At 41.6% G+C, this 72089-nt stretch overlaps 1 long non-coding RNA gene across 1 annotated transcript; it reads right to left on the bottom strand.

Moving 5' to 3' along the window:
* Positions 1–40830: 40830 nt before the first annotated feature.
* On the bottom strand, positions 40831–50673 carry LOC130290785 (uncharacterized). Its single transcript, XR_008847698.1, has 3 exons — positions 50563–50673; positions 42814–42966; positions 40831–40858 (listed from the first exon to the last, which is right to left on the bottom strand). It is a non-coding gene; the product is annotated as an uncharacterized LOC130290785 (long non-coding RNA).
* Positions 50674–72089: the final 21416 nt, after the last annotated feature.

Below are 72089 nucleotides of genomic sequence, written 5' to 3'. Positions count from 1 at the left end.
TCTTTGGGCCGTTATGTTTTTGTGCATGCTTTCATTAACAATACTCCCTTTGTTTTATTAGGAATTTATAATCCCCCTCCGGCCACATTGGATGTGCTACATCTGGCGGTTACCTTTGCTGCGGGATTTCCTCACACTCGGGTGGTATGCCTTGGTGATTATAACTTAGCTCCCGACCCCGGGATGGATCGCCTTCATGTGCCACCCCCACTGTCTCCGGCTCCCTCCTCTACTCCTTTGACCTCCTTCCTGTCAGAGGTGGGTTGGCTTGATATTTTCAGATGTAAATTTCCCCGTCTCAGGCAATTTTCATATTTTTCCATTGGGAGTAACTCCCTTTCTCATATTGATTTAGCGTGTTGTAATCCTCTATTTTATGCATTGGTGACGCATATCTCTCTTGAGACTCGTGCTATCTCCGATCATTCTCCATTGTTGTTGGAGATATCGCTGTCCCAGGAGACCTATGTTCGGAGGTGGAAGTCCCTTCTGGTTGCAACTGATTGGCCCTTAGGATAGGCTACACGACCAGCTCCAGACATTTTTACACTACTTTTGGGTAGCGCATGAGGTAACTCAGTTGGGTGACATGTTTCAGCAGGACGTTTTGAAGTCGTTTGGGCAGCTCCAGTCTGACTTTGGGATCCCCCGGGAGGGTTTTTACCGATATCTGCAACTCTGACATGCCCTGTCTGCACAGTTCCCCTTACCAAGGTCTCCCATTTCTGCCTATCCCCTCATAGGGGTCCTTCGGTCCCAGGGGCCAAGGGGTTTAATCTCTTTACTGTACACTCACCTCACTAGAGCTAAGATTGCCCGTACCACTGATCTGGCAGAGGCTTATTGGAGGGCATGCGTCCCTTCGCTCACCGTGGAGGATTGGTCTGAGATGCTGTCTTCTCATTTGACAGTCTCTCTGGCGGCTAACAACAAACTGATTCAACTATACATTACCCATCATTGCTATCTCACTCCGGTGCGACTTTATAGGATGGGGCGCGTGCCTTCCGATGCCTGCCACAGGTGTCACTCTACTAGAGCAGATTTCTGGCATATGATATGGCAGTGCCCCTCCTTCCAGGCGTATTGGCAGAGTATAGTGGATTTCTTGGCCTCTCTTTTTTCCCTCCCTGTCCCGCTGGATACCTTGGTAGGTCTCTTTGGGTTGCTCTCTGAAGAGACATGGCAACATCATTTGAGAATATTCTTACGTGATTCCTGGCTAGGAAAGCGGTGGCCTTGCGCTGGATGGACCCCCGTCCACACTTCTTCTCGCAGTGTCGAAAATTAGTTAATGCTATTCTTCCCTATGAACAGCTAGTTTTTAAACACAGGAAATGCCCTGATAAATTTTATAATGTGTGGGGCACTTGGTGTGGCTCTCCCCTCACCAGATACTCTCCCTCAACCTTTACCTCTCTAATGTCCTCTGGGGCTATGGGCTCTCCCTTTTAATTCTGCCAATTTTTCTACTTGCTGTGTATCTTTATTTGAGTTGTACCTCTCTCCCTGGTTTTTCCTCTCATTCTCTTTATCTCTGCTCTTCTACGGTGCAGCAGCTGGCCTTCCTTTCATCCCCATACTGCATTTTCCCGGGTCAGAATTTTTTTTCTTTTTTTCTTTTTGATCTGGGATTACGTCCCTGTAATGCGTGGGCAGGGGGTTGTGCTCTGTGTTTTTTTAAGTTTTAAGGTTGGGTTATTTATGTTTATTATGCTCTACATGATCGGTACTGTGCGACATTTTCTATCCTGTATTTCTGTGGCATCATTATTATTCTCCTGTCGTGCATGTGTCCACTCTGTGGAGCTGTTGTATATTCTTTTATTCAAACTTCAATAAAGCGAGTTTAAAAAAAAAAGTATAAACATTAGAGGGACTTAAAATTAAGGGAATTCTGTAAGAAGTATTGTGAGCATTGAGTGCATTTCTGTTTTTTTTTTTTTCTCTTTCTCTGTCTGGAAGGAATACAGGTGGAGAGTGGGTGGAGTAGTTAAATAATTAGCAGCTGATAAATTGCAGCTGTTTTCAGCAAGCTAACCCTTTGCATTCACTTCCAGGCAGTGGAAGAGAGAGGTGGTATCTGGTAACTATAAAAGCAAATACACTAAGCGATTGTTTGAGCTAGTGATTGTGTGTCTGTTTACAAGAGTGTGAAGTATACAAGTGAGTGTAAGTATAAAAGTGAGTGGGGCTTAAAATTAAGGGAATACTGTAAGAAGTATTGTGAGCATTGAGTGCATTTCTGTCTTTTTCCTCTTCTCTTTCTCTGTCTGGAAGGAATACAGGTGGAGAGTGGGTGGAATAGTTAAATAATTAGCAGCTGATAAATTGCAGCTGTTTTCAGCCAGCTAGCCCTTTGCATTCAGAGAGGTGGTATCTGGTAACTATAAAAAGCAAGTACACTAAGCAATTGTTTGAGCTAGTGATTGTGTGTCTGTATACAAGAGTGTGAAGTAAACAAGTGAGTGCAAGTATAAAAGTGAAAGGGACTTAAAATTAAGGGACTTTAAATTCAGGGAGTTTAATTGAAATATTTGATTGTTTATTTTTTTACTGTTAATTTTTGATTTTTGCAATCCCCAAATCTAGTATGGCCTCCATGTTGGAAAAGGCAATCTAGAGTGTATCTTGCACAATGTATGCAATCCTTGAACAGCAGTTTGAGGGTGCATATTGTTGTCTGAGATGTGTGCGGGTTGTTCATTTGGAAGCCCAGATCCTGGATCTAGAGGAGCAACTGGCAACACTGAGACGCATTGACAACTTGGAGAGGAGTCTCCTGCTCACTGAGCAAGTACTCTCTGGGGTAGAGGTGGGGGAGGATAGTGGGACGGAGGTGCAGGACAGTCAGGCAGCTAGCTGGGTTACAGTTGAAAAACGGGGTAGAGGGAAAACTGTCAGAGAGGCTAGTCCTGAACTGGCACACCCCAACAAGTTTGACCGGTTAGCAGATGAGGGGGATGCCATTTCAGAGCTAACAGTAGTGGCAGGACTCTCCCTCTGACAGCCAGGGGTGTCTGCTCCAATAAGGAGGGAGGGAGGAGTGCAGGGCAGGCCAGACAGGTACTGTTAGTGGGGGACTCAATTATAAGGGGGACAGACAGGGCGATCTGTCACAAAGACCTGGATCACCGAACAGTGTGTTGTCTTCCTGGCACTCAAGTTCGACACATCGCGGATCAGGTTGACAGGTTGCTGGGTGGGGCTGGAGAAGACCCAGCAGTCATGGTACATATTGGCACCAATTAAAAAGTAAGAGGTAGGTGGAGTGTCCTTAAAAATGATTTCAGGGACTTAGGCCTCAAGCCTAAGGCAAGGACCTCCAAGGTAATATTTTCTGAAATATTACCTGTACCACGAGCCACACCAGAGAGGCAGCGGGACTTTAGGGAGGTAAGCAAGTAGCTCAGAAGCTGGTGTAGGAAGGAGGGGTTTGGGTTCATGGAGAACTGGGCCGACTTCGCTGTCAGATACCGGCTCTACCGTAGGGACAGGTTGCCCCTCAATAGGGAGGGTGCAGCTGTGCTTGGGGAGAAGATGGCTAGAAGGGTGGAGGAGTGTTTAAACTAGGGACTGGGTGCGGTGGCAACCTACAAGGTAGAGGGGGAAGATAGTATAGATAGAGAGGGGGGACTTATAATGTACCTGGGGTGGAGCGGAGGGAGGGCTTAGAATAGTTAATAGGGATAAGCTTCAAGAAGAAAAAACATACACCTTTGAATTCCATGTTGACTAATGACAGAAGTCTGTCCAATAAAACAGAGGAACTGGAGTGCTTGATGTCTTAGGAAAATTATGACATAATAGTGGGTATAACAGAAACTTGGTTGGACGATAGCTGTGACTGGGCGGTCAACATACAGGGTTATAGTCTATTCAGGAAGGATCGGACAAAATGGAAAGGGGGAGGAGTTTATCTTTATGTGAAATCGAGTCTGAATGCCGCACTGCAGGAGGATATATGGGAGGGAAACGATAATGTGGAGTCATTATGGGTAGAAATATATGCAGATGAAAATAGAAAAATCTGATACGTGTTTTCTATAAGCCATCAAACATAATGGAAGAGCCAGAAGGTCAATTACTGAGGCAAATAAACAAGGCAGCAATCCAGAATGACGTGATAATAATGGGGGACTTTAACTATCCTGATATAAACTGGGAGACTGAGACCTGTGAATCTCATAAAGGAAACAGGTTTCTGATTATAACTAAAGACAATTATCTGTTCCAAACGGTGCATGGCCCGACCAGAAGGGGTGCCCTTCTAGACTTAATATTAACCAACAGACCTGACAGAGTAACTAATGTGCAAATGGAAGGACACCTATGAAATAGTGATCATAATATAATACATTATTGCTTGTTCTTCAATAAGGGAATCTATCGAGGGGCCACAAAAACAATGAACTTTAGGAAGGCAAAGTTTGATCAACTCAGAGAAGCCCTTAACCCCTTAAGGACCACAGACGTAAATGTACGTCCTGGTTTGGCGGGACTTCCCGCACCAGGAAGGGTGCTCGTGTCATACACGGCAGGTTCCGGCTGCTAGTAGCAGCCAGGGACCCGCAGGTAATGGCCGACATCCGCGGTCGCGCGGATGTCCGCCATTAACCCCTCAGATGCCGTGATCAATACATATCACGGCATCTGCGGCAGTGCGGCACTTTGAATGGATGATCGGATCGCCCGCAGCGCTGCCGCGGCGATCAGATCATCCAGCATGGCGGCCGGAGGTCCCCTCACCTGGCTTCGGCCGTCTCCCAGGGTCTTCTGCTCTGGTCTGAGATCGAGCAGACTAGAGCAGAAGATTACCGATAATACTGAGCAGTGCTGTGTCCAATGCATAGCACTAAACAGTATTAGCAATCAAAGGATTGCTATAGATAGTCCCCTATGGGGACATAAAACTTTTACTAGGAGGTGAGCTCCAGACTGGACCTGGGGCAATCACTGGATGTCGTATATCTGGATTTTTCCAAAGCATTTGATACGGTGCCACATAAAAGATTGGTGCATAAATATAGAATGCTTGGACTGTGGGAAAATTGTGTGTAAGTGGGTAAGTAACTGGCTCAGTGATAGGAAAAAGCACTTGTTATTTTTACCGTAAAGTGTATAGTGTGCAACATTTTGGTTTTCATTAAAATTTCCTCCCTAAAATTTTTTTGGGGGGTTCACTGTACATTTTATGGTAAAATGAGAGAATCCATTACAAAGTACAATTGGTCACGCAAAGAACAAGCCCTTATATGGGTCTGTAGATGGAAACATAAAGGAGTTATGGATTTTAGAAGGCGAGGAGGAAAAAACGAAAAAGCAAAAATAAAATTGGCCTGGTCTTTACGGTTAAAATAGGCTTGGTCCTTAAGGGGTTAACAATATAAATCGGGATAATGTCCTTAAAAACAAAAATACTGACATTAAATGGGAGACTTTTCAAAATATCTTAAATTCTCACTGAAGGATGTATATACCTTATGGGAAAAAAAGGGTCAGAAAAAACACTATATAGGAATAAAAATGTTAAGGGGGCAACAAATGACAAAAATAAAGCATTTAAACTACTGAAACAGGATGGTAGTGAAGAAGCATTAAAAAGCTATAGAGAAAAAATTAAAATATGTAAAAAACAGATAAAAGCCGCAAAAATAGAGACAGAAAGACTCATTGTCAAAGAGAGTAAAACTAACCCTGAAATGTTTTTAACTATATAAAAGTAAAAAGGTTGAAAATGAAAGTGTTGGCCTTTAAAAAATGATGAGGAGGAAATTATAAACAGGGATCAGGAAAAAGCAAATATATTAAACAAATTCTTCTCCACTGTATTCACCGAGGAAAATGAAATACCAGGTGAAATACAGCGAAATAAGGCAAACTCCCCAGTACAGGTCACCTGTCTAACCCAGGAAGAAGTACAGTGCCGCGTACAAAAAATCAAAATAGACAAATCACCAGGCCCAGATGGCATTCACACCTGAGTTCTAAAGGAAATAAGTAATGTAATAGACAGACCCCTATTTTTTAATATTCAGGGAGTCTATAGTGACAGGGACTGTTCCCCAGGACTGGCACATGGCAAATGTGGTGCCAATATTTAAAAAGGGGTCAAAAGGTGACCCCGGGAATTATAAGCCTCTTAGTTTAACCTCCATTGTATGTAAATAGTTTGAGGGTTTTCTAAGCGATGCTATTTTGGAGTATCTTGATAAAAATAAATGTATGACTCCATATCAGCATGGCTTTATGAGGGATCGGTCCTGTCAAACTAACTTGATCAACTTTTACTAGGAGGTGAGCTCCAGACTGGACCTGGGGCAATCACTGGATGTCGTATATCTGGATTTTTCCAAAGCATTTGATACGGTGCCACATAAAAGATTGGTGCATAAAAATAGAATGCTTGGACTGGGGGAAAATTGTGTGTAAGTGGGTAAGTAACTGGCTCAGTGATAGGAAACAGAGGGTGGTTATTAATGGTACTTATTCTGATTGTGTGACTGTTTCTAGTGGGGTACCACAGGGGTCAGTCTTGGGTCCGGTTCTATTTAATATATTAATTAATGACCTTGTAGAGGGGTCGAATAGTAAAGTAGCAATCTTTGCAGATGATACTAAACTCTGTAAAGCGGTAAACACTATAGAGGACAGTGCACTATTACAAATGAATCTGGATAGGGTGGAGGTTTGGGCTGGGAAGTGTCAGATGAGGTTCAATACTGATAAATGTAAGGTTATGCACATGGGGAAGAAAAATCCGGGCTGGGATTATGTATTAAATGGGAGCACACTGGGGACGACTGATGTGGAAAAGGACTTGGGAGTCTTAGTTAATAGCAAATTTTGCTGTAGTGACCAGTGTCGGGCAGCTGTTGCCAAGGCAAATAAAATCATGGGGTGCATCAATAGGGGCATATATGCCCACGACAAGGAAATAATTCTACCACTGTACAAATCACTAGTCAGACCACACATGGAATACTGTATACAGTAATACTGGACACCAGTGTACAAGAACGATATAGTGGAGCTGGAGAGGGTTCAAAGACGAGCAACCAGGGTAATACGGGGAATGAGAGGACTACAGTACCCAGAAAGATTATCAGAATTAGGGTTATTTAGCTTAGAAAAAAGAAGGCTTAGGGGAGACCTAATAACTATGTATAAATATATCAGGGGACAGTGCAGAGATCTCTCCCATGATCTATTTATACCCAGGACTGTATCTATAACAAGGGGGCATCCTCTATGTCTTAAGGAAAGAAGGTTTCTACACCAGCACAGACAGGGGTTCTTTACTGTAAGAGCCAGGGCCAGATTAAGGCTGCCTGGAAGACAGATCACTTCATTATGATGCCCCCCCCCCCCGACAGTCCCCCTTCCATTGAGACTTGTTGCGGGCCTGTAAAGTAAGGAACAGACTGAGACAAAAACAGGCCTGGGCATGTTAGACTATGTCGCCTTTTTTTTTTTCGGTGGGTGTCACAGGAGCCAGGCCCCTGTTAAAATAAAATGGTCTGCATGGTCTAAAATCCCTTCAGTTCAAGTCACTCTTTCCAGCTGTTGCAAAGCTACACCACCCATTATGTCTGGAGAGCTTCAGGGCGGCGTTATAGGAGTTGTAGTTTTGTAACAGCTAGAGCCTCAAATTGGGGTACAGTTTCATCCATTATTAATGCAAAACTTAGAAGCGATGAGAGATCTAATGGGACAGTCAGGAGAATACACAAACATAAAATGATTCACAGGAGATGTCTTCTCTGTTGTCTTTCCTTTTCTTTTCTTCTTCATCTGGTCCAGACGCTAATTCTTCTTCCAGCTCTATCTTCCTCTGTAAAGTTCGACGCCTGGACATCATTTTCTTCACCAACCCCACCCCCAGTTCCCCCACATTAGGTTGGCAGTATAGTTCCCCCACATTAGGTTGTAGTTCCCCCACATTAAGTGCAGTATAGTTCCCCACATTAGGTGCAGTATAGTTCTCCATATTAGGTGCAGTATAGTTCCCCACATTAGGTGCAGTATAAGACCCCACACATTATGTGCAGTACAGTTCCCCCACATTAGGTGCAGTACAGTTCCCCCCACATTAGGTGCAGTACAATTCCCCCACATTAGGTGCAGTACAGTTCCCCACATTAGGTGCAGTACAGTTCCCCCACTTTAGGTGCAGTACAGTTCCCCCACATTAGGTGCAGTATAGTTCCCCACATTAGGTGCAGTATAGTTCCCCACATTAGGTGCAGTATAAGTCCCCCACATTAGGTGCAGTACAGTTGCCCCACATTAGGTGCAGTGCAGTTCCCCCACTTTAGTGCAGCACAGTTCACCCACATTAGGTGCAGTACAGTTCCCCCACATTAGGTGCAGTACAGTTCCCACACATTAGGTGGAGTACAGTTCCCCCACATTAGGTGCAGTATAGTTCCCCCACAGACATACAGCCTTCAGCCATATACAGTGTATGGCTGGAGGCTGTATGTTTGTGTACTGCCCCACTTCAGTGCTCCGTCCACCGCTCCTCCGGTCCGTGGTCACGATCTACTGCCATGGCCTATGGGCCAGGACAGGAGGAGCAGTGATCGGAATACTGAAGATGACATGCTGCCAGCTGGTGATGGTGACTTACCATGCGCGCGCGTCCTCCTCGATGCTCCACTCCGCTCTGCTCTTCTCCTATGGGCACACACACGGGACATCAGTGATGTCCCTGAGTGCGCTACCTCCCGGCGGCCCCTGCATTTTTAAAGTTAACACGCGGCCGCAGAGAGGTAACCGGGACATCCATGTGTCCTGAAATGATTTTTCGGGACACAGGGATGTCCCGAATGTGACGGGGGCCCCCTGCACTGGTAAAAGCAGTGAGACTGTGGAATTTGGTGCCAGAGGAGTTGGTCATGGTGAACTCTGTAGATGAATCTAAAAAGGGTCCTGATGCATTTTTGGAGAATAATAACATTACAGGTTTTGGATTCTAGATCTATAGGGTCAGAAAGTTAATCCAGGGATCAATTCTGATGCCATATTTGTAGTCGGGAATGAATTTTTACCTTGAGTATGAGGGTTTTCTTGCATTCGTCTGGATCAACTCACTAGGGACTCATTAGGGTTATAGGTTGAACTTGATGGACTCTGGTCTTTTTTCGACCTTATGAACTATGTTACTATGTAAATTAGTTTTACATATTAGTTTAAGTAAGTAAAGGACACCATATAGGTTTACGTACAGTTTACATTCATGAGAGCTGGACAATATTCTCTGCTTAAAACTGTATAAGGCTACAGAAACAAGGGTGTAGCTTTGGCTGGCCTTTCACAGTAACTAGGCCCAAATTAGTTTTTCAGGAATTAAAACGTACACCACATAGGTGTATGTACAGGTGACTATGGCTTTTCGTGCTCACCCTAACTGGCTCCTGTTAGCTGTACAGTTGTTGTACAACCACCTGCAGCAGTATAGAATTGCTGTGTAATACAGCGCAGTACAGTATTATTAGGCACTAATAGCAGGTGGCAATGGTTTTTACTGCTCTGCCTAACTGGCTCCCTTAAGCTTTAGAGTTGCTGTACACCCCACTGCAGCAGTGGAGTCGCTGTGTATTACACCTAAAAGTGTAGTTTCTCTCACTCTCTGTCAGTGCTTTTATGCAGTGATTTGGGCTTGTGGTGAATCGCTGCTGTCAAGCTGTTTTTCTGTGCAATGCACACAATGTTCTATCTCTCTTTGCACTGAAACGCTCTGAAATAAAATGCTGAAGTGACTGGCAGCAATATGGCTGCCGATTATATAGGGCTGTGAGATCACAGGAATGTCTGGCTGCTGATAGGCTGCATCCTGCATGTGATTCAGGGTCATCCCGCCTACCCACCTTGCCGCCTTCCCAGAGTTCCTTGCCCCCTGTCCTCACATCTGAATCCGCCATTTTAGATGCCCTGGAGCCTGGACCGCACTAAATGGAGTTTAATGAAATGATTGGTGCGATTGAATCATGGCAATATTCAGATTTGTTGCGAAGGGAATTTTTCCTGAAATACGTAGCGAGTTCGGATTCATCAGATTCGATTCGCTCATCCATAATAATAATAATAATAATAATTGTGAGATATACTCTGGGATTACCTCTGGATCATCCTTCATCGCAGCCAAAAGGACATGTTTTTCTTCATTAAAAACACAGAACAGTAGCTTCTTCTTGCACACTGGCTCCTTGCCAGGTTTATTAAGGTTGCAGGATAATAAAAGAAGCAAAACCCTGGAATAAAATAAACAACCTGGGCTCTTGGGGCACTAACTACACATACCAGCATGCATTGTCTGCCTACTGGTGGGCGGACCCCTGCCAGTCAAAACACATACAAACCCTGCAATCTTTTCTACCCACTGTTCACGTACAGTCTGTAGCCTCTTGCCATGTGTTCCTCAGACCCATTGTCTGACTCATACTGGAGAAAGAACACTCCACTTGTGTTGCTACAGGTTGTCACAGTCCACTTCACTGGTGTGGGTGCTGTGTGCCACTGGCAAGGACTCGTGCCCCCCTTACAGTTTTGTTATAGATACTACTCTTTTAACCGGTTGCCGTCTATGGACGAGCCGACTCATCCTGACATGCAAGCCGTGTAAGGCGCCAGCTCCTGACTTGAGCCCGCACCATACCAGCTGATTCCTGTAGCTTGGGGCTGGCTATTAACTCTTTAGAATGCCGCTGTCAAAGTTGACCACGGCATCTAAAAGGACATTTAAACCATCCTTGGTTGTCCAGTGGGGTGGATTGCCCCCCCCCCGCAGCGTGATCGTGGGGGGCGATCTACTGTGGAGGTAGCTGGAGGGCTTACCTCTCCTGCTGCGGCTGTCCTGGCTCTGTAATTGATAGAGCCTGGCCGAACCAGGCTTTATCTTTCAGGCGCAGAGCACACAGATCAATGTGCTTATATGGAATCTACTGATTCTTCCTAAAATTCCCCTAACGGGACTTAAAGTGTAAAAAAAAGGTTAAATAAAAAGTTTAAAAAAACACCCATTAACCCCTTCCATATTAAAAGTTTTAATTAACCCCCTTTTCCCAAATTCCATATAAAAATATGTAAACATAATAAAAATAAACATATGTGGTATCGCCGCGTGCGTAAATGCCCGAACTATTAAAATATAATGTTAATTAAACCACACGGTCAATGGCGTACACGTAAAAAAATTCCAAAGTCCAAAATTGCTTATTTTTGGTCACTTTGCATACCCTAAAAAATGTATAAAAAGCGATCAAAAAGTCCAATCAAAACAAAAATGATACTGATAAAAACTTCAGATCACGGCGCAAAAAATTTGCCCAAATACCGCCCCGTATATGGGAAAATAAAAAAGTTATAGGGGTCAGAAAATGACAATTTTACACATACTAATTTTGGTGCATGTAGTTATCATTTTTTTAAAGTAGTAAAATAAAATAAAACCTATATAAATTAGATGTCCTTGTAACCATATGGACCTACAGAATAAAGATATGGTGAATTTTTACGAAAAGTGAACTGCATAGAATCGGAAGCACCCAAAATTTACAAAATTGTGTTGTTTTTTTCAATTTTGTCCCAAAATTATTTTTTTCTTGTTTTGCCGTAAATTTTGTGGTGAAATGATTGCTATCATTATAAAGTACAATTGGTGGTGCAAAAAAAAAAGCCCTCATATGGGTCTTTATGTGCAAAAGGTGATGAGGAAAAAACAAAAGCGCAAAAACAGAAAAACCCTGCATCCTTAAGGGGTTAAAAAAGTACTCAATTTGGCGTTGTGAGCTATAGTTTTTAATCTCTTCCTGAAACTCTGAATTGTTTTTCTTACATTCTTTTCTTATTCACCATCTAAGACCTATAGCGCTTTTGTTTTTTTACTGACAGATTCGTATGATAGCTTATTTTTTGCAAGATAAGCTGTACTTTTCACTGGTACCTTTTTATTTTTTTTAACCATAAAATATATTACACTGCCAAAAAATTTGTATTTGTAAAGCAAGATTGAGAAAAAAAAATTGAGCAATTTTGAGTTCATGTAAATGTATTCTATGGCCCAGTGCAAGTGTAACATTACCAAATTACCCCAAAAAATTGCCAGGTTCTGACCACTATAAAATGTTTGAATATTTCACTATGGAGGTGTTTGAGGAGTAATATTTATGTGTTGTGATCTTTAGTTTTTATTGGTACAGAATTTGTGTAGATGTGACTTTTTGATCACTATCTTTAATTTTTTTTTGTGATGTGACCAATAATCTTTTTTTTACAGGTTCTTAACCTATGGGACTTTTATAAGCAATCATTTGATAGCTTACATGCCTACGTATTGCATTGATTTATGTGATTGGCACTTTACCTCTACATCTTGCCATTGGCAGAATGTATCAGTGGATCAGTCATGGCAGGCTGTTATGGCAACCAGTTGGCACCCTGTGATTACATCACAGGTGTGCTGACCAGACCCCAGACATCACATGTGTACTGACCATTGAAGTACTTAGTCCATTTGTATCTTATAATGGGTGAGGGTCTCAGCACTGAGACCCTGACTGACCAACACTTTTGACATGTCTCTAGGAATTACCTTTTTTTTTTTTTTTTTTAAAGTAACAGTATTTACCTATTTTACCTCTATTTATTGTACCTACCATAGATGTGCCACAGAGGGCCTGCCATAGTGAAAAGGTTGGGAAGAGTTAGTATTAGTTAGTATTATAAATATTATTTATTGATATGAAGCTAATCATTTAGAACCCTAGCACACAAAGGATAGAAGAAGCTGTGTAGTTTTCTAGGGCCTACATCTCTTTATGGCCAAGTTGCTAACTTAGAGTAGTATATAGAGTGCTCTAAACAAAGGACCCATCTCTTTGTATACTGTTTCTTTATCAGGTTATAATATAGTATGAGTTATCAAAATATTAATAGGAAATTTCAGAATATACATAACAACAAACTAATAGCACACGCTCTGCTTCAACACACAAGGGGTAAACTCAGCTTCTTATATAAATGCATGCCGGCCTTGGCATCTCTACATTGAATGTCAAAAAAATTATGAGAACCCTAGGATCTTATGCAGAAGAACTAACAGTAACAAAAGAAGCAATAGGAATCCACTTTATGTCCAGGTTACCATGACAAATGACAGAACACCTTGCCTTTACAAGCAATAACTTTTAAAAGGAGCTTCTCTCGGGAGGGTTTTGCATCTTCACGCAAGTCGTGTATTGTTTTGCAAGCTATCTGTGACAGTGTGAAAGTCTATAGAAGTGCTTAAACTGCAGGATTGTTCAATAATTTCGAATTAAATCATTTGCATTCATTCTTTGTATTAATGCAGCCACTGTAAAGTGCCTGGTATCGTGTTGCTTTCAATTCCCAGCCTAACACACTAATATTTTATACTGCTGACTCCATTGCCTCTTTGTCTGTCTTTTGACAACACCTGTGTGTGGTACAAAACCCCCCTGGCTGATGTATAATTACCTATTAAAATCCCTCCATTGCCCCTCTTCTTCAGATTCCATCTCTGTATTCTCACCGCAGGCTACAGTACTTGCTCCTCGGAGCGATGCTGCATTGGATAGTGTCATTGCTGATAATTATACATTTCTCCTGTGTCTACGGAGCCTGAGATTCTATGATGTTCTAACATCTGGCAAGACAATTTTAATATCACAGTGAAGCGGCATACTGTTTTTATTTTCTTACTGTAATAAATCTTGTCTACCCAGGCTAATCATATGTCATAGTAAAGTCCTCTGGTGGTTTATAGTATGAACAATAGCGTCAGACTAAAGGATGTGGAATTCATTACCTTGTGATGTTTCTCAATAGGTGTTTTTAATACTTGTGATTTTCATCATTACGCTGGTGTACTGTCAGAGATAAAAGCAAACTGGTGGTGATAGAAGTCACTTTGTAAAGTTGATTTAAGCAACTTTATCAAAGTTTGTGGCCTTTTATAACCCATTACAAACATAACTGGATGTTTAATCCCACTTATTAAAGGATTTTGAGTTATGTGATGTACAGTAGGAACTGAGATTTCAAAACATGTGAACCTCTGCTGGATAGTGAACATACCCCCTGTCTACCTGCTGTTCTTTTCTTTCAATTAGAAAGCATGTATAATTCAGCTGCGCAGATACAACTGCAGGAGTAGGTCTTACAGAGTCCATCAAATACTGGGGGTATATCCACATAAATCTGCATTGTTATCTTTTTTTAAGTGTCCTTGTCATTTTGAAGGAAAAAAATAATTTTTGGCATGTCACAGGGACATGCCAAAAGTTTTGGACTGGCTGGGACTGGGTGTTTAGACCCCCGTGATCATTAGAACCAGAAGAAGTACTTAAGAAGCAGTAAGCCTGCCCTTACACACCATGCATTTACTTCTTCCCTGAGTTCGCTGTACAAGGTCTCCTTATCTAATCACTATAGGCTGTTCTTTAACCCCCTCCTCTCTGTTTTCATGTTGCAGACTGATTGGACAGGAGTGAGCACAGAGAAATGCTAGTCCTGCCCTTATTTCCTAGAGTATGTCCAAGCCTGCGCTTTATGTAGGACAAGGACGATGCTGCAGCTAGACAGGATTATATTCTGGATGGTATAAGGACCCCTAGAGGTCTTTATTGTTAGCCAAGATTTATAAAAAAAAAAAAAAAAAGAGATAAAAGACACTAAGTTCATGTCACGTCTGGGCAGGGAAAGAGTGCAGCCCTTAACTCACCCACAGTCTCTATCCCTGCCTACTTACATACCTGCCCAAGGCAGCGGGTCCATATCCACAGTGCCGGTGCCTTCCTATATAAGTGATGGCCATAACAGTCAACAAAATAAAACAGTCAACACTACAAAAAACAGACATAGGGAACAGTCAGGAGGCACACAAACTAACAGAAATACACTAAACAAACACACAATAAAGTCAAAGTCAACTGGCCGAGTCCATAACAGGAAATGTTGAGGTACCAAGATGCTAACATGAAAGGGAAGTCAGAAAGCCAAGCCGAGATCAAATAACAAATATCAGGAAATATTCCGCGGGGGGCATTCCGCGGGGGCAGTATCTCCGTCTCAGGAGGAACTGTTCCACCAGGGAAGAATTCCAACACCAGGCGAGAGACCTGCGAAATCGATTCCATCAACGTGGTTATCCAGATCACATCCTGAGGAGAGCATATAAATATGCTCTGTCTCAGGACAGGACATCCCTTTTGGTACCGAGACCAAAAAAAGAGGGGAACAATTTCACACGTATAATAGGTACCTTTGATAATATGTCCCAAGAAGTGAGAAACATCATAGAGCGACACTGGGACATATTAAAAATGGACCCCGATCTCAGAGAAGTGATAGGCCCAAGACCCTTGATTACTTATTGTAAAGGTCAAAGTGTAGGTGACAAAGTAGTTCATAGCCATCTTTCAACCATCATACCACAAACCTGGCTGGATGTGGGAAGAACAGTGGGTTGCTACCAATGTGGCCACTGTCGAGCCTGTACTTTTGTATTAAAGACCAAAACCTTTGATGATACTATATCAGGGACACAGATATCCATTAGGCACTTTGTGAACTGCAGTTCAAAAGGGGTGATATATTTGGCTAAATGTATTTGTGGAGAGAGGTATGTGGGAAAGATAATACGAGAGTTTAGACGCAGAGTACTGGAACATGTGGGAGATGTCCGCAATAACAGAAATACTCCTGTAGCTAACCATATTAACATAAGACACAATGGCGACGCATCAGTAATCAAATTCATCAGCATTGACTTGGTCAAACCATCACAGAGGGGTGGAGATTGGGATAGAGCCATTCTGCAACATGAATGCAGATGGATCTATAGACTTCAAACTATGGCCCCAGGAGGTCTAAATGAGCAACTTTCCTATACCTGTTTTATTTAATTATGCATGGAGGAACTGGCTCACTATCTGTCTATTTCCCAGAGGTGGCAGTATGAGGTAGAGAGGGAAGGTCCTAGTGGGCCTCATGATTTAGAAGCCACCATTACAGCTAGGGATAAGTAGGGCATATAGGAGGTTCCTGACAATCCGGTACCGCCCTTTTTAGGGCGTCCATGCCGACTAGGTATAGGTCAAACAGAATAGATCTAAATAGGGAATATATAGGCTTCACTAGGCCCTATACTACACACTTCTCTCCTCACCTCCTGATAGGGCTTCCCACCCACCCTTTTCTCTATATAGTGAGCCACTGTACTCTACTCCCCCTTCCCACTCCCCCATTTGTATATATAGTGAGCCCAGTATATACCGTTTGCAGTTTTAATTACTGCCTGTACTCCTCAAATTATAGCTATGGAATCACAATGTGCCTTTTACTGATGTCTCGTCATTCCTATGCTAGGATCCCAAAAGATAGCGCCAGTTGATGCTCCAGTGTTGGCTTCCCCCCCCCCTCTTCTCCCCCCCCTTGTTTGTCTTTATGTGTCACACCTGTGCCCCAGCCTACAGCCGAAATACACTAACATTATGTGTCACATTAACAATCCTGTCAGTTAAATGTTCTATAAACATGAAAATATAAGATGTAGATACAAGACATATTCCGTTTTATAAATAAAACAAAAGGGATTATTGGCAGTAATACTATATAAAAGCTGGCATTTGAATCCTGTCTGAGAAGGAGATGGTTTACATATGTAGGTGTTATTAACCTGACATATGCCTTTGCGGAGATTAGATTGCCCATAGATATTAGTCCTATTATTAGCCTAAGTCAGGATTTTCGTTAGCATATTAATTTACTTTATTAAATGTACCTCTGGTAGCTACCGCACCTGACGTCTGAACATGTTCCAATCCTAGGAACGGAGTTCTAATGATTGACAGGGAGGTAGCGCCCCTATTGACGGCGTCATAGGGAGCGCCCTCCGGTGATGTAAATAAGGTGCGCGCGGGCTTCAGGTAGACGCCGGCGTGTTCACCATACACGCATCAGCTCCGGACACCGCTCCGGCACTCGCTGCCATTGCAGCGTTTTTTTGCGTGCATCTCTATTAACAAACTGTAAGTACATCTGCAACAATACTATGGTCTCCACACTACACACTTGTATGTATGGCGTCTCTATAGATATCTAATGCAGGCATATTGCCTTTACAGCACCCGGTGGTCTCTCAAGCTAACCCAGTATCCACACATAATCGTGAGTACAAGCCCTAAATCCCTGTCAGGCACGATCCCTGGTGAGTTACAATATGTTGCTAAGGGAGATTTATTTGTTTATTCTAGGTTGCCCCCAGGACCCTGAGGGGAATGAATGGTGGATTACTGATCGCTTTAAGCCACTAGAGAGACACTGGCAGTGATACACCATATTTATGCATACTATTTGGAGTACAATGTATCTGTTCTCCATTTTACTATCTGGATACATATAATATATGAAGTTGATTTCTAGTCCCCTGATGAAGTGGTGGGAACAAAGTTACTTATCAGTTCCACCCATGGAAACGCGTTGGTACAAGGGACTCTAAAACAGTTTATTTAAAATACAGTTATTCTGTTCTTATAGTATTAGGTTTGATATGGTGGCATGTTGACAAGTACTAATCAGCATGTTGACAAGTACTAATCAGCCTATATCGTGACACAAGGCTGATATATGAGCGCCATACGCTAGCCAACTAGCTCTCTAGCGTTGATTCGCCTTTTTTTTTTTCCTTTTTTTGTTTGGTTGCACCATTTGAGCACTATTATTTGGTAAAGACATTTTAAGCGTTTAACTATTAAAAGTTACATTTTAATAAGGCACCTCAATCCTTTATAGGGATCACTTTTTTTCATTTTCAAATATCAGGAAACACAAGATATATAATGCTAGCTACTAGAGACAAGCTCTTTCATAGGCAAAGCCTGGATGTGAAAGGCTTCCTTAAATACACTTGTGTATCTTTCAGGAGGACTCTGATAGTCAGACACTAATCAACACCCAGACACACAGGGGCGTAGTCCTAGCAACGAAAATAAACAAAAGAACTTTCAGAGCAGATTAACCCTACGGCTTCTGACAGTAACCCCCCCTTTAGGAGGGGCCACCGGACCCTCAAATATTGGACAGAGTTTTGCACCTGATGACTATCCAATATTTTGGAGACCTTATACTCCAGTTCACCATCAATTTCAGCTGGAGGAGGAGGATAAGAAACAGGAAATTGTGAAGGCACATACAATTTAAGTAAAGACCGATGGAAAGCATTGTGGACCTTAAAAGAACTAGGTCATTTCAACTTATAAATGGATGGATTAATGAATTCCATTATGTCATAAGGTCCAATCCAATAAAACATGAAGCCAACTTTTTAGACGGAACCTTGAGATGTAAATTTCTAGTAGAAAGCCACACTTTATCACCTACTTTAAATTCAATGCCACCAGTACGTCTCTTGTTGGCAAATTTACTTTGTACCTCTTGGGTTTTCCTCAGGTTCTCCTGAACCTGGGCCCAAACTGTGCACAGTTTATTCTTAGTTGTTTCGACCTCAGGGTTAATGACATCAGTACAGGAAGAAAACCGTAAACACAGAAGAATGGTGACATGCCGATAGAGGAATTCTTTTGATTATTCAAAGCAAACTCAGCAAGAGACAAAAAAGAAACCCATTCATCTTGTCTATCTGCTACATAGCATCTAAGGTACTGTTCAACATTTTGATTCATTCTTTCTCTCTGACCATTAGATTGGCGATGAAAAGCAAAAGAAAAAGACAATTCAACTCTCAACTGTTTACAGAAATCTTGCCAAAATCTAGAACAAATTAGCAAGAGTTTTGGCTGAAGGGAGTTTCTTCAAAGGAACAAGATGACACTGTTTACTGAACCTGTCCACCACCACCACCACCCATAAAACAGTTTTTCCCTCAGATGGAGGCAGATCAGTCATAAAATCCATAGAAATGTGAGTCCACAGCCTCTTAGGAATAGATAAATGACACAACTCTCCTACGGGACGTGTCCGAGAAGTCTTAGCTTGAGCACAAACCTCACATTCAACAACAAAAGCCTCCCCATCCCTGTTGAGAGTTGGCCACCAGAATTTCCTTCAAAGCTGTTTTCTTGTACCCAGAATACCAGGATGACCGGCTAACAGGGAACAATGACATTCCTCAATAATTCGGAGATGAAACTGACTGGGTACAAAGATTTTGCCACAAGGAGTGTCTGGAGGAACCAAACCTTGATTATTCAAAATATCAGAAGTTAAATCTGAGGACACTGCTGAAATGACAACACCCTCCGGGAGAATTGTCTGAAGCATTGAAACACCAAGATAAGGAATCAGCCTTGACATTATTAGTACCCAGACCCTATGTTATGACAAGAGATGAGGGAATTTTAAAATTTTTTTTAAAGAATCAGCCGATTTGCCAAATAATAATAAAAAAAATTGATTTCATCCGAATAAATTCTTGGCAAATTTTTATTAGTAATGTATTTTAATAACATGTTTAATAAAGTGTGTGTTTCACTTTTTTTCTCTATTTAAATTTTTTTTTAGGTAGTACTACAACTCCCAGCATTGAACAGACTGTTCCATGATGAGAGTAGTAGTAGTACCTGTGCTAATAGACAGATTGCCACGGGTGTCACTCCTAACACCACTTTTATTGTCCTGTATAATGTATAGATCCGGGCGGCTTTCTCGCATCTAGATCGCATCGTGTGTCAGGAGTGACACCTGCTGTGATCTGTCTTTAACTGCAGGTACTACTGTTCCCAACATGGAGCACAATCTACTCCATGCTGGGATCTGTAGTACCTGCATTAATAGACAGATCGCAGCGAGTGTAACTTCTGACACCCGATGTGGTTGTCCTCTTCTCTGGTCCCACTGTAGTACGAGTATATGCCGTGTATATACCTATTATTCATATTTCCCGCAGAGAGCTGTGATTGGATGGAACCATCCAATCACAAATATTAATAAGTGATATGAATTCTATTCACATCACTGGCTGGCCGGAGTAAAGCTGCTCCATCTCTGCAATAGATTGGATGATCGCATCGGGTGTCTGGAGTGATACCTGTTGTGATCTGTCTATTAATACAGGTACTACAGCTCCCATCATGGAACAGTCTGTTACTCTGTTACATGCTGGGAGTAGTAGTACTACCTAAAACATTTAAAAATAGATAAAAAAATAAGTGAAACACACATACACACACACTTTATTAAACACAATATTAAAATACATTACTAATAAAAAATTTAAGCCTTAACACCCCACAGGTGTTTGACAACTTTTTGTTAAAGTCGGATGTATAAATGAATTATTTTTTTCACTAAAATGCTGGTTTTCCCCCAAATTTTAAATTTTAACAAGGGGTTATAGAAAAAAAATTTCCCCCAAAATTTGTAACCCCATCTCTTCTGAGTATGGAAATACCCCATGTGTGGACGTCAAATGCACTGCGTGTGCACTACAATGCTCAGAAGAGAAGAAGTCACATTTGGCTCTTGGAAAGCTAATGTTGCTGAAATGGTTTTAGGGGGGCATGTTGCATTTAGGAAGCCCCTATGGTGCCAGAACAGCAAAGAAAAACCACAGGGCATACTATTTTGGAAACTACACCCCTCAAGGAATGTAACAATTGGTACAGTGAGCCTTAACACCCCACAGGTGCTTGACAAATTTCCACTAAAGTTGGACGTGAAAATGAAAAATTAGATTTTTTTCACAAAAATGCTGGTGTTACCCAAAATTTTTCATTTTCACAAGGGGTAATTGGAGAAAAAGCCTCCCAAAATTTTTAACCCCATTTCTTCTGAGTATGGAAATACCCCATATGTGGATGTAAATTGCTCTGCGGGCAAACTACAATGCTCAGAAGTTTCCAAAATGGAAGGTCACATGTGTGTGTGCGTGTGTGTGTGTGTGTGTGTGTGTGGGGGGGGGGGGGTCCACTGTTCTGGCACTATGGGGGCTTTGTAAACACACATGGGCTTCAATTTCGGAAACATTCTCTCTCCAATAGCCCAATGGTGCTCCTTCTCTTCTGAGCATTGTAGTTCGCCTGCAGAGCACTTTCATCCACATATGGGGTATGTTCTTAATAAGAAAAAATGGGGTTACAAATTTTGGGGGTCTTTTTTCCTATTTGTAGTTTCCAAAATGGGGTCACATCTGGGTATTTATTGTTTTGTGTTTATGTCAGAAGCGCTGTAAAATCAGCCACCTCTGTGCAAGTCACCAATTTAGGCCTCAAATGTACATAGTGCGCTCTCACTCCTGAGCCTTGTTGTGCGCCTGCAGAACACTTTACGCCCACATATGGGGTATTTATGTACTCAGGAGAAATTGTGTTACAAATTTTAAGGGTCTTTTTTTTCCTTTTACCGCTTGTGAAAATTAAAAGTATGGGGCAACACCAGCATGTTAGTGTAAAAATTTTAATTTTTTACACTAACATGCTGGTGTAGACCCCAACTTTACCCTTTTCATAAGGGGTAAAAGGAGAAAAAGCCCTCCAAAATTTGTAACGCAATTTCTCCCGAGCACGAAGATAGGGCCCTAAACCATATGTGGCCCTAAACCTTGTATTTCCTTGAAATACGTCAGGGCTCCAAAGCGAGAGAGTGCCGTGCGCATTTGAGGCCTAGATTGGGGATTTGAATCCGCCACAAAAATACCCTACGGCAGTGTTTGCCAAATGGGGTGCCACCAGCTGTTGCAAAACTCCCAGCATGCCTGGGCAGTCAGTGGCTGTCCGGCTATACTGGGTACTGGGAGTTGTTGTTTTTCGACAGCTGAAGGCTCCATTTTGGAAACAGTGCCGTACAAGACGTTTTTTTTTTTTTTAATGAGGGGCGTGGGTGGGACTGTGTAGGGTTATGTGTATATGTAGTGTCTTACTTTTTATTTTGTATAATCTAGTGTTTTTAGGGTACATTCACACAGGCGGGTTTACAGTGAGTTTCTCGCTGGGAGTTCGAGCTGTGGTGGAAAATGTGCCGCATCTCAAACTTGCAGCAGAAAACTAGCTGTAAATCCACCCATGTGAATGTGGGGGGGGGGGGGGAGACCTTTAGCTGTTGCAAAACTAAAACTCCCAGCATGCACTGACAGACCATACATGCTGGTAGTTGAAATTATGCAACAGCTGTAGGCACATTGGTTGCGAAACACTGAGAGAGTTTGTTACTTAACTCAGTGTTTTGCAACCAGTGTGTCTACAGCTGTTGTAAAACTAGAACTCCCAGCATGTACAGTCTCTCAGTGCATGCTGGGAGTTGTATTTTTGCAACAGCTGGAGGCACACTGGTTGCAAAACACTGAGTTAGGTATCAAACTCGGTTTCGCAACCAATGTTTCTCCAGCTGTTGCAAAACTGCAATAATCAGCATGCATTGACAGCTGAAGGGCATGCTGAGAGTTGTAGTTTTGCAACAGTTGGAGGCACACTGCTACAACTCCCAGCATGCCCATTGGTAGCATGTGCATGTTGGGAGTTGTAGTTATGCAACAGCTGGATGCATACTTTTTCACAGAAAAAAAATGTGCCTCCAGATGTTGCATAACTACAACCTCCAGCATGCACAGACTACCAAAGGGCATGCTGGGAGTTGTAGTTGGAAAAAATGTGCCTCCAGCTTTTGCAAAACTACAACTCCCAGTATGCCCTTTGGCTTCGCATGCTGAAAATTGTTGCCAAGCAACAGCAGGAGGTGAACAGTCCTCACCTCCTGCTGTATCCTGCCACCAGGACCGCCGCTGCTGCCGCCGATCCTGCTGCTCCTGTCACCGCCACTCCTCCTGAGGGGACCCCCGCCGGACCAGTTCTGACCGATCAATCACATGATCATGAGGCGGCACCCGTGCCACCTCACTCCTGCTGGGTAAAGGTGAATGGGGCTGTCTCAGACACCCCCATTCACCCTATTTTTCTGGGTCACCGGGACACCAGAGACCCGATTGACCCGGAATCGCCGCAAATCGCCAATCTGAATTGACCGGCGATTTGCGGCGATCACCGATATGGGGGGACCTCAGGACCCCCCTGGGCGATATGCCGGAATGCCTGCTGAATGATATCAGCACGCATCCCCGTACGGTCCCTGCCCGGCGAGCGGCAGGGGCCGGAAGAATGCAGGGCATATCCATACGCCCTGAGTACTTAAGGGCTCAGAAAGGGGGGCGCATGGATACGCCCTGCGTCCTTAAGTGGTTAAAGGGGTTATCCAGCCCTTTTATAACTAATATGCCCAGGCCTGGTATAGGTGCTGGTCTCCACCACAGTTACTTCCCAAAGCTGCAGAAGGCACGCCCCATTGCTCTGACAATCAATGGCTGCAGTATCTTTGCTATTAGTGGAGTCTAAATGTAAGGCACAGAGGCCTTCAGAAGGCTCCTGGCTTTCATGGTTATCAAATGGTACCAAGATCAGGACTATGATGGGTTATATTACCCTCTACAAGCCGCAATCACTTTTGATACTGATGCTGGCAGTTGAAGGTGAGTGTTGGCTGTAACATGCAAGTAGTGTGCCCACTCTATATTCAATAACCACCAAGTACTGTTACACACTAAATCGGAAGTCATTAAGAAGTTAAAGTGTCCCTGCCATTAAAAAAAAAAACATAACATGTCGCATTGACATGTCAAAAGTTTTATATCAATCAGGAAGAGTTGCACAATTAAAAGCTTCATTCTCGGCTCTCAACTATCACCGTCTAGGATGACCCCATAGACTTACAATGGTGCCATCTAGTGAAGGAGGATAGCAAATCAGGGAGGGAAGTGCTTAAGTGTAAACTTCACCCCGCTCAATCTACTGATTAGAGGGGGTCTCAGCCCATTTATCCTGACCAATCAAAAATTTGAACATGTCTCTTTAGGGGGGTCTCTAGGATAAAAGTAAAGTAAAGTAATGAATTGAAGGTAGCACTCTACAATTATTTTATTAATGTGTATTTAAGAAGATTGTTCTGCTACTGCAAATAATTTTTATCATCACATTAGGGGGAATTTATACAAGTGGTATACAAATATATATATTTCTAAAATATTTGTCAGATTTAATACAGAACCTTCGGTATAATCTTTGAATTCTGTTGTATGTTGTGTTTAACTATCAGCAATGCCGCTTGCTAAATACCCTCTGGGCTCCTTCACGTTATTTGTTTATGGGTCGAAAAATTTGTAGAAGAAATGAATGTAAATTGTTTTGCTTTGTTTAACTACAAATCAATACTGAGAGCGTATTGGAAAGTAGCTTCAGCTGAACAATTGGATAAAGGGCCTGTAGTACAATTATCTGTGATAAACTATTTGTTGCTGGAAGGTCTATGTGCTGGGAGGCTCCAATCTCTGCCTTATTTCCTGAGAAATCTAATTACGTTTTCTGTATTATTTTTCGATTACTAATCCCAGTCCAAAGATATTGTAACAGTTTTCATTTGCTCGGATCGGTTTATGAAAGCAATGAACATTACAATCATCAAACAGGTTTATATTGGAAACTATATTTAATAAGAGAACATATTGAGGATTAGGAAAGAATTGTGAAGATGTAAGATGCAAATAGCATCACTGGTTTCTGTGTGAATTCTATGAATATTAATTTGAAAAATCATAATCAGTGTTTCATATATCATCAGTCCTTAGAGGAAATTAGAGGACATCTTTAAGACCCAGATGGCATGACAATTTTATATGCAGCCAAAAATAGATTTTGGATCTCAAATATGAAATAAAATGAAGTGATGCCTATTAAGGGATGTTCCTAGCTTTTTTGCATGAAAGTCAAACAAAGGTTTTTAAGGACACATCTATCTGCAGCTCCTGACAAAAATGATTGAATCACTAAACTTCATAGGATGTTTGCCCAGTTTATACCGAAACCACAGATATGACACAAAACAAGGTTCATGATCATTCTGCTTTTAGGCTACATATTATAAACAAATGAAAGTGAATTACTGTAATTAATTGAAGATGCTCTTCTAAATCACTTTGTAATTTTCCTTTAGGGCACGTTCATACGATCGTAACTCGTAGTGGGTTACCCACTGCAGGAAATCCGCTGTGAGTTACACTACCATTTACTTCATTGAGTCTGCCTCCAATCTGCAAATCTGCCACTGTTGCAAACTTTTGACTGATCCATTAAAGTAAAGGGTACTATAAATTGCAATGTTTAACTTGCTCTGAACTTTGATCATGTGAACGTACCCTACGTCTAAAATACAGATTAGTTCTTACAGACTTTACAAAGCTGTGAACATGGCTAGTCGAAAGTAAACATGATATGAATGAGAAGGTTCTCAGTTGAAACAATGGCATAGTGGCAGAAATGCCTGCAAGATGGAGATCCAACATAGAGTACTGTGAAAGATGTTAGTTGTTCTCAGTCAGCGGCATCTAAAGTGATGCATGCATGGTAGACCAAAGAAGAAATCAAAGTGTGGTGTCCATAAGGAGGATGGGAGTAGTAGTTCAGGTCATCTGGGGTTAGTAGTAGATCTAGCTATATCTTTGGTATCATGGTAGCTTTGAGGGTCTATATGATCCCACTATATCCTCCTGTGGTCTCTGCAACTTTTATAATTGGGAGGGTAAGGGTAATCCTTCACCCATTGGTACACTAAGTGTCTAGGTGTTGGTGTGATGATAAGTGTGACTGACTTTAACCAGACACAGGTGTAAACTGGGACACAGGAAAAAACATTACTAGAAGAATCCTCTGTGCACATCAATACTATATAATAATAATAATAATAATAATAATATACAGGCTCCTTACAACACAGGTTAGTGTTAATTTTACACAGGTTTACACTTCTGTGTACGAGATGTGGGTACAATCCCCATAGTAATCATTTTAGTAGGAGAAATGGGGTAGGTTTCTAGTAACACTTCAAGCTCTAGGTTCCATTAAGGCTACCTCTACTGAGTGGGGCCTTCACAGTATGGCTTACTGTGGTGTACAGGTAGCAGACTTTACTTATAGGTAGGTGCATTATGATTCTCTATCACAGAGTGTAAGGCAAAAAGGTCCTGGCTCATAAGACACATTGATCTGATTCTGGCCGAAAGCCCACAAAGGGTTCATTGGTAGAAGAAGAGCCACTGTACAGCTTCTATCTTTTCTGAAATGACGTATAGGGGTATTCCAGGATTTTTTATTTATTTGACTATGCTACTGGGATGTAAAGTTAGTGAAGTTCATAATATAGTGTCTATACCTGTGTGTGACAGTGGTCTCGCAATTCTTCTGTGCTTTTCGCCCCAATATTTATTTTTAACAGCATGCAAAATTACCCAGGTTTCAGGTTTTCCCAGGTTGAAGTGTGGCTGAGACATGACATCACTAGTCAGGTGTGCAAAGGGAGCCTGTCCTGTTTCAATTGACGGTCTTTTGAATGGAATGCAACTCATGTGTTTCAATGGGTGGGGTGGCTGATGTGTGGAAGGGAGGAAAGGGACCTCACACTTAAAAACAAGGAACTATGGGATTTGTAGTTAGAGAGAATAAACTCCAACAGGAAATACCCAGTTCACAAAAAGATAGCCACAGCGTTATGGTGATCTCACAACATAGCGATTTATACTAAAATCACCTTATGGTGGATAACCCCTTTTAAGATGAGCGAACCATAAATTTATGTTGATATTTTCAAACAAGGGTAGTATTCCAGAATTTGATAAATTTAAAGATATAGCTAGAGATGAACATATTTTAGAAAAATTCGATTCAGCCGATTTGCCGATTTTTCCGAAAAAATTTGGAATCTGTGTAACAACGGCTATTTCTGGCCTACAGAGAGCCTTAATAGGGGTGTAGAACACTTTGCCTTGCTGTAACACGCGTAGTGTGTGTGCTGGGTTATTGAAATAATACTGTTATTCAGTATGACATGCAGATTAGAGGCGTCACTGTCACGCCGAGCGCTCCGGGTCCCGCTGCCTCCCCGGAGCGCTTACGGCGTGCTTCTGCTTGCAGCGCTCCGGTCGGCACCGCTGACCGCGAGCGCTGCTCCCTGGTCTCCGGAAGGGACGCGATCCGAGGCACGGGTCTTGCCCGCCCTCGGATCGCGCCCCATGTCCCTCACCTCACGCCTCCGTCTGCTTCCTCCCGGCGCACGCGGCCCCGCTCCCTAGGGCGCGCGCGCGCCGACTTGCTAAAATTTAAAGGGCCAGTGCACCACTAATTGGTGCCTGGCCCAATCCCTCCCTGTCACTCCCATTCCTATAAAAACCCACTTCCCCTTCCTCTCCTTGCCGGATCTTTTTGCCTTGTGCCCAGTGAAAGCATTATAGTGTGTTTCCAAGCCTGTGTACCCAGACCTTCTGCTGTTGCCCCTGACTACAAACCTCGCTGCCTGCCCTGACCTTCTGCTATGTTTGACCTCGCCTCTGTCTTGTCCTTGTGTACCGCGCCAGTCTTGGCTGCCAGAGAGGTCGAGTCGCTACTGGGGAACACAACCTGGTAGTTACCGCCGCAGCAAGTCCATCCCGCTTTGCGGCGGGCTCTGGTGAACACCAGTAACTGCTTAAAACCGATTCCCCAGTACGACCCGCATCATCGCCTCTCTGGCACAGAGGATCCACCACCAGTGTCCTCATCAGCCGCTAATCCGGACTCTGAGAGTCACTATTAGAATCACTTTTGCAGAGTGGCACAATGACAGAGCCTGGAGGTGGCATCAGTATGAGGAGACCATATAGTGGCTGAATGACACAGCGTGGAGGTGGCAACAGCCTGACGAGATCATAGGGCCGCACAATTGAAAAGGTTAAAGATATTTTTTAACATTTAAATTGAAGATTTCAAATAGATGAACCTAAAAAGTTTAATATAATGTGTCAGCAGCATACGGAGACCACATGACGGTACAGTGACACAGCCTGGAGGTAGCGGAAGCATGAGGAAACCATATAGTGCCTGAATGACACAGCCTGTAGTTGGCGGCAGTATGAGGAGACCATATAGTGGCTGAATGACACAGCATGGAGTTGGCAGCAGCAAGAGCAGACCATATAGTGGCTGAATGACAGCCTGGAGTTGGCGGCAGCATTAGGAGACCATATAGTGGCTGAATGACACAGCATGGAGGTGGGGGCAGCATGAGGAGACCATTTAGTGGCTTAATAACACAGCATGGAGGTGGCAGCAGCATGAGAAGACCATATAGTGGCTGAATGACACAGCCTGGAGGTGTGCCAGCAGCATGAGGAGAGCATGAGAAGACCATATGGTGGTACAGTGACACAGCCTATAGGTGGCGGAAGCATGAGGAAACCATATAGTGCCTGAATGACACTTTCTGTAGTTGGCGGCAGTATGAGGAGACCATATAGTGGCTGAATGACACAGTAAGAGCATGAGGAGACTATATAGTGGTTGAATGACTGAGCCTGGACGTGGCAACAGCCTGACGAGACCCCAGGGCCTTACAATTGAAAAGATTAAGGATATTTTTTAAGATTTAAATAGAAGATTTCAAATAAAAATATGTTTTATTTAATGTGCCAGCAGCATCAGGAGACCATATGGCGGTACAGTGACACAGCCAGGAGGTGGCAGAAACATGAGAAGCATGAGGAGACCAGTGGCTGAATGACACAGCATGTAATAGGCGGCAGCATGAGTAGACCATATAGTGACACAGCCTGGAGTTGGGGGCAGCTTGAGAGCATATAGCGGCTGAGTGACACAGCCTGCAGTTGATGGCAGCATGAAGAGACCATATAATGGCTGAATGACAGAGCCTGGAGTTGGCAGCAGCATGAAGAGACCATATAGTGGCTGAATGACACAGCCTGGAGGTGGCGGAAGCATGAGGAGACCATATAGTGTCAGAATGAGCACAGGCCTCTCGCTGCGACCCCTGCTGCCACTCGCCCCCAGTCTGCTGCGACCTCTGCCTACACCTGATGAAGTTAGGCCTCTGCCACTCCTCTGTGCACATCCTGGCACTTCTCTGCCTGTCATACTTAGTGGGTATATGAGGGGAGTACAATATGCTCCACTACTCTTAAAACAGCATTTGTCTACAACACTTGCAGGTGTGTACTTTTGCCTGGCCTTTCACAGTATCTAGGCCCTAAAGACTTTAACAGGAACAAAATGGTATACCCCTTAGATGTACATATGTGGTATGCACTTATGAGGGGAGGACAATGTGCAGCAGGTGTGTACTTTTGGCTGGCTTTTCACAATATCTAGGCCCTTAAGACTTTAACAGGAACAAAATGGTACACCACTTAGATGTATGTACAGGTTACACTTAATAGAGGACAATACGCTTTTAGTGCTCTGCTCACCCTAACTGGCTGGCTACTATTAGCTTTTCAGTTGTTGTACACACCAGTGCTGCAGCACACAGTCGCTGTGTACTACACCCAAATTTGCACTTTCTCTCTCAATCTCACTCCCTTCCCTATCAGTGCTCCTAGGCTGGATTTGGGCCTGAGGTGAATCGCTTCTGTAAAAAAGCTTTTCTGTGCAACACACACTGCTGTCTGTCCCTCTCTGCAATAGAACCCTGATGTGACTGGGAGGTGAATCACTGCTGTAAAAATGCTTTTCTGTGCAACACACTGCTGTCTGTCCCTCTGTCTCTGTAATAGAACACTGATGTGACTGGCCGCAAGATGGGTGCCGATTATATAGGGCTGTGACATCACAGGGGTGGCTGGCTGCTTACAGACTGCATGCAGGTGATTCAGGGTCATCCCGCCTACCCGCCTTCCTGCCTTGCCTTCCTGCCTTCCCAGGATTCCTTGCCCCTTGTCCTCACATGTGGATCCGCCATTTTAGATGCTCGGCCCTTGAGCCTGGACCGCACTAAACAGAGTTTAATGAAGCGATTTGCGCAAAAAAATCGCGGTGATATTCACATTTGCGAACATTACGAATCAAATTTTTACAGAAATTCGTGATGAATTTGGATTCCTCAGATTCGATTCGCTCATCCCTAGATATAGCATAGGTATGTGGATTGAGCACTTGCTTGAGAATGGAAATGTAAAGATTTCCGATATTCAAGAATAATATGATATAGCTTCAAAACATAGTTTAGGTACTATCAGGTCACTATTCAAAATTGCACACAAACCAAATAATTTAATTTTTGATGCTGGACAAAGAAAAAAAGAGTCTCTATTTTCTAGAAAATATTTTTAAATAAAAGATGAAAAATTGTTTGGGCCCAATCACATCGGTGGTATGGGGAGCATGCTAAAGGGATTTAGACAATCTTTCTATAGTGAATATCATTGATTGACACAGTTCAGATTTTTTTTTTTTTTTTTTTATAAATAGTTTTATAATTTTTTTTTTTGAAAAGTCAGGAAGAGAACAATAACAATAATGAAACACAATTAGTAGTAATATTGCCATCAGTAGAACAAGAAGAAAGCTTACAACAGTGAGTATTACTCCATAATAAAGGCTAATCATGTAATCCTTCCTGGGCAATGAGAAAAAATGAACACAGGGGGATAAGGAGAAAATGGGCAAGGGAGGGAAAAGGGGACATAAGAGGGAAGGGGGGAAGCAAAGCATTGTACTGCACAAAGCATTATGGATTTGGCTGACCTGTGGTACTGTGTCCAGTGATTCTGCTACACTCCAGATCCCAGCAGTGTGACTGCAGTATCGAGCCCAGTCATAGTATAATTTCACATTATAACACAAAGCAAAGCATTGTAGCAGTTTAATTGCGTGTTGTGCTGACCTGCAGTACTCTGTCCAGTTATTCTGGCGCACTGTGACTGCACTAACAAGCCCTGCAATATAAAACTGAAACAAAAGACAGACAGCGCTCCGTAGTGCATTAACCAAGAGGTACACTCAGGGGATCCGGTAAGGGGCCATCCATCTGGTCCCGCTATCTATTTTAAAATATACCCCAAGCAATTTTCACGAGGTGCGCACCCCCCTGTTTTCTGTTTACTTGTCTTCGTCACTATTTTGGGATACCAATCCTATTGCAGCTCCCAAAATGGAATATTTTTGGAATGATTGGAAAAAGCCATTGTGTCTTCCGATACCTCTGTAAAGGGGTACTCTGGTGGATTATTATTATTATTAGTTTTAATACAACTGGTGTCAGAAAGTTAAACAGATTTGTAAACTACTTCTATTTAAAAATCTTAATCCTTCCAGCTGCTGTATACTCCACAGGAGTATGAATGTGAATGTTTTGTGAATGTCTTTTCTGTCTGACCACAGTGCTCTCTGCTGACACCTCTGTCCATGTAAGGAACTGTCCAAAGTAGGAGCAAATCCCCATAGCAAACCTATCCTGCTCTGGACAGTTCCTGACATGGACAGGGGTGTCAGCAGAGAGCACTGTGGTCAGACAGAAAATAAATTCCTCTTTAGTATACATCAGCTGACAAGTCCTGTAAAGATTAAGATTTTGAAATAGAAATAATTTACAAATCTTTTTAACTTTCTGGCACCAGTTGATTTAAAAAAAAAAAATGTTTTCCAGCGGAGTACCCCTTTAAACTCCGGCTGCATCCGCCAACAAAAATAGATACTTTATGCAGCTTTATTATAATGTTAAAAAGAATAAAAAATGTACTAGTACAATGTGTTTTCTCAACAAGCTGTTAGTTATTATTGGTAACCACATGATCCTGTAACTTTGACATTCATGAATACATTCCTAGGTGACAATAACAGTGTTATACAGGACTTTAGAGCTCTCAAGCAGTGTTATACATGTATTTTGAGGGTAATTAATGGTAGTTTTGGTTAGAACTTATTTGCTGCAAATGTAACCTTTTTGCAGAGTTATGCGAGCCTGGCGAACCAAACATTTCAAACATTCGCTCAACTCTACTCAGGACTCTCCAGGACCAGAAAAAAACTTTTATAATCCTCCTGAACCACTGAACACATGGACCCACTAGAAGATATGTGAATGTGCTTTGTCCCCCACTACCATCCTGCATACCATCAGGACACAGCTTGCTGCTTCACTGTATTTTAGAATTGCTACACTCTAAGACTAGATTCTCAATGTTAGGATTCGGCAGGCTGGAGGTGGATCCTCTGTGTCTGAGAGGGATTGGCGTGGACCGTACCGTTGGACCGGTTTCTAAGTTGATACTGGTATTCACCAGAGCCCACCGCAAAGCGGGATGGTCTTGCTGCGGCGGTAGCAACCAGGTCGTATCCACCGGTAACGGCTCAACCTCACTGACTGCTGAGAGTGGCGTGGGACAGGAGGACTATACAGAGGCGAGGTCAGACGTAGCAGAAGGTCGGAGCAGGCGGCAAGGTTCGTAGTCAAAGGCAACGGCAGAAGGTCTGGTAACACTGGTAAGGCAAACACAGATACGCTTTCACTAGGCACTGAGGCAACAAGATCCGGCAATGCAGGGAAGGGGAAGTGAGGTAATATAGGCAGGTGAGCTAATTACACTGATTGGGCCAGGCATTAATCTTAGAGAGCTGGCGCGTGCGCGCGCGCGCCCTAGAGAGCGGAGCCGCGTGCGCCAGGACGTGACAGCCGGGGACCGGGACAGATAAGAAGATTGGGATGCGACCCGCGAGCGGGCGCGTCCCGCTATGCGCATCGCATCCCCGACGGCAGTGTCAGTGTCTGACCGGGGCGCTGCAGAGAGGAGAACGCCGTAAGCGCTCCGGGGAGGAGCAGGGACTCGGAGCGCTCGGCGTAACATTCAAACAGTACTTTGGTCAGTATTTGGTTTGTGTTTTGGTCTAATACTTAAATGATTGCAATCCCTTCCATAGGTTGCCTGGTTAGTTGTAGGAGACTGTTTGGGGGATGTTTTCAAAGCTTTTGATCATAATGTTGCAAACACAAAGTAATGTGTCTTAGAAGAGGAATAAAATTGAGAGGTTGTTAAGGGGTTAAGTGTAATGGAACCTAAAGTAACAAACAGGCTTATGAGCTGTATGGTTTATGGATAATTGACAATCCGATGGACTGAACATTCTATTTTATTCTACCCACAGATTGTAAAAACACTCTTAACAGTATACAATTTTTTTGTTACATTCATGCGTAACACGAGAGAGGAGCAAGACAATTGGAAATTACTTTTTTGTATAGAGATCTTCTAACTGGTGATTTGCAACCACAAAATTAGAATTAAAATATAAGAGGTCACATTTACTCATGTACATAAAGCAAGCATGCATAGTGAACAGACAGTGATCCCACTGATCTCCACCATTAACCCTTTAAATGCCAATGCTGATCTTGGCATCTAAAGCAGTTGTGTGCTTTGGCAACACTCACCGGACCACCTGCAGATATTGTTGTTAGACCTATGGTGGTTAGATACTTGCCAGTCAAATTTTCCACCCGACACACAATACAGTCGTGGGGTATGATTGGCTTGTATGGCAGATTGGCCAAACTATTAAAATATAATATTATATCTCATATGGTGAATATAATTAAAAAAATACCAAAGGCCAGAACTGCAAACGATGAGCAAGTTATAAGGATCCAAATATGGCAATGTAAAGTATTTTAAAGGTTTTCATTTTTTTTACAATAGTAAAACATAAAAAAAAAATTCTATAAATTGGGTATAAAATTGGTTTTAGATGGTCACCAGTGGGTCCTTAATAAGAGAATGGCTTGACTAAAGAATTATATATGCTTACTGTGCCATTTATGTTAATGCAATTTAAAAATTTATTTACTTTAATTCCTAAAAAATATCTACACTGTCATATATCGCCTTCTAACTTATAAACCACATTTATTGTAGATATTCTCCAGATTATATAAGGTGCTATATAATTATGAAGCAACCCAGATGATTGCATGATGAGGACAGTCATGATTTATCCCCTCTGTCTTCATCATTTCTGCCTTTATAACAGCTGTGGACAGATTTTCTGAAGTAGCAGATCTAGATTCAAGTCAATACTATTTAAAAGTAATGCATTTAGTAAGAAACAGCTGGCCTACAAATGAGACAACTCTTCAGACTATTGTGTGGACTGCCATGAGAGGTAATTAAGTGTGAAAAAATGGAAAATTGCTTCCGTAACATAATACAAGCACATTTTCTGTGGAGGAGAAGAGGAGAATATTATCATAGTTTTCTCTCTATGCTAAGAAACATCTGATGCTATTAATCTGGAGGCTATAACTGGAATATTACATGAGACTCTACTGCTGTAACAAGGATATGTAGTAAGTGAGGGTGGAAAAAAAATTCCAAGGCGGAATCAGACTAGGCTGACTATGAGTCTATCAAATTATTGTGACATAATGTGATATTTGAAGCAGATAAAGATGTATCTCTGTAGTTAATCTTCTCAAATTGGCCTGAAAGGCTTCTATGGTATATACTTTGGTATAAGTAATGGTCAGATGGAATAGCACTGATGCCAATCTATATTCTGTAATATATAGTGCCTAAGTCACAAAAGAGTAAACCAAGCCACAAAACACGAACGTAGGAACCTTATTGCACAGGCAAGAAGCAATAGAAGAAGGATTCCTAAAGTGCTACTTTCCTTTGAGTAAAGTTTCATATGTCATAGAAACGTGCAAAAAAAATGTGGTCAGGGTCTAGGTACAGTGACCCCTCAACCTACGATGGCCCCGGCATACGATAATTTCAACATGCGAAAGCCTCTCAGAGGCCATCGCATGTTGGAGGCAGCATCAACATACAATGCTTTTGTATGTCGGGGCCATCGCATAAACGGCTATCCGGCAGCGCTGACTGCTTCAGCTGCCGCCGCATAGCCGTTTACGGTGCCCCGTGTTGTCCGGTAATGTCTCTTACCTGTCCTCGGGGTTCCGGCGCGTCCTCTTTGGGATCCCCTGCATCGTCGGCACTCTCCATCTACGTCATCACGTCGCTTCGCACGCCGTCCCATCATCCAATAGGAGCGGCGTGCGTAGCGGATGCCGGGGAAGCAGAGGCCTTGCCGGAGCGTCGGGGACACTTCGGGAACGCGGCGACAGCGATGGACGGCGACATCCCGGGCAGCGGTGATGAGCGGTGACGGTCCGGAGTGGCGGGGACAGGTGGGCGGGCCAACGGCTGTCTGGGCATCCTGGGTGTTGTAGTTTTGCAACATCTGGAGGTCTGCAGGTTGTAGACCACTGTCCTATACTTTACATTTCACAAATCCCTCAACATACGATGGTTTCAACAAAAGATGGTCCGTTTGGAGCGGATTTCCATCGTATGTTGAGGGACCACTGTATTGAGAACCCCCACTAATCACTAGAGCGAACAGAAAGAGGCACTCTCCCTGCTACCTCCTTACTGTAGAAGATGGCCTCCTGCAACTACTGGACCCCTAATGGGTCTCTGGCTTGGCACAAAAATTGGCAATTTTGGGGGGAAAAAACAAAGAGTGGCATGAAAATGAACTCTGACATATTTTCAAAGCAGCACAAAAGACCTTTGAAAATGTGGAGAAAATGAGAGTGTACTCAATATTGCTGAAATAGAAATTACAGTAGTTTTTGAATATCTTCCCCTTAGTGTTCATTTGTCAATCTGATCTTATTATTTTAAACCATTTACTTTGGTCCCCAATATTATAGGTCACTGTTGACTTCCTAGAAGGTTATTCTTGTGCTTTGGCAATGTGCATTTTTGAGCCTGGTGTCACACCCAGTGTTTTTGAAGAAAAATGCCAATGCAGTTTTTAATGCAGTTTTTTTTAGGCAAATCTATAAGTTTATTATAAGGGAATTTATTTTGAATTGTCTTCTTGCTTTGGCTCAAAAAATGAATAAAATACTACCACAATAACTTCCACATTTTAGAAAATTTGTTGTGTATGACACCAGCCAAACCAGAGCTACTGGCTACTTGACAAAACAAACGAAAAAGGTTTTACCTCACACCACAGGCACTTTTTGAGGCTGCAGCCTCTCTAGGCAGACTAATCTCAGCTATTCTTATTGTCCATTGATTAGCTGTCTCCAGCACCTGTGCTGATCTGGGTTTACTGGAAAACCTGGCATGGTGCAGGAAGTGCCGCCAAAGGCCCCAGTGCCAATTTTCATTCCATAAAAAACAGGCCTGAAAACAGGACTTACCATAAGTCCCTGGCAAGCTAAGTTTTGCTAGAGATTTAACTCTTATATGGTATAGTAATATATAGTTTTTCTACTACATCAGTTATTCTCTGTCATTTAAACAATTAGCTGATCAAAATCAGGGTTTATAGAGAGGATGGCATGAAGGTGAGTGAAACGTGGGACTGGCAAGCAAGGAACTCAAATCAATTACTCAGACACTTAAATAAATCCATGTTTTCCTCTAGGTTTGTTGCACAGTAAAATGGAAGATTAATTGCTGCAAGTGAATCATAAAAAAGAATTAGCAGAAAACCAACAAAAATCTGCTTTCCTGGCTACTGTCTGCGTTAATCAAAATCTGAAATACAGGATTGAAAGATCAATATTTCACTTCAGAAGGAAACATGGCAGAGTTTCCACCTGGAGAGAAAGAGAGAGCTTAAGCTCTGAAGAGGACGTTGGCAGCAGTAATCGAAAGACACCAAATGCAAAAAATCCATTTGCTTCTTTTTTGCTTTCCAATAAACAGAACACATTAGTGCCTCATAAATTTTCCTGTGCACATATCCAGGTTCACCTTGGTTACTTTGCAAGGGGAATAACGTCAAACAGTTTATTTTGTAGAAATAATTCACAAAATACTTGTACTTGTCCCCTATGAAGTATGGGGAACATGACAGGTATATTGTGTGTCTCTGCTGTGTGCTCATGGCAATACTATGAGTCTGGGTTGATATGAACACTATGGATGTGAGGCTGCTCGGAATTTCAATTGCTTATGTAACGTTGCCAACTACATACACACAGTTTCCAAAAATCATGGACAGCCAACTTTTTTTTTTTTAAGAGAAAGTGTAAAGAATAGAATTAATGTAGTTTTACATCTCAGATACTTATTGGTTGTTCTGTAATCTGTTTAAATATTACAATCACACTAACCTGCAGACTAACCTGTACGAGCTCCTCTAGCTCCACAATATACATGCATATATCATGTTTTTTTTCACAGACACAGTGTCTTATTTTTACTGACTGTCTAGATATATACAGTTACTACAGTTACCACAGTTACTGCAGGATTTACAGTTAGTAATGGTGCCCAGAAAACACACTTCCTATGATTTCATCATTTTGAGATATCAATATGAGAGGCTAATAAAATATTAACTTTTACTTAGAAAGTGGATTAGTTATGGTTTATGCTGCAAATCTGTCAAGGGTCAGTATTAGTTTTACAGTCTAATGTCTGTTTTAAGGGTTTCTGGTCTTAAGTGTGTATTCGTTTACAGGATCTGGTCTGTATTTGTTTATTTGGTCTAGTCCTGGGAGTGTATTTAGGAGATTTAGTCTAAGCCTAAATCCATTCAGGAGTCTAAATAAGTATTAAGGTGGTCGGATTTGGTGGCCTGTACCTATTTAGGCTACATTCACACTTGGTTGTCTCTGGCAGTGTGAAGCCCGTTATTTTAGGATCGAGAATAGCCAGAGAAAAAATAGTGCTTGCACCCTCTTTTTCTCCCGCTATTCTCTCCGAAAATAACGGCGCCCAACGGACTCCATTGACTATAATGGGGTCCATCGGGACCTGTTATTGTCCATTATGACACGTCAAATTTACAGCCATCAAATTGCAAAAAAGAGGCCTTAGGTTGTGATTTCTGCAGTCTCTAGTCTTTTTTATGGAGGGATGGACTGGCAGCTTCTCAACCTACCATCATTGATGTAATTTATCAATTGCCTGATAAACCTCTTAAGGTATCAACTGATGAACCTCATTTTATCTTTTTTCCACATAGGAAAATGCATCTGGGTAATGTGATAATAATAGGTGATGGGCATGGGAAGTTGGGTCGCCTTTTTTAAAGTGAGTGCTTTACATCTTTTGAATGCATACTGCACTTCTAGGTAAGGATAGTAGTTTTGTATAAAATTAAGGAACAGTCCCACTACTCATTTAAATTGTTGTGTGTCCGTCTGGGCTTGTTACCGATCTCCCTTGTCCTAGCAACATGTCAAAAGGTTTGATGGGCAGTGTCCAGACCTCCGCCGATGAGGAGAACGAGCGGGGAGAAGTCTGCACTTTTGCACACTCTTCTCCCTGCCACCTCTCCCTGCCTGTCACGTGATCAAGACACTCTCAAAGACTTACATAGAGAGTGTGTCTCGATCAGAAACACGGTGGTGTTATGGCTGTCTTGCTATTTTTTGTATGCTCTAAGTGAATAAAAGAAGTAGTTTTAAACTGCATCTGCTGAATCCATTGTGTATCTCTACAGCACAGTAAAGTTTTTACTTTATTATAGCTAGGAAGTTAAACTCTTTTCATAAAGTTATTTTATGTCAGTGACTCATTTGATATTTTTATGCTGCTAGGTACATTTTTATCTGCATGGTCTGATGCTATATCACTGCAATTACATCCGAGATAATCCTTAGGTAGTTGAGCAGTTCTGTAGCTGTCTGGGCTTAATCCTTCATGCCAATTTTCGAGAGGTATTTCAACTGATGACTGATGCTTAGAGTGACTGACCTTCAGGATTACACAGGAACTGTCTATCATAATAGGTATGTGTCTTGTTAGTGCCATGACCACTAGCCACATATGGCATTTACATTGCATTTGTGATGACAGATGACATTTCATGCACTTGTTGCTACAAATATGAGTAGTTATAGTTATGATATGGTTGGAGAATTTACTAATATATTCTACTCTAGGAAAAAGTCCAGCTATATCATTGTACTTATATAAAGTTGATACATTTAATTCAGTATGCATTTTGGCTTATTATCATATGTAAAAGAAATATTTTATGCATAAAATATTCTATGTTTAACTTTTCTCCCTTGTTTTTTCTCTTTCTTTCCTGGATGCCAACATATTCTGCAGTCCTATAGAGAACTTGTAACTTTTCACATCAGTCCACACCCCCAATGAGACTCACAGTGTTATTTTCATATAGTATACAGACTACAGTCATAACAGTATGTTCACAGCTTAAACAGTATATTCTTCACCCATTCCCAATGCAGTGGTTTTTGTTGTTTTTGTTTTCTCATCCCAGCACTCTTATTCTTCCATCAACATAACTATATGAGGCCTTTTTTTTTTTTTTTACTCATAGTGTAATGGATACGCTAGAAATGCCTATTTAGAATATGCTTGCCAAAATGGCCACTCACTAGCTCGCTCCCCCTTCCATTGTGTTTGAAACAATGGCCCTCATTTACTTAGAAAGTCAGGTCAGGTTTCTGGTTGTATTTGAACCCGACACCTTAGTTTCCTTGCTTATTTACTATTGTGTCGCAGTCAATGTCGCAAGTAATTTTTTTTTGGTGTTGCACGCTCGTATTTGTGTCGCATTTTTTTTTTTATAAAAAAAAAATACATTAGAAACAATCAAATAAAAAAGAAGCAGTCACTAATTTAAGAGAAAAAACCATCACACCAAAAAATCCAACATATCAGGCTTTCCATAGGTTAGATCGGGAAGAACTGTCACGCACTGGCGCATGATGTCTGCGACATGTCTGAGCCATGTCGCTGAAAAAATGAGACAAAAAAAACTGACAAAATTTGTCGGGTTGTGAATAGTAAATGAGGGCCAATGTGTACAAGATGACGCCTCCAGAAAAAGCTACACCCAAGATGATAAGACCCATGTGCTTGATGAGAAACACCTGCAGATGGAAGAAACCAATCACAAGGACAGTTATTCATGATGCATAGATTAAAACCAGTTTTACTTAGATATAAAGTCGTGTACAAAAAGTGCTGGGATGGGGGAGTAAGGATACAGGTGAGTGCCTACACTAGAGACCCTACCTATCTAGGTTGGAGTCTCCTAATACTAAGTGTGGATGGGAAAGGGAAACAAAAGTAGACAATATAAACACACAAAAAAGTGGACCTCTATAGCCAACATGTTTCCCCCATAGATCATTAGGGCTCATCAGGGAGTGAGAGGAGATCACAATAGATAACAGAGAACAATAATGTGACAAAAATATTACGGAACATAGATAATAGAAGCACATAAATAGTAGTGATATCAATGATGTTAGTACATCGTCAGTGGGTTAGTGGGTGTCAGCCGGTCTTTAAAGATAGAAGCAGTGGTCACTGTCAATATAATGTAGAGATATGTTGCTGATAGGCAAGAACTAGAGTATGGTTGTATACATAATCCCATAAATGTACAAAGCTTAAATGCAGGTGGGTAATAAATCATAGATTGTTACAGTCGGCATATTGGAATGTCTTCATGCTCACTATTAGGGTATGTTCACACTACAGTGAGTGAACGGAATCTCTGCTCGCTGAATTCAGCGAGCAGAGATTCAGCCTGGCAGCCGGCGGCGGCGGTAGGACCGCGAGGCACTGAGGCATCACCATTGACGGCTATGCAGTGCTTGCGGACTTCCACGCAAAGAATGAACAATTCTTCCGCTGAAATTCCGCAGTGTGAACGGGTCTCGCAGAGACCCATTCACACTAATGTTAAGTTCACACCGCAGAATTCCGCTTGCGAATTCCGCTTGCGAATTCCGCCTGCGGAATTCCGTGGGGAATTCTGTAGTGTGAACATACCCTTAGAAAGAACACAAATGAAGACTGTTACTGGCAATGTTGGTAAATGTTAAACTCAGCTACAAACACAGCTACAAACTCAGGTGGGAAAACAAAAGGCAAGCGAAATATATTGCTTACCAATTAAGGTAAATGATTACAGGTAAGCCAACTAAGTCTAAAAGTACACACAGGATCACAGCTACGAAGTCCAAGATGAAGGACCTGTGGTAAAAAGACTGTAACCTGCAAATATACATATACAGCAGATCAAAAAATGAAAAATAGATTTGCACATGGCACATTGTTACAGACTATGAAAACCCTTGTACCTGTTGTAAATACAGGAAGTATCATTTGCTGAACTTTTTGTCAGAGGGATTTTCTTCTCTCGTGCATGCACTGATCCTGATACCTAATTGGTTCTGGTTCAGATCTATTTCAATAGTTGTACTTTCATTTTACTATATGCATTTAGAAATAAACAAAAACATTTTGCGAGGTGGAATGAAAAAAATTATGTTAATTTTTACGTTTTTTTTTCATTTAATCTGTGGTAAAAATTATATGTGGTAGGAATTACTCTGTTTGCCAGCACGATTACAGTGATACTAAATTTATATAAATAGGTTTTGTTTTGTTCTACTTCTTGTAAAAAATAAACTTAAACATTTGCTTTGCTTTGGAGTATGGGGTCCCAGCCACTCCCTCTCCCATAGACATGAATTGAGGATGCCAGCATTTTGAACATAAATGTTGCGGGGGATCCGGCCGCTGGATAGGATGTCTAGGAATGGAGTACCCCTTTAATATATAATTGCACTTAGGCTAGGTTATTTTTTAGTGTTTTCTTTTGGGGGGGGGGGGGGGGGGAACCACCACTGCAGTTTTTGAGCCAAAGTCAAAATTGGATCCAGTAGGAAGGAGAAGTATGAATCCTTCCTTTATATTTTCCATTTCTTTTGAATACACTTCTGAATTTGGCTCAAAAACTACAGTGGCAGTTTTCCAAAAAATGACAGAAAAACACCTGTGTGGAGACCTAGCCTTACAGTTGTGCTTACTTTATGAGTGAGAGCGCAACCCTATAAAAGAGCAACATCACAGTAATTCAAGAAGCTCCTGTCTACAGCATTAAAAGCAGAATTCAGAATATGGTGGACTATATTCTGCTGACAGATCTGAATGAATTTAGTGGGAGCTCACCTCACTGCTGACATAGCATATCCCTGGATTAATTTTGATCATAAAGAAAGTGATTACAAAAACATAACTTAGGTATATTATAAAAATGGAGTATTCGCTAATTTGTAAGCATTGGTTTACTCTGCACACGTCAAGGTAGCTGCACAACCTCATTTCCTCACCAAAAGAGGAGCAAATAATTTACAAGAAGCAGTACTACCCAATACAGTTTTATTCTTTATATACAGGCCCTTTAGTCATGAAGTCTTACTTAATCTAATTGGATTTCATGTGTGATACAATTATAAATATAACATTCTGAGATAACATTTAATAGGCCTCTAGGCTGGGATTTAGTAAAGCTCTACAGAATATTCATTGGAACGTCTTATTTGCATACTGTTTTTCTTTTTAAACAATGCATGAGTTGGAAGCTTGCATGAATAACAATTCATATCAAAATAAAATATATTTTTACCGAAAAGGAGAAGGATGAGCCAGCGTGGAATTAGCAGAAGGTCCCTTTATTGTATAAAAACCAAAACACAGGTACAGGAATGCATAATGACACGTTTCAGGCGTGAACCGCCCTTAGTCCTATGACTAAGGACGGTTCACGCCTGAAACGCGTAATTATGCATTCCTGTACCTGTGTTTCAGTTTTAATACAATAAAGGTACCTTCTGCTAATTCCACGCTGTCTCGTCCTTCTCCTTATCTACTGTTTGGTGTTGCCGCACACCTGCCGTGCTGTGGACTGGACGTACAATTGGTGAGCTGATCTACCTCTCTCTACATTTTGACTGAAAAAGATGACAAGCCACAAAGCTAGAGGATCACAAACCATCACACATATCATAATGTGTAAGTATTTGGAAGCTTCTACCTGATGATAACACTAGGAAGTAGGATTAGAATATTTTCTCATTATTCAAAAACTGTAATTGTCACTGGGGTCTATGTGGGGGAGGAAACATAAATAATGAAACTTTAGTCAGACTTTCCAATTTTCATACCAACTAAGCAGAAGATGTGACTGATGGGCACTGGAGGAAGTAAAGGTTCCTGGTCATCTCTTCTGTAGAGGAGAATTTGATCCTTTCTCCTTAACAACTACATCCATATCCTCTGCTGTACTGTACATTCTGCCAGTCCTAGTGTTGCTGTCCCTGGAAAAAATACTTGTTATGAGTAGAAGTAGACAGCAAGTGTTTTCTTCAAGTATTTTTTTTTCCATACTGAAAATGTTTATTAAGTTTTAAGACAAGAACAGAACAAACAAACAATGTGCCACGTATAAATCAAGAGGACATGGGCGCTATGCGCTCCCACACTAGGACGGTCATGGCAAAGAACATAGTACCACTGTTATACAGGAGCATATCAACAGCATACGACAAATAGGCCACAATTACGAGGAGAGTGGTACTATGGTACTAAGGGGACTAGATAGGTGGGGAAGCAGAATGTCTAGGAATAATCCGAATCACATAGTGCTGTGGGCAGATGTCTGCAGGCACATAACTACATGGGTGAGCCTAAAAAAGGGGGGGGGGTAGCGTGGCCAATACTGTGAGGGAGCGATGTATTATCTTACGAGGCTATGCCTCAGTCTGAGCAGGAGTGGGGACAGATGCTGCACAGAGAGAGAAGGTGTGGCAGGAGGTATAGAAGGAGGACAGGAGGAGGGGGAAAGAGAAAGAGAGGTATGTGGGAGGAGAGGTAGGTGGGAGGAGAGTTTCAGAGGTAGGACTTTCCAGGCGATCCGGATCGATCCAGGACATCCCCCAACATCTAGCAGAGGCCCATTAGACAGTCAGACAGAATCCCCAGATTCTCAAGCTGGGGGGGGGTGACTCCAGAGCAGGATTGAGGGGGGTGAGTCCGTGAGATACAGTCATGCATAAGTCGGGGATGAAGCGAAGGCCGTCCAGGGTGCCCAAATGAGGTTAAACTTAGCTAAACGTGTGGGCGATTATGCCATCAGCTCCTCCATTCTATGAAGCCGAGATACTTCCTGTAAACATGACGAGATCGAGGGAGTCGACTGGGATTTCCACAATTTGGGGACTATGGTCCTGGCTGCCAGAAGCATGAAGGAGACTAAGCGGGCGGTGTGTCTAGGGAGCGGGCCAGGTAGTATAGAGAATTACAGAGGTTCAGGTGCGTGCTGAAGGCGCACATTAGTTATACGTTGAATGACATTGATTACCCTTTTCCAAAATGTCGACAGTGAGGGACAGGTAAGCCAGATGTGTAGCATTGTGTCCCTGTCAGAGGAGCACCTCCAGCACATGTCTGAGGTCCCCGGGTACATGGTGGCTTGGAGGGCTGGGACTCTGTGCCATCTGGACAGTATCTTATAATTAGTTTCTTGGGCTTTGCAGGAGATAGAGGCGGTATGACATTTGGCAAGAGCGAGTGTCCAGTCCTCATCAGCGATAGGGTGACCTATGTCCTTCTCCCAGTTGGATTCAAAGGGGGTGGGACCAACCGTTTGTGTTTCTAAAATTAGTGAGTAGAGGGTGCTTATGGCATGGGGGATAGGAGCGTAGACACACAAAAGTGTTCTAATTTGGTAAGCGGGCGGTAGAGGCGTAGGGCGTGTTTAGCAGAGTGTTGGAGTTGTGCATATTGGTATGGGTGGGTGGCAGAGGGCTGGGCTCCCTGTAGGATATCCATGATGGGTTGCAGTGCGGAGTCCTTCAGGAAGGTCTGAAGTGTGGGATAGTCTTTCTTAGAGAACGTGAGGAAGGCATTATAGGATTGCACTGGGAGAAATGCAGGGTTGTCAAATAGGGGCATGAGAGGACCATTCTGGGTAAGAAGGGTCAGACGGGACATATACTGCTTCACGGTCTGGCAACTAGAAGTAAGGGCCTGTGGCTGCGTTTATTCAAGTATTATGACACTTTTTCACACTTTTATGAGTCCACCTCATGGATTCTTACAAGTAATCCTGTGATTGTTTTCATAGATCAGTTTAATACATATATATTACATTGATTTATGCTATTGGCAATCTACTGGTACAGCCCACCATTGTGGCCTAGATTGCAATGTGGAGTTGGTGATCGGTACACTGCACCACTAATGATGCATCTCAAAACTGTTTAGATGCCACAATTGCTATTGGCTGTGGCATCTAAACAGTTAAAGGGGTACTTAGGGGAACAGATACTTATCTAACTGCTGGAAACCTTCCCCCCAGTTTTTTTGTATGGGACCCCGCTAATTACATATATGGTGATTGGCTGAGCAGGCTGTCATATGCATGCTTCTCGGAAGGTGGGGGCTGAAGCACACCAAAGAAGGGTAAGTAGCAGGGCCCCACACAGGAGATCATGGAGGGTCCTAGTGGTCAGACTCCCCGCAATGAGACACTACTCCCCTATCCTTTGGGTAGGGGATAAGTTTTAGTTACCCAGAATACCCTTTTAATTGGCCAGCATTGAATGAATCTCAAATATCAGTTATTACTGTGGGGTGTCAGCTGCAGATACCAGCCAACACCCTCCGGTTATGGAGTCTGCTCAACTCCCGAGGCCGTGCCACACTCTCTCCTTCAGCCCATGACACAACTGTATGTTAACGGTTAGGAAGGGGTTAATACTGTAAAATAAAACAAAAGGTATTCTTACTTTAGAGTGCATTTACAATTGCTTTTGAAAGTATCTACTTCATGATGCATGTGAACATGGCATGGGGAAACAGTACATAGCAAAATAATTCCCATTACATGAGCTATTGTCCTGTCCTAAAATTGCACCAATAAAAAATAGAATTAATATGTACCCAAACCTATTCTCACAATGAATATGTAACCACACATTCTACATGCCTGTACTGTTGACAAAATGACACAGAAGGGCGTTATGACACCACTGCATCAAGTCAGTCTGCACCGAGTCCTGTAGGTTGCAGGCTTGTTATGGTTGTAGCCTGTGAGAGTGTATGGAAGGCTAGGAAGCAGAAGGCAGTTCAAATGGGTGTAAGGGGGTGATTCAAAGGAAATCTGTCACCAGTGATAAGTGTATGAAAATTGTCACACTATAAGACAGCACCATAGGCCATATCTTCTTTGTGCTGTCCGTTTTGTAAAAATGCCACCAAAACACTTTTATTAAATTTGTGGAACAGTCAGAGAGGTGTTGCCAAGGCCACAGAAGCCATTGTCTGGTACCCTACTCTCGCCCTCACTGTCCCATTTTGAGTAACTTTAGTGTCTATCCCTGAACTGAAATCGCATGCACGCATTGTGATTTGAAATCTAGGCGCATGCGCAGTGAGTGATTCTGGAGGTAGAAATCTCTAAGGTTACTCACCATGCATGCGCCTAGATTTATTGTCATGTCAAACCTTAAATTGTGACAGGTTTCATACACTTATGGCTGGTGATAGATGATGTTTACACGACAGCCCCTTGTGTATGCCTCTGCATTATGAAATTAGACAAGAATAATCAATGTTATTCATGTGTCCATGGCTACACACACACACACACACACACTCATACACTGGACATGCTTGTGCGTGTTTATATGTTTTAGTGTGTACTGTATCAATATTGTTCATGTGCCTCTGGGAACATGAAAGCCACCAAAAACGGTTGTATAAATATTGCAGCATTCACACCGGAGAATATCAATCCACTATGACTATGAAGCAAAAGCTCTGAATCTTACTGGGGTGAAATATTCATTTTGTTCTGGTAATTCTATTGTGGTGCCTTAATCTGTTTCTCAGCAATACTGCAAATGCTTTCTACTCTCCCGATTTGAGAGAAACCCCTATTGTTTTGTATATTACAAATACATTATTTCAGTATTCTAATGTATTTTTATTTCTTTTTATGTGATTATTGGACCTCAGCAGATGGACTATGGAAAGAATGGTTCTATTTTTATGCACATTTGATTTGATCACTCCTGACCCCTCTGCTTTGTAATGTGAAGTACATTACCGCTGACCAGCAGCAACCCAAATAGACAAAAAAAGTCTGCTCTATCCTGGCATGTTGGGGTTTTTAAGTCAAGTCACATCTAGTTATGTCCACAGTATTATATTATAGGCAGAGAACTAAAAGAAGATGGATGAAGGCAGACACAATGCATCATCACTGTGATGTGTCATTGTAATAACTTTGCAGAAAATGTGAAGTTTGACGTCTCATACATCTACTTTAAAATAATATAGTGTATGACATACATTAGATTCATAGTAATAAGATGCTCCCGTTCCTCCACCCTCAGCTATGCTTCCAATTTAAAATGATTGTGCACAAAATTAAAGCCATAGGTTATCTGATAAGCAGAGTCCCAGCATCTTAGCTTTTGCAGTGTAGACAGATTAAATTCTATATTTTTTAGATTTTCCTGTCTGATGAGCAATTGTTTGGGATGTATAATTCTTATAATGTATTCATGAGTATTAACGATACTATCATAGAGGTGTTATCCCTGTATTATGATTTAATCTACTACTCTAGATGCCTCATTTCAAACTCTGGCCCTGTTTACACTAACATACATTTATGTAGAATCCTGCAGAATAAACAGGGAATGTGTCAACTATATATTTTTTGCTAATTATGTGTTCCCATTTTCTTAATGGAGATTTATTTCATTCTATTCTATAAAAAAAACAAGAAAAACTATGTTTAAGGTAGAAACCTAATTTGCAGTACCCTCCTAGTTGGGAGGGAACTGTAAAGTGTATTTTGAAGGCATTTATTTAGCTTTGGTCTTTCTTATGTGCAACATATTTATTATACTATCGCAGGGGGGTTGATAAATTTGGTGCACATAAGTAAAATACAATAAATCACTTTGTGTAGATTTGTGATGTTTTGGAGGGGCTTGCGACTTTTTGTGCAACATTCACACTTGATAAATTCATTACCCCTGCAAAGTGGAAACTGAAATTGACTTTTTGTAAGAGCGTTTGTAAATTTTTGCTTATAGCCAAAAGTCGCAAAAAAAAAGTGCTTTGGCACACATGCAACATTTTGTGCTCCAAATATAAGCAGAAAAGCTCGAAACATAAATCTTCCCCTTGGTCCTTTTCTCGTGACACTTTTCTTCCATGCATTTTATCTGTGTTCTGCTATTTTGATGCCAAGGAGAGTGCTGCATACTCACAACTCTTATTTTCTAAAATACTATGAAGCATAAAGGGAAACTGATGTTTTTTTCCCCTCACTAAACACATAATACTGGGTTATTGTGAGGGTGAAGAGCATTACAAGGCTCACTTATATGAATTGATGAAGCATTGCCAGAGTTAAGCATCTTCTTTTTTCTATCTCTATTGTGTAGCTGTGCGCAATGTAGGCAGGGAGCCGGCTATTCCCCGCTCTGCATGCCCCCCTCATGAATATGTAAAAGTATTCACTCTCATGTCAATAGGATGTTAGAAACTGCCGGCACTGCGCTGTGTTCTCCTGTGCTTTGCTCAGAGCAGAGCACAGACACAGGCATTTGTTTCCTAGCAACGTGAGATTGAATACATTTTGCATATTCATTATGTGGGTGGGCGAGAGCGGGGAATATTGAGGAGGCAGGGGAGTGCAGCGAGCTGGCTCCCCAACTCCATTGTGCACAGCTGCACAATAAAAGTACAAAAAACTCTGGCAATTGACATTATACACTTATTTTTATGCTGTTCACCCACACTATAACAGGGGGCAGCTCTAGCATAAGGCCAGTGAGGCCACTGCCTAAGGCCTCGCGTTAGTGGGGGCCTCGCTCAGGGTCCTGACTGCTGTAACTTAGGTAAAAAATCTACAGCCCCTGCTGCCCCACCTTCCAGCCCCAACCGCTAGGGGTAAAGTTTAATATTAAAAGTGCCTGCGGGTTCCAGCGCTGTGCCCAACCAGCCCTTGCTGCCACTTTAAGAGAAGGGGCTGCTGGGGCTGGTCACGTGATGGGCTGATTTGTCCGCCCGCCTTCCCCTGGCTACTCACCTCAGTTCTATAAGAAGTGAAAGGCAGTGGCTGATCCAATATCCCCCCCCCCATCCCCCCGAGATTGGAAAAAATATATACACAGTGATGTTACAGTACAGGGATAATACACACAGTGATGTTACAGTACAGGAATAATACACACAGTGATGTCACAGTACAGGGATAATATACACAGTGATGTTACAGTACAGGGATAATACACACAGTGATGTCACAGTAAAGGGATAATATACACAGTGATGTCACAGTACAGGGATAACACAGAGGGATGTCTCTGTACAGGAGTATGTACACAGTGACCTCACAGTCCTACAGAAACAATACCAAGTGTTTTTGTTTATAATTAATTTTTATTATAGCTTGCATATCTTTTGTTCGTGGGGCCTCATGTTCAAGTTTCGCCTAAGGCCTCACAAAGTCTAGATCCACCTCTGACTATAACCTAGTATATTGGGTGAATAGCCTGTCAGTTTAACTTTAGATGGACACGGTCAGAATCAATAACTTTTGATACGCTGTACATATACAGCATTGCACTAATTGTGAAAACACTGTGCACAGTCAGTTTTGTGTCACTTTTGTGCACTTCCTAAGTGCCAATCATTTTGCTACACAAGAATAAAAAATCATCTAGTGCAATGTGTTTTTATTAAACCTGTTAGTTACCATCGGGTATAATCTGTTTACATATAACCATACATGCCGTAACTTTAAAATGAACTTTGCTTTAGAGACAGCTCAGAAGTACACACATCTACCATTGTTATACAGTGACCTAACAGTGTTATACAGGGCTTTTAGACAGTGTTATACACTTGTTAGGGATATTTAAAAAGTATACATTTAGACAGGACTAGTATAGGGTTGGACAGGATTAGTTCGGTCAGAACCAGAGTTCAGTGAAGCTGCAGAACCAAAATTTTTGAAACGTTTGCTCATCTCTACTTAACACGTAAGAGTTCATAGAGTTCTTAGAGTAAAACCTGAGGACGACCGACTTCCAACCACAATATCCAAGATGGGGTCCTTCATAATATGTATCAGAAGGCATTTCTTAAAGGCAGTTCTTAATTACAACTATTGGAAAATAAAACAGTTGCAGGAGAGGAAACTACTCTTGGAATTGTTCAAATGACTTAGACACCCTGTATGAATAGATCCTTAGATAATATAACTTTGGTCTTTCTCCATTCCTCAAACCTCTCTAACTTCAAGATTTCTGGCATTAGGTCGATGCCCCACAATAGCATATATTCTGTAACTCTTCCCACCTCCCTGCACACAGCTGCTTCACTTTATATCATGTTCTATTTATAAGCGAGATGGTGGGTAGAACAGGCTTCTTTAATCTCCAGATCACCTCTATTGGGGGATAGGAACAAATTTGGGGATAATATGTAATGTTGTATAATATGTGCTAATGTACCCTCCTATGTCCCTCTTTGCCATCCTTGAAAATATTGACATTGTGCAGCTAGGGTAATGCCAAACCACCATCATCCTTGGGGCACTTCAAGATTTCCAATTTTAACCTAGGCTTTCCACCATTCTAAATCAGGTCCCTATTAATCTATTGATCTGATGAATATGCCCAATCGTATTGTTTGCACAGTATACAGATCTTATCCTTAGCTGCAGTCAAACCAAAGTCCTGTCTGAATATTTGTCTGGAAATAAACAGAGAAAGCCTTCAGATGTTGGAATCCTCTTGAATCTATACTTAGGCTGCCCTTCTTGGTAAATAAAGTACACAACATAGTTCATTTTTCTTATTAAATGTAAGAAGAAATGTACTTACTGTAAATTGATCTTGGCTTTTCAGCTAACCCCTGGTAACATTTGTTCACAGATGAGAGTAATAACATGGAGCTTGATACCAGAAGTCAGTAGATAACAATGTATCATCAGTGTAATCCACAACCAGCATTTGCATTTGGCTAGTTACCGAGAAGATAAAAATACATCAAGATGATCATTAAAATATCGTTTTTTGATTTTAAATTGAAATAAAAAAAAGGGAAAACTGAGATGTTTGAGGAGCTTATGAGATGCCGTTCACTGCCTTATCCACTGGGATCATGCATTCAAAATGTTTCTCTTGTTTAAACAGCATAATAGGCTTAACTAGTCAACACATTCTTAAAGACCTGTGAGATTTTCTTTATTACTTAACAAGAAAACCCAGCACCTAGTTTTGAGTTTGTAATTTATACAAACTCAATTACAGCACACAGTGTGCATAATGTATCAGGAGATTAAGCAGATGTGTTTATTTTATCTTATATTTAAATACAGTAATATTTGCAAAATGTGTTTTAGTGTTTAAATATATTTTGCATAAAGGAAGTCATTTGGTATTACTGTTGAAATGATCTTACATTTTTTTCTCCATCACCATGGAGATTTCCACTGAAGACTGCAGACTGTACTTAGACATTTTGACCCCAATGTTGTGCAGTTGTCCCCTTTACTATAGCAACACAATTCCCATATTTTACACTTCTGCTACCACCAATGCTATCACTAATACTGTGTTATGATGCTTCCATATGTGCTTCCATTACTGTCTCTCTAGCACTGTCCAATAATACCAAAGTAGATAGTACAATTAAATAGCGCTTGAGGACGGGGATAGAGATAACAACAGGAGAAAAACTTAATAATGAAGGGCCCTGACCAAACTACAGCGCAGTTGCAGTGCAGCCCGAGACATTACATCACTAGTCTTTTCTTCAATGGGTGGAGTGACCGCGGGGTGGAAGGGAGATTATTCTCCACAGAGCTGCAGGGAATTGTAGTTTCAAGCACAGCATGCATGGTAGGGAGCCTAGCTGTGCTGCAATGAGTGGGGTGGTTGGGGTGTGGGAGGGAGATAAGTCATCTAGATTGTAGTTGAAGGAAGCACAGAAACGGGAAATAGCCAGTTCACATTAACAAGCCAGCAGTGTTATGGGGGACTCAGGACACAGCAATTTACTATCAATGCAAGCACGGATCATTGGTAAGCATGTCCATTACTGTCTGGAAAATAAGTACTAAAGTCACCTTATGTTGGATAACCCCTTTAAGCGAATGTTTGAAAAGTTTGCTGAGCTTGCAGAACTGTTTTAAAAAGTGTGGTTTGCAGAGAATAAGTTGTAGCTGAACCCAGAATTCCCTTTAAACTTGTGTGACACACTGCTTAAGAGCTCTAAAGCCCTATATAACACTGCGAGGATCACCTAGGAATGTATTCAAGTAGTTTTTTAAGCGATTTTAAGGCTAGTTAATGTCAAAGTTATGGCGACATGTCGTAACTGATGGTTAACAACAAAATAAAGGTGCAGAAAATATCCCTTTTTTTTGCCAGATACCTATCTATGTACTGCACACAGAGGTATTGGAAGATGCAATGGCTTTTTGCAAGCATTTGAAAAATTCTCTCTTTTGGGAGTTGCAACAGGATTTGTGTCCCAAAATAGTAAAAAAAAAAAAAAAAAAAAGAATTTGTAGAAATTAAAAAGTTCAAAAAACTTAGGCGTAAAATGAATTACAGGTTGTCGATAAATTCACTCTTTTTGGGAGTTGAAACAAGTTTTATGGCCAGTCAAATAAAGAAGATGCAAAGGTTTTTTTCCAAGCATTCTAACATACGTGCATACCTCACACGTACATCTAAGTAGTGTACTATTTTGTACCTGTTAATCTGTCAAGGGCCTACATACTGTGAAAGGACAGCAAAAGGAATCACCGGATGGTGTTTTACTTCAATACGTTTATTAAGCGTACTGTGGCGCATTTTTCTGCCCTCATGAGTGCATACCACATACCTACATCTAAGTAGTGTACTATTTTAAACCTGTTAATCTGTCAAGGGCCAAGATACTGTGAAAGTCCATGCAAAAGTAATCAACAGCTGGTGTTTTACTAAAATACATTTTTTTAAGCATACTGTACCGCATTTTTCTGCCCTCATAAGTGCATACCACATACCTACATCTAAGTGGTGTACTATTTTGTGCCTGTTAATCTGTCAAGGGCCTACATACTGTGAAATGAAAGCCAAAAGTAATCACCGGATAGTATTTTACTCAAATAATTTTTGAAGCGTACAGTAGCGCATTTTTCTGCCCTCATAAATGCATACCACATACCTACATCTAAGTAGTGTACTATTTTAAACCTGTTAATCTGTCAAGGGCCTAGATACTGTGAAAGCCCAGGCAAAAGTACTCACCGACTTGTGTTTTTACTCAGATACTTTTTTAAGTATACCTTAGCGCATTTTTCTGCAACCATAAGTGCTCACCACATACGTACATCTAAGTAGTGTACTATATTGGACCTGTTGTTCTGTCAAGGGCCTACATACTGTGAAAGCACAGCCAAAAGTAATCACCAGCAGGTGTTTTACTCTAATAAGTTTAATAAGCGTACTGTAGCGCATTTTTCTGCCCTCATAAGTGAATACCACAAACCTACATCTAAGTAGTGTACTATTTTGTACCTGTTAATCTGTCAAGGGCCTAGATACTGTGAAAGTTCAGGCAAAAGTAATCACCAGCTGGTGTTTTACTAAAATAAGTTTTTTTAAGCATACTGCACCGCATTTTTCTGCCCTCATAAGTGCATAACACATACCTATATCTAAGTAGTGTACTATTTTGTACCTATTAATCTGTCAAGGGCCTTCATACTGTGAAAGGACAGCCAAAATTTATCACCAGCTGGTGTTTTACTCAAATAATTTTTGAAGTGAACAGTAGTGAATTTTTCTGCCCTCATAAGTGCATACCACATACCTATATCTAAGTAGTGCACTATTTTGTACCTGTTAATCTGTCATGGGTCTACATACTGTGAAAGGAAAGCCAAAAGAAATCACCGGATGTTTTTTTACTCCAATACGTTTATTAAGCGTACTGTAGAGTATTTTTCTGCCCTTATAAGTGCATACCACATACCTACTTCTAAGTAGTGTACTATTTTAAACCTGTTAATTTGTCAAGGGTGTAGATTCTGTGAAAGTCCAGGCAAAAGTACTCACTGGCTGGTGTTTTTACTCAGATACTTTTTTAAGTGTACTGTAGCGCATTTTTTCGCTCTCATAAGTGCATACCACATACGTACATCTAAGAAGTGTACAATTTTGTACCTTTTAATCTGTCAAGGGCCTACATACTGTGGAAGGGCAACCAGAATTAATCACCGGATGGTGTTTTACTCCAATACGTTTATTAAGCGTACTGTGGTGCAACTTTCTGCCCTCATAAGTGCATACCACATACCTACATCTAAGTAGTGTACTATTTTAAACCCGTTAATCTGTCAAGGGCCTAAATACTGTGAAAGTCCAGGAAAAAGTACTCACCGGCTGGTGTTGTACTCAGATACTTTTTTAACCTAACGCCTTCCCAGCATCCCCTGCCCCATGTACTGACATGTGGATCCACCATTTTAGGTGTCCTGGAGTCTGGAACGCTGTAAACTGCGATAGAATCGCAACAATATTCGCATACGTTGCAAATTGAATAAATCCTGAAATTCGTAACGAATTCGGGTTCCTATGCTTCGATTCACTCATCTCTAATAGCCAGTTACAGTCTTCATTTGTGTTCTTTCTAACAGTGAGCATGAAGACATTCCAAGATGTTGACTGTAACAATCTATGATTTATTACCCACCTGCATTCAAGCTTTGTACATTAATGGTATTTTGTATACAACCATACTCTAGTTCTTGCCTATGAGCAAAATATCTCTACATTATATTGACAGTGACCACTGTTTCTATCTTTAAACTCTTAAGGATGCAGGGCGTCATACCAGGTTGGTCCCGGTGGCTAATGACAGCCAGGACCCGGGGCTAATAACGTGCGGCACTGATTATTGTGCCGCCCGCTATTAACCCTTTAGACGCGGCGTTCAAAGTTTATCGCCGCATCTAAAATGAAAGCTTCCCGGCAGCTCAGTCGGGCTGATCGGGAACATCACGCTGAAATTGCGATGTCATGATCAGCTAGAACGCAAGCGGAGGTCCCCTTACCTGCCTCCGTCGCATCCGATCGGCGCTGGATTGCTCGAAGCCTGAAATCCAGGCTTGAGCAATCCACTGCCGATAACACTGATCTTTGCCGTGTCAAAGCACGGTAATGATCTAATGATCTGCGTATGAGATCAGTATGTGCAGTGTAATAGCCACTGGGGGGGTGGGGGGTGGCATTTTACACGTATACATTTTCCTGCATGTAGTTATCATTTTTTTTTAGAAGTAATACAAAATCAAACCTATATAAGTAGGGTATCATTTTAACTGTATAGACCTACAGCATAAAGATAAGATGTATCTATTACCGAAAAATGCACTGCGTAGAAACGGAAGCCCCCAAAAGTTACAAAATGGCATTTTTTCTTCAATTTTGTCGCTCAATTAATTTTTTTTCTGCTTCGCCGGAAATATTTTGGTAGAATGTATAATGTCACTGCAAAGTAGAATTGTTGGCACAAAAAAAATAAGCCATAATATGACATTTTATGTGCAAAATTGAAAGCGTTATGATTTTTAGAAGGTGATGAGGAAAAAATGAAAGTGCAAAAACTGAAAAACCCTGTTTCCTTAAGGGGTTAAGTGTACTGTAGTGCATTTTCTGATCTCATAAGTGCATACCAAATATGTATATCTAAGTAGTGTACTATTTTGTACCTGTTAATCTGTCCAGGGCCTAGATACAGTGAAAGGCCAGGCAAAAGTACTCAACGGCTGGTGCTGTACTCAGATACTTTTTTAAGTGTCCTGTAGTGCATTTTTCTGCACTCATAAGAGCATACCACATAGGTATGTCTAAGTAGTTTATTATTTTGTACCTGTTAATCTGTCAAGGGCCTAGATACTGTGAAAGGTCAGCCAAAGTGCACACCTGCTGCTGTTCTAGACAAATACTGTGTAGTGAAGCGTATTCTACTCCACTCATATGCGCACTAAGTATGTCAGGTAGAGAAGTGCCAGGACGTGCACAGAGGAGTGGCAGAGGCATAAATTCATCAGGCAGAGGTCGCAGCAAACTAGGGGCAAGTTGCAGCAGGAGTTGCAGCGAGAGGCCTTAGCTCCCGGTATCAGCTAGCGTTCGTGTCTCGACTAGCAACCCATCATCGATTGGTTAACACGGCCATCCACTTCATCACAAGTGACATCTGATACCCCCAGTCAACAGTCTGCGGTTTCCTCAGACAAAACCGTCAGTTGGCATTGCTTGGGAGCAGTCCCAGTCCTCCCATTCCTCTGTCTTATGCTGTTCCCTCCCCTACAGAATGCAGAAAGTAGTACAAGAAAAAAACTTTTTTGGGAGCGGTGCTGATCCTTCAGTTGGCAACACTTTTGAATGAATAAAGTTCACACTTACACTTGGTGAGTGGTTACTGGAACCACTCACACACTTTAGAAAGCCCGTAGATACAACCAGTGATCTCTCATATCAGTCCTTTCTCCGCATCAATCCTCCTCGGCAAGTGACTCGCCACTCCGAATAATATAATGAAGAAGCAAAAAAACACAAATATAGGAGAACGGACAGGATCGATATTCATATGCAGCCACTTTTCAACGTTCAAAGCGCAACTTTACTTACTTTGGCGAGAGGTTTTTTTTCGTTCTTAAACCCCCCTCAATCCGGCTATCCTTCGAACAAGTTCGTCTTTACCACGCCATCCAGGTATATGACACACCGTCAATCAATCACTTCTTTTTTCGGATCCGTCCGAAAATTTTCTTTATAATCACTGCAATGCACTTAACTTCATTCAAAAAGATAATTTATTTAATACTACATATAATCCGACGCGTTGCGGGGAGAAAATTCCCCTTCCTCAGGGATACCTATTCCTAATACAATTACTACTTTTATATGGATCTATGACCCCATATTCACCCGGAAACAATTGCCCATTGGCCAAGACAGTAAAATACCAAAAATTTCTATTTTCTCTATACTCGCTCAATACATTCATTAAAACCATTCGGAACCAATGTGTTCAGTTTCAAAATATAAAAACTTTCTCTCCTACATAAAGTGGAGAATCTACGTAAACCTTCCGCTATCTGCTCCATGGGAATCACCCGTAGCAACCCTGGGTCTGCATTATGATGTGTTAAAAAATGACGGGAAACACTATGCTTTAAATATTTATGCTTAATATTAAATCTATGTGAATTTATTCTTTTTCAAAGTGTTTGAGATGTGCGGCCCACATATTGGGTCCCACACGGACATTCGAGCACATAAATGACAAAATTACTAGCACAATTTAATCTAGATTTTATAGGAATTTCCTCACCAGTGGACGCACTTTTTATTTTCTGTTTACCGTTTTCTATATGTGAACAGGTACCACATCTATTTTCGTTACATCTAAACGATCCTTTCATTATTTCTTGTTCTTTTTTTGGTTTTTTTTACTCATTATATTTGTATTTAATTTAGGGTATGAAGGTGCAATTTCTTGTGCGACTGTTTTTGCTCGCCTATAAATGAACTTTGGTCTGAATTTATTAGTTCCTAGAGCTTTTTTTAAAAAAGGGTCTTGTTGTAATATATCCCAATTTTTTAAAAAATATTTTCTATTTTCTTGGCATCTCTAGAATAACGGGATACAAATGCTGTACAATAATTTATTTTTTTCTGATTTTTATCTTTTTTCTTATAATTTAGGCTTTGTTTTTTTATTTGGTCTGTTCTTACAATAAGATCTGCTTTCTTTCTAGCGCCTTCAACAATTGATAAAGGATAACCCTTATCTAAAAATGTATTCTCTATTAATTTAGCTTGATTTTCATAGCATTTATTTTCAGAGCAATTTCTTTTTATTCTGTTTAGTTGTCCGAACGGAATATTCACCTTCCAAATTTTTTGATGACAGCTTTTAAAATGCAGATAGCCATTCGAGTCAATTGATTTAAAGTGCATACGTGTATTCATTTTATTTTCTTTTATATATATTTCTAAATCCGAAAAAGTAATATTTTCTTTATCTATATGTTCAGTGAATTTTAGACCCCATTGATTATTGTTCAATTCATTAAAAAACTCATAGAAACTATTTTTACTCCCTTCCCAAATTAAAATCAAATTGTCTATGTATCTTTTATAAAATGTTATATGTTTATGATAAGAACTGTTCTCTATGCACATTTCTTCTACTTTTCCCATATAGAGATTTGCGAAAACTGGTGCGCATTTCGCGCCCATCGCAGTTCCGTGATGTTGAATAAAAAACTGATCCTCAAATGTAAAATAATTATGACTTAAAATGAAACTCAAACTTTTTACTATAAAATCCTTCTGACAGTCTGGCATTAAAATATCCATATCCAACATTTCTTTAATAACTCTCACTCCTTGTTCCTGTTGGATATTCAAATAGAGAGATACTACATCCATTGTAATTAACCACAAATTTTCTTTCCAATTATATTCCTGTAAATATCCCAATAATTGTCCTCAATCTCTCAGGTATGATGGGAGAGATGTGACATAATTTTGTAAGATGCGATCCACATATTCTCCCAACCTACTTGTGAGGGAATTTACTCCCACAATTATAGAACATAAAATGTTAGAAAAAGAGAGGAAAATAATAAGATCGCTCAAAGAAAATCGAGAAATAGTGATAAAAAAAAGCGGATAAGGGGGGGGGGGATTGTTTTAATGAACAAAAATTACTATTGCGATGAATCTCTGAGAATTATAGAGGATGAAATTAATTATAAAAAATTACCCTCAGACCCGTTACCAAAATTTAAAAAAGAATTAGGAATATTAATACAGGAAGGGACAGAGAAGGGGGTATTGAATAAAAACGAAAAAGATTATATATTGAATCAAAACCCAGCCACCCCCTATTTTTACTTTCTCCCAAAATTGAAAAAAAATCCCCTTTGTCCTCCTGGAAGACCTATAATTGCGGGAGTAAATTCCCTCAGAAGTAGGTTGGGAGAATATGTGGATCGCATCTTACAAAATTATGTCACATCTCTCCCATCATACCTGAGAGATTCAGGACAATTATTGGGATATTTACAGGAATATAATTGGAAAGAAAATTTGTGGTTAATTACAATGGATGTAGTATCTCTCTATTCGAATATCCCACAGGAACAAGGAGTGAGAGTTAATAAAGAAATGTTGGATATGGATATTTTAATGCTAGACTGTCAGAAGGATTTTATAGTAAAAAGTTTGAATTTCATTTTAAGTCATAATTATTTTACATTTGAGGATCAGTTTTTAATTCAACATCACGGAACTGCGATGGGCGCGAAATGCGCACCAGTTTTTGCAAATCTCTATATGGGAAAAGTAGAAGAAATGTGCATAGCGAACAGTCCTTATCATAAACATATAACATTTTATAAAAGATACATAGACAATTTGATTTTAATTTGGGAAGGGAGTAAAAATAGTTTCTATGAGTTTTTTAATGAATTGAACAATATTCAATGGGGTCTAAAATTCACTGAACATATAGATAAAGAAAATATTACTTTTTTGGATTTAGAAATATATATAAAAGAAAAGAAAATGAATACACGTACGCACTTTAAATCAATTGACTCGAATGGCTATCTGCATTTTAAAAGCTGTCATCAAAAAAATTGGAAGGTGAATATTCCGTTCGGACAACTAAACAGAATAAAAAGAAATTGCTCTGAAAATAAATGCTATGAAAATCAAGCTAAATTAATAGAGAATAGATTTTTAGATAAGGGTTATCCTTTATCAATTGTTGAAGGCGCTAGAAAGAAAGCAGATCTTATTGTAAGAACAGACCAAATAAAAAAACAAGCCTAAATTATAAGAAAAAAGATAAAAATGAGAAAAAAAAATTATTGTACAGCATTTGTATCCCGTTATTCTAGAGATGCCAAGAAAATAGAAAATATTTTTTTTTAAATTGGGATATATTACAACAAGACCCTTTTTTAAAAGAAGCTCTAGGAACTAATGAATTCAGACCAAAGTTCATTTATAGGCAAGCAAAAACAGTCGCACAAGAAATTGCACCTTCATACCCTAAATTAAATACAAATATAATGAGTAAAAAAAAACAAAAAAAGAACAAGAAATAATGAAAGGATCGTTTAGATGTAACGAAAAGAGATGTGGTACCTTTTCACATATAGAAAACGGTAATCAGAAATAAAAAGTGCGTCCACTGGTGAGGAAATTCCTATAAAATCTAGATTAAATTGTGCTAGTAATTTTGTCATTTATGTGCTCGAATGTCCGTGTGGGACCCAATATGTGGGCCGCACATCTCAAACACTTTGAAAAAGAATAAATTCACATAGATTTAATATTAAGCATAAATATTTAAAGCATAGTGTTTCCCGTCATTTTTTAACACATCATAATGCAGACCCAGGGTTGCTACGGGTGATTCCCGTGGAGCAGATAGTGGAAGGTTTACGTAGATTCTCCACTTTATGTAGGAGAGAAAGTTTTTATATTTTTAAACTGAACACATTGGTTCTGAATGGTTTTAATGAATGTATTGAGCGAGTATAGAGAAAATAGAAATTTTTGGTATTTTAATGTCTCGGCCAATGGGCAATTGTTTCCGGGTGAATATGGGGTCATAGATCCATATAAAAGTAGTAATTGTATTAGGAATAGGTATCCCTGAGGAAGGGGAATTTTCTCCCCGCAATGCATCGGATTATATGTAGTATTAAATAAATTATCTTTTTGAATGAAGTTAAGTGCATTGCAGTGATTATAAAGAAAATTTTCGGACGGATCCGAAAAAAGAAGTGATTGATTGACGGTGTGTCATATACCTGGATGGCGTGGTAAAGACGAACTTGTTCGAAGGCTAGCCGGATTGAGGGGGGTTTAAGGACGAAAAAAACCCTCTCGCCGAAGTAAGTAAAGTTGCGCTTTGAACGTAGAAAAGTGGCTGCATATGAATATCGATCCTGTCCGTTCTCCTATATTTGTGTTTTTTTGCTTCTCCCCTACAGAAGTATCTTATGCTGTAGGTTCAGCTCCACTATTCACTGAGGACAATCTAATAGAGGACATTCAGCAGCTACGGCCAAGCCACCAGGTCAGTGCTGGTAACACATCATGTAATGTACTGAACTGGCTTAATGTAGAGATGGTACAAGGTAAGTTAAGTGATATAAATGTAAGCAAATCCCCAGGGCCGGATGGACTACACCCAAGAGTTCTTAGAGAGGTAAGTTCAGTAATATCTGTACCCCTGTTCATGATATTTAGAGATTCTCTGGTGTCTGGTATTGTGCCAAGGGACTGGCGCAAGGCGAATGTGGTGCCAATCTTCAAAAAGGGCTCTAGGTCTTCCCCAGGAAACTATAGACCAGTAAGTTTAACGTGCATTGTGGGTAAATTGTTTGAAGGACTTATAAGGGATTACATACTGGAATACATAGGGGATAATTGTATTATAAGTGATAGCCAGCATGGGTTTACTAAGGATAGAAGTTGTCAAACCAATCTAATTTGCTTTTATGAAGAGGTGAGTAGAAGCCTTGACAGAGGAATGGCTGTGGATATAGTGTTTCTGGATTTTGCTAAAGCGTTTGATACTGTCCCTCATAGACGTCTGACAGGTAAGTTAAGGTCTTTGGGTTTGGAAATTTTAGTTTGTAACTGGATTGAACACTGGCTCATGGATCGTACCCAGAGAGTGGTGGTCAATGATTCGTACTCTGATTGGTCCCCGGTTATTAGTGGTGTGCCCCAAGGTTCAGTACTGGGCCCGCTGTTGTTTAATTTATTTATCAATGATATAGAGGATGGTATTAACAGCTCTGTTTCTATCTTTGCAGATGACACCAAGCTTTGTAGAACGGTACAGTCTATAGAGGATGTGCATAAGTTACAAGATGACTTGGATAGACTAAGTGTCTGGGCATCCACTTGGCAAATGAGGTTCAATGTGGATAAATGTAAAGTTATGCATCTGGGTACTAATAACCTGCATACATCGTATGTCTTAGGGGGGATTAAACTGTCAGAGTCACTGGTAGAGAAGGATCTGGGTGTACTTGTAGATCACAGACTACAGAATAGCATGCAATGTCAGGCTGCTGCTTCCAAAGCCGGCAGGATATTGTCATGTATCAAAAGAGGCATGGACTCAAGGGACAGGGACATAATACTCCCCCTTTATAAAGCATTGGTACAGCCTCACCTGGAATATGCTGTTCAGTTTTGGGCACCTGTCCATAAAAGGGACACTGCGGAGTTGGAAAGGGTGCAGAGACGCGCAACTAAACTAATATGGGGCATGGAACATCTTAGCTATGAGGAGCGATTAAAGGAGTTACAATTGTTTAGTCTTAAGAAGAGACGTTTAAGGGGGGATATGATAAACGTATATAAGTATATTAATGGCCCATACAAAAAATATGGAGAAAAACTGTTCCAGGTTAAACCCCTCCAAAGGACGAGGGGGCACTCCCTCCGTCTGGAGAAGAAAAAGTTTAGTCTCAAGGGGCGACACGCCTTCTTTACCGTGAGGACTGTGAATTTATGGAACGGTCTACCTCAGGAACTGGTCACAGCAGGAACAATTAACAGCTTTAAAACAGGATTAGATACATTCATGGAACAAAATAATATTAATGCTTATGAAGAAATATAAAATCCCATCCCTTCCCCAATATCGCGCCACACCCCTACCCCTTAATTCCCTGGTTGAACTTGATGGACATATGTCTTTTTTCGACCGTACTAACTATGTAACTATGTAACATTTGGAGGAGAGATCCGCCGCTTCCTCTGCTTGGTGGGCAAGTAGTGATGAGAATAGTGACGTGGAAGACGGCGTTGCTAAGGTTCAGGGTACTAAATCAGACACTATTGAGGAACCTGAGGAGGACATCAGTGACGTGAAGACACTTGTTGATGATGATGAAGCCGATCGCAATTGGGTGCAAAAGGGACTTCATCATCATCAGGTGAAGAGAGTTGCAGGTTGCCTGTGAGGCAGCAGCTGAGCCAGCAAGGTGGTAGCATGGTTGACAGTCAGCATGGTGGCAGAAGTGGAAATTCTGGAGCCAAACGTACCTGGGGGAGACCACCTGCTTCGCGGAAGCCTACCTTCCCAGGAGGCAGTGGGACAGGGGTTCCTTGAGATTGCGGCAGTAGCAGTCAATTAGTGCGGACTGTTGGTGGGAAAATCAGCTACTCGGTGGTGTGGCAGTTTTTCATCAAGTATCTGGAGGAGGTTCACATAGCCACATGCAAGATATGTAGGCAGAAGGTGAAGCGTGGACAGGGTCCCAATGTTGGCACCACAGCCCTGTGTCAACATATGCTTCGCCACCATAAAGCGGACTGGGAGAACCGTTGCTCTGATGTAGTGGTCCAGCCTGCTGCATCACCCAGTGACATGCAGCTCTCTCTTTCAGCCAGTCAAGTTTCCACCACCTAAGCTAAAGGGAGCTGTGTGTCATACCCTCCTTCTGTCGCTCCAGATGCTCCTGCTCCTCCTACTTTTAGTCAGCCATTCCGCCAACAATCCATCGGCGAAGCCATGTCAAAGAGACAACAGTATGTGCCAAGCCGTCATTTATTTGCAAAGAAGGCAGTACCAGCCCTGCACACTTTTGTGGAAGAGAAGGTAGTCCAGTCCTTGAGCCTGTCAGTGTGTACCAAAGTGTGCGGCAGCGCCAACGTCTGGAGCTGTAACTATGGCCAGGGACAATACCTGTCCTTTACGGCTCACTGGGTGAATGTGCTTCCTGCACAGCCTAAACACCAACTTGAACAGGTCACGCCTCTTCCTCCTCCAAGCTCTCTGTCTGTTGGTCCTGTGACAGTGTGCAACTCCGCCTCCTCATCCTTCACCGTTTCTTCAGGCTCCCCTGCACAGACAAGTCTCAGTGGCCCTTCAGCTATGTCACACTGTTCTTCACATGGTTTGCCTTGGTGAAAAGAGTCACACAGGGGAGGAACTGCTAAAAGTAATTTCTAAAGAAATTGGACCATTGCTTTCTCCACGAAAACTGGAAATGGGAACCATGCTGACTATCAACAGGAAGAACATGATGCATGCGCTGCGACTGGGAAGGCTGAGCTATGCATCCTGCCTGGCCCACGTGTTCAATCTGGTTGTGAAGCAGTTCCTGAAGTATTCCCCCCATTTGCAAGGCTTCCTAACAATGGGAAGGAAACTTTAGATGCACTTCAGCCACTCGTACACTGCAAAGCACACCTTCCTTGAGCTGCAGCATCAGAACGGTATCCCCCAACATAGTATGATTTGTGACGTTGCCACATGTTGGAATTCCACCCTCCAAATGTTGGACCGATTGTGCGAACAGAGAAAAGCCATCACCAATTTTTTGATGATCAAAGCGGATAGGGGTACTCCCCTGTGTAACTTCAATGTGAACCAGTGGAAGCTCATACGTGACACTTGCCGTTTGCTCAGGCCCTGTGAGGAAATCACATTATTAGTAAGTCACCAGGATTACAGGATGAACAATGTTATTCCATTGCCTAATTTCGTACAACATGTGTTGGAAACGATGGCTGGTCAGGCACTGGAGATGTGGCGTCTACATCTCGGGGCCATATGAGCCCTGTGGGGGCTGAACTGGAGGAGGAGGAGGAGGGGGAGGGGCACAGTGGAGCACAGTTCAGGTTTTGCCAACTGGGCAGTTTACCTAGTAATCTGACAGGAGAGGAGGAGCAGGAACAGCCAGAGGAGCTAGAGGGTTATTAGGAAGGCGAGACAGAGGACCAAGAAACACACCGTGGCAGTATGCAGTGGAGATGGAGGCAGGGAGTCCCTCAGAGTCACTTGCACAAATGGCACGACGCATGCTCACTTGCTAGCGTAGTGACAGATAAAATAAAAAATTGTCCGTTTTTCCCATTTTACCCCCAAAAAGCGTAACATTTTTTGTAAACATATTTGGTATCACCGTGTGCGTAAATGTCCAAACTATCAAAATATAATGTTAATGATCCCGTATGGGGAATGGCGTAAATGTAAAAAAAGTCCAAAAATGCATTTTATTAAAATTTTTTTTTTATAAAAAATGATCTAAAAGTTTATATAAGCAAATGTGATATCGATAAAAAGTACAGATGACGTCGCAAACAGTTAGCCCTCATACCGCCCTATATACTGAAAAATTCAAAAGTTATAGGTGGTCAAAATAGGGCGATTTTAGATTACTGATTTTGTACAAAAAGTTTTAGATTTTTTTTAAGCGGTACAAAAATATAAAAATATCTAGCCATGGGTATCATTTTAATCGTATTATCCCACAGAATAAAGAACACATGTCTTTTTTTACCGTAAAGTGTACAGTGTGAAAACAAAACCCTCCAAAATGTGCAAAATGGTGGTTTTCATTTAAATTTCCTCCCTAAATTTTTTTCTGGGGGTTCGCCGTACATTTTATGGTAAAATGAGAGGTTTATTACAAAGTACAATTGGTCACAAAAAAAACAAGCCCTTATATGGGTCTGTAGATGGAAATATAAAAGAGTTATGGATTTTAGAAGGCGAGGAGGAAAAAACTAAAACGCAAAAATAAAATTGGCCTGGTCCTTAAAGTAGTACTCCGGCGCGGGGGAACCCCGTGATCTTCCATGCCGCACCCTGTTAGAATCAGTCCCCGGAGCGCGTTTGCTCAGGGTCTGATTACTGGCGATCATGGGGACGGAGCATAGTGATGTCACGACTCCGCCCCCATGTGACATCACGCTCCGGCCCCTCAATGCAAGCCTATGGGAGGGGGGTGACAGCTTTCACGCCCCTCCAATAGACTTGCATTGAGGGGGCGGAGTGTGACGTCACACGGGGGCAAACCCGTGATGTCTCTATGCTTCGTCCTCGTGGTCGAGATGGACTCAGCCTGAGGACCTCCAGCGGTTCCAGAAGCTGCTAAAGGTGGGTGCTGCATGGTTGATCCGGGGGTCCCCAGCGGCGGGACCCCCGCGATCTGACATCTTATCACCTATCCTTTGGATAGGGGATAATATGTCTAGGGGCGGAGTACCCCTTTAACCCCTTGGGGACGGAGACCATTATGACCCTAAGGACGGGAGCATTTTTTGCAAATCTGACCACTGTCACTTTAAGCATTAATAACTCTGGGATGCTTTTCCTTATAAAGTTGATTCCGAGATTGTTTTTTCGTGACATATTCTACTTTATGGCAGTGGTAAATTTTTGCCGATACTTGCATCATTTCTTGGTGAAAAATTCAAAAATTTGATGAAAAATTAGAAAGTTTAGCATTTTTCTAACTTTGAAGCTCTCTGCTTGTAAGGAAAATAGACATTCCAAATAAATTATATATTGATTCACATATACAATATGTCTACTTTATATTTTCATCCTAAAGTTGATATGTTTTTACTTTTGGAAGACATCAGAGGGCTTCAAGGTTCAGCAGCAATTTTCCAATTTTTCACAAAATTTTTCAAATCTGAATTTTTCAGGGACTAGTTCAGATTTAAAGTGGATTTGAAGGGCCTTCAAATTAGAAATACCCCACAAATGACCTCATTATAAAAACTGCACCCCTTGAAGTATCCAAAATGACATTCAGTAAGTGTGTTAACCCTTTAGGTGTTTCACAGGAATAGCAGCAAAGTGAAGGAGAAAAAAAAAAAATTGTCATTTTTTACACTTGCATATTCTTGTAGACTCAGTTTTTTTTATTTTTACAAGTGGTAATGGGAGGAAAAGCCCCCCAAAATCTGTAACCCAATTCCTCTCGATTAAGGAAATACCTCATATGTGTATGTCAAGTGTTCGGCGGGCCCAGTAGAGGACTCAGAAGGGATGAAGCAACATTGGGATTTTGGAGAGTGAATTTTGCAGAAATGGTTTTTGGGGGGCATGTCACATTTAGAAAGCCCCTATGATGCCAGAACAGCAGAAAACCCCCACATGGCATACCATTTTGGAAACTACACCCCTCAAGGCAAGTAACAAGGGGTCCAGTAAGCCTTAAAACCTCACAGGTGTTTGACGATCGGATGTGTAAATGAAAATCGGATGTGTAAATGAAAAAAAATTTTTTTCACTAAAGTGCAGTTTTTACCCAAATTTACAATTTTTACAAAAGGTAATGGGAGAAAATGCCCCCCAAAATTTGTAACCCCATCTCTTCTGAGTATGGAAATACCCCATATTAGGACGTAAAATGCTGTGCTGGCGCATTACAATGCTCAGAAGAGAAGGAGCGCCATTGAGCTTTTGGAAAACAAATTTGTTTGGGATGGTAGTCAGGGGCCATGTGCGTTTACAAAGCCCCCCGTGGTGCCAGAACAGTGGACCCCCCCACATGTGACCCCATTTTGGAAACGACACCCCTTGCAGAAATTAATAAGGGGTGCAGTGAGTATTTACACCCCACTGGCGTTTGACAGATCTTTGGAACAGTGGGCTGTGCAAATGAAAAATTAAATTTTTCATTTTCACGGACCACTGCTCCAAAAATCTGTCAGACACCTGTGGGGCGTAAATGCTCACTGTACCCCTTAATACATTAGATGAGGGGTGCAGTTTCCAGAATGGGGTCACATGTGGGGGGGTCCATTGTTCTGGCACTATGGGGGCTTTGTAAACACACGTGGCCTTAAATTCCGGACAAATTTTCTCTTCAAAATCCCAATGGCGCTCCTTCTATTCTGAGCATTGCAGTGCGCCAGCAGAGCATTTTACGCCCACATATGGGGTATTTCCGTACACAGGAGAAATTGCGTTACAAATTTTGGTGGTCTTTTTTTCCTTTTACTGCTTGTGAAAATAAAATGTATGGGGTAATACCAACATGTCAGTGTAAATTTTTTTATTTTTTTACACTAACAGACTGGTGTAGCCCCCAACTTTTCCTTTTCATAAGGGGAAAAAAGAGAAAAAGCCCCCCAAAATTTGTAGTGCAATTTCTCCCGAGTACGGAAATACCCCATATGTGGCCCTAAACTGTTTCCTTGAAATACGACAGGGCTCTGAAGTGAGAGAGCGCCATGCACATTTGAGGACTAAATTACGTATTGCATAGGGGTGGACATAGGGGTATTCTACGCCAGTGATTCCCACACAGGGTGCCTCCAGCTGTTGCTAAATTCCCAGCATGCCTGGACAGTCAGTGGCTGTCCGGAAATGCTGGGAGTTGTTATTTTGCAACAGCTGGAGGCTCCATTTTGGAAACACTGCCGTACAATATGTTTTTCATTTTTATTGGGGGGGGGGGGGGGACAGTGTAAGGGGGTTTATATGTAGTGTTTTACCCTTGAGTATGTGTTAGTGTAGTGTAGTGTTTTAGGGTATATTCACACTGGCGTGTTACAGTGAATTCCCGCTAGGAGCTTGCGTTGCGGCGAAATATTTACCGCAGCCCAAACTTGAAGCAGGAAACTTACTGTAAACCTGACCGTGTGAATGTACCCTGTACGTTCACATGGGGGAGAAAACCTCCAGCTGTTTCAAAACTACAACTCCCAGCATGTACTGACTGAAGAGTTGTGCTTTTGCAACAGCTGGAGGCACACTGGTTGGAAAACCTTCAGTTAGTTTCTGTTACCTAACTCAGTATTTTCGAACCCGTGTGCCTCCAGCTGTTGCAAAACTACAACTCCCAGGATGTACTGACAGACCGTGCATGCTGGGAGTTGTACTTTTGCAACAGCTGGAGGCACACTGGTTGGAAAACCTTCAGTTAGGTTCTGTTACCTAACGCAGTATTTTCCAACCAGTGTGCCTCCAGCTGTTGCAAAACTACAACTCCCAGCATGTATTGACAGACCGTGCATGCTGGGAGTTGTACTGTTGCAACAGCTGGAGGCACACTGGTTGGAAAACCTTCAGTTAGGTTCTGTTACCTAACTCAGTATTTTCCAACCAGTGTGCCTCCAGCTGTTGCAAAACTACAACTCCCAGCATGTACTGATCGCCGAAGGGCATGCTGGGAGATGTAGTTATGCAATAGCTGGAGGTACGCAACTACAACTCCCAGCATGGCGAGACAGCTGTTTGCTGTTTGGGCATGCTGGGATTTGCAGTTTTGCAAGATCTGGAGGGCTACAGTTTATAGACCACTGCCCAGTGATCTCCAAACTGTGACCCTCCAGATGTTGCAAAACTACAAATCCCAGCATGCCCAGGCAGCAAAGAGCTGTTTGGACATGCTAGGAGTTGTAGTTTTGAAAGATCTGGAGGGATACAGTTTAGAGACCACTGTATAGTGGTTTCAAACTGTAGTCCTCGAGCTGTTGCAAAACTACATATTCCAGCATGCCCAAACAGCAAACAGCTGTCTGGGCATGCTGGAGGTGTAGTTTTGCAACATCTGGAGGGCTACAGGTTAGAGACCACTGTAGCCCTCCAGATGTTGCTAGCAACTTACCGGCTTCCGTAGGATCCAGGGAGCCGTCCTCTTCTGCTGCACGACATCGACGCCCGCCGATCTCCGTCGCTCGCTGCCTCCGCAAGGGTAAGTGGACATCAGCGCCCAGTCCCCTTCGGTTTCCCGTTCTGCCTTGCCTTGTGGGTGGGCAGGACGGGGAAAAACGAAAGTAAACCCCCCCCGCCTCCGATCTGCTATTGGTGGTCGCGTCTAGACCACCAATATCAGGGATAGGAGGGGTGGCACCCCTGCCACCTCACTCCTATGCCTTCAGAGGGATCATAGGTGTCTTAGACAACCACGATCCCCCTTATATTCCGGGTCACCGGGTCACCATAGACCCGTAATGACCCGGAATCGGCGCAAATCGCAAGTGTGAATTCACTTGCGATTTGCGCCGATCGCCGAAATGGGGGGGTCTGATGACCCCCCTGGGCATTTGCCCGGGGTGCCTGCTGATTGATATCAGCAGTCACCCCGGTCCGGTCCCCGAACGGCGCGCAGCGGGGATTGAAATTCCCACGGGCGTATGGATACACCCTTCGTCCTTAAGTACCAGGACGCAAGGGCGTATGCATACGCCCTTCGTCCCCAACAGGTTAAGGTTAAAATGGGCTTGGTCCTTAAAGGGTTACATTTCAAAATTCATCTTTTAATCTTAGGGATTGTGAAGCCCTAGTGTCTACTCATGCTGCTTTCAGCTCCAGGCTGTGTCATTCAGCCACTATATGGTCTCCTCATGCTTCAGCCAACTCCAGGCTGTGTCATTCAGCCACTATATGGTCTCCTCATGCTCCTCTTTTCAAAAAATTTGGCGAATCGGCCAAACCAAATTTTTCAAAAGTTCGCTCATCTCTAAAGGTAACTATAGCCAGTAGCCAGCAGACAGTGGTGGACTAGGGATACTTCTAGCCAGACCTTAGAATGCCCCTCCATGTGGTTACGTTTAGTCATAAGTTCTAAACTCTGGCCTTACTTTCCGTTTGCAAAGTTGAAACAGGATTAGTGTCTCAAAATAGCGAAGAAGAAATAGCTTTTGTAAACATTAAAAAGTTGAAAGAATTATAAAAAAATATCTCTTTTTGGGACTTGCAATAGGATCGGTGCATAAAAATAGTGAGAAATACCTTTCGTACACATTGAAAATTTTTAAAAATTAGTCAGCTGACAGCAGGCAGTGAGGGACTAGTGGTAATTGTAGTAGCCAGAAGACATGACCTGTAGTAATGTGATCTTGTTGCTAGCTGCAATGTAGTTTTGCAAGGCTTGCACAAAGTTCTAATGTACACCAAACATCATTTTAGGCAAAGTTCTGAGTGAAATTGGGTTGTACGGTTTCAGTTCGCTCATCTCTAGGCCTTAAGGTTATAATTCTAATCGGCTGTATGTAGTTTGCTATTATTTTTGCAAAATTGCAACAAAGCCACTGTGATTTTGCTTTAATTTTCCAATATTTGCTCTAAAAACATGTTATCAGCATCCTCTGTTTCAATCAGAGCCGGCTTGATAATGTATGCTTGGCTCTGACTCCTTGACACTGCTGTCCCTGTAGTACTCCTAGAGATCTTTATTACAAAAAACAATGTCAGACTGCCATAAAGATAAATTTAGAAATCAAGTGGCTAAACAATATACTGGGTGGGCCATTTATATGGATACACCTTAATAAAATGGGAATGGTTGGTGATATTAAATTCCTGTTTGTGGCACATTAGTATATATGAGCGGGGAAACTTTTTAAGATGGGTGGTGACCATGGCGGCCATTTTGAATAAGCCATTTTGAATCCAACTTTTCTTTTTTCAATAGGAAGAGGGTCATGTGACACAGCAAACATATTGGAAATTTCACAAGAAAAACAATTATGTGCTTGGTTTTAACGTGACTTTATTCTTTCAGGAGTTATTTACAAGTTTCTAACCACTTATAAAATGTGTTCAATGTGCTGCCCATTGTGTTGGATTGTCAATGCAACCCTCTTCTCCCACTCTTCACACACTGATAGCAACACTGCAGGAGAAATGTTAGCACAGGCTTCCAGTATCCGAAGTTTCAGGTGCTGCAGAATGGGCAAAACACAAATTGGAACAGGACCCTCAGTTTACACAGAAGATTTTGTTGTGATGAGACAAACTTTTATGTGAATGGTGAAGTTAACAAACAAAACCACCACTATTGGTCTGACACTAACACACATTGGATAGATCCCTCCAAGACTGTTGGAACACAACAATTTATGGTATGGTGTGGTATATGGGGTACAAAGATAGTGGGGCCATTCTTCATCAATGGAAACCTCAAGGCCACTGGATATGCGAAATTGCTACATGATGATGTGTTTCCCTCTTTATGCACTGAAGCTGGCACGTTCCCTGAGTTTTTCCAGCAAGATGGTGCACCACCACATTATGGGTGTCAGGTCCGAGCATTCCTAGATGAACAGTTTCCTGGAAAGTGGATTGGTCGTCGTGGGCCAGTTGAATGGCCCCCAAGGTCTCCCGATCTGACCCCCTTAGACTTTTATCTTTGGGGTCATCTGAAGACAATTGTGTATGCTGTGAAGATACAAGATGTGCAGCACCTGAAACTACAGATACTGGAAGCCTGTGCTAGCATTTCTACTGCGGTGTTGCTATCAGTGTGTGAAGAGTGGGAGAAGAGGGTTGCATTGACAATCCAACACAATGGGCAGCACATTGAACACATTTTATAAGTGGTCAGAAACTTGTAAATAACTCATGAAAGAATAAAGTTACGTTAAAACCAAGCCCATCATTGTTTTTCTTGTGAAATTCCCAATAAGTTTGATGTGTCACATGACCCTCTTCCTATTGAAAAAAAAAAGTTGGATTCGAAATGTCCGACTTGAAAATGGCCGCCACGGTAACCACCCATCTTTAAAAGTTTCCCCCCTCACATATACTAATGTGCCACAAACAGGAAGTT

This window comes from Hyla sarda, chromosome 9, assembly GCF_029499605.1.
Source record: "Hyla sarda isolate aHylSar1 chromosome 9, aHylSar1.hap1, whole genome shotgun sequence".
In the NCBI taxonomy this organism is placed as follows: domain Eukaryota; kingdom Metazoa; phylum Chordata; class Amphibia; order Anura; family Hylidae; genus Hyla; species Hyla sarda.
Note: the sequence above shows the minus strand (reverse complement) of the source record. Positions and strands in the feature narration are given on the sequence as shown.